We start from the raw sequence: 72,089 nt of genomic DNA, 5'->3' as shown, positions 1-72,089 counted from the left end.
CCATTCCATGCTTTAGTGAACAGGTTTTTGTTTTTGTTTTGTTTGTTTTTTTGGTGGGGGGCATCTTGGCACTCTCCAGAAGCTTAATAATAAAATGGAAGCTGAGCCACATGGACCTTTTGCAAGCCACCAAACCTAAGAATCAGTTGAGAAGGACCTCTTTGGAGGACAGAATGCAATCCACACAGGACAGGCTTTAAAAAACTGCCAAAATGACAACCTATGTGCAGGATCAAATTAAAAAAACACAAGGGGGAAATCCAAGCAAATTTACAAAGAAGGGCAGGAAATTAGTGTTAATACCTCTACAAATAAAAAAAAGTTATTCTGCCAGACAACTCCTCCCCCATCCAAACTGCAGCCCTACACATAGCGTGGTGGAGTTGAAGCTGACTTTACATAGGAGTGCACATGCACATACACACATATTGCCAATGATCACAAGATTGCGGTTCCAGTGTCAGTGGGTTCTACCATGCATTGTGCACACTCAACATGTTTCCCCATATTATGAGATTGTGTGACTCTTTCCTACTTTTTACAGTGGCCAATAACACAGCTCAACAATATGGAAAATGGGGCTTCACACAGTTAAAAAAAAATTCTGGTCAGTTTCAACATTGAGTTCTCCCCTTTGTCTGCCTTCCTTTCTGTTCCCTTTCATCCAATGAACTAAAGCTAAAATGCATGCATGATACCTCAACCACAATGATTTATGCAAGGTACTTTCTTGATGCTACTGAGCAGCTGCAATAGGGCAATTACATAAACTGGAAAAAGAAATAAAACTTTTGATGCCAACCCAACCCATGAAATTCCACCCCGATTTAGAAAAGTGTGGGGGTTTTAAATTGTGGTTTCAGAATAAATACACTGGAGGAAAAAAAACGGTATGTAAGGCAGGCAACGAGACTGAAGTCAAGATTAAAGGCTTACTGCTCTGAACATCTGCGGTAAGATGTGCGCGCGTAATGGGCCAGTGACAAATAGTGCTGTCTGTGGAGGACATTCCAAAGATGGAGAATAACAATGGAAAAGGCCTTATCTTTGGTCACCATATGTTTTACTTCAGAAGTTAAGAGTACCTGGAATATACCCTCTGCTGACTTCGGTAAAGAAGTAGGATTATATGTGAAATATTCTGTAAAGAGTTTGCATAAAAAGATACTTAGGGATGGGCACAAACCTAAAAATTCTAGTTAAGTTTGGGGTGTTCCATGAACTGAATTAAGCCACAAAATTCCCTGAATCAAACTGGCCAGTTTGAACCCCCTTTCTCAGCCAAAACTTGCCAAGGCCAGGAGAAGGGAGAATCACCCAGGAAGTGAAGGATCACTTGGAAGTAGGGGGAGGGAAGTGAAACCAATGAGTTTAATGACTCAAAGCCATTTAAATCTAACAGCTTGTGGGCAGACCTGCTTTGGAAGCAGGGGGAAGTGAACCAAGCTGGTGAAATAGATCACAGCCATTTAAACCTAGTAAATGATGCAAACAGTTCAACTTGACAATATTCCAGTAAATGTTCAAGGAAGGTTTCTTCCTTGAACATTGGTTTGGGGGCTTGAGATTGGCCTAGATTAGTGCTGAATTTTGGCTTGTGAACAAGTTCGTGCCCATCTTTTGGTGAAATAACTACCGAACAATTCGGGCTAACAGCTGACCGGTACACCTGCCCTGCTGCTAGGCTGAAATGGCTTTGAGGCATTTCACCAGTTGGTTGCTCTTTCCCTGACTTCCAAATAGGGGGAAGAAAAACTGATCAGTGAAATGGGCACACCTGTTCCTTTTAGGTTTAAATGGCTGTCAGCTATTTCACCAGTTTCGCTTTCCCTCATTTCCAAGCTGTGAACCCTGAACAACTGAAATTTTTAGGTTTGTGCCCATCCCTACTCCAGAATATACAAGACATGATGATAGCAAGATTCATGGGTCATAGATGAGGAAGGGGAACAACAGAAAATTGGTGTTGTGTTAGAGGGCATTTCATCATTTATGGAAAATAGATTTCAGAAGGTGGTTTGAGGAGACATCTATTTGGCTCCTTGGCCACTGGCCTATGGGACCCTGGAAAACTCTGCTATCTTGCCCATGCTATTTAATATCTAAATTAAACCACTGGGGGATTTAGAGTGAGTAGCCACCAATATGTGAGTGACAGTGAGCTCTCTCGGTCCTTTCCATTTAAAGTCATGAAAGTGATGGATGAGCTTCACTTGTGCCTGCAAGATGTAAGGGACTGAATTATGGTAATCAAACTGCAATTAAATACAGAACACACAGGTATTCTGTGAACTGGACATAAAGTTGATCCAGAAACAGGTGTTTTCTCTTTTGACAGGATGAGATTTCCTGCCCCTGAAGAAAAATCACCATCTGGGCATATTTCTGGATTCCTCATTGACCCTGCATATCCATGTGATGGAGGTAGCCAGGAATGAGTTTTTCCAACTTAGGTTGGTTCACCAACTGCAGACTTTTCTGGCAAAGGTAGACTTGAGTTGGCAAAAAGACATGCCTTGCTAATATGCAGGAACACACTCACGACACATTTCTGCCTTTAGAAATGGTCCTGAAGCTTCAAGTGGCTCAGATGGTGGCAACCAAGCTGCTCTCTAGGGCAGAGAGTACTTATGTGCCAAACACAGTGATTGTCATTGTGTTTCCAGGAAAAAAACAAAGTGCTAGTATTAACCTTTGAGGCCCTAATTGATTTAGGGCTAAGGTAGATGGCATTCTACCTCCATCTAAACGTACTGTCTCATGCTTTAAAGCTGAGGGAGAAATCGTAATAGCCAAACAGGGTTGCCAACCTCCCGGTGGGGTCCTGAGGTCTCTCAAAATTCCCATTTATCTCCAGACAATGGAGACCAGTTCCTTTAGAGAAAATGGCTGTTTTGGAAGGTGAACTTTGTGGCATTACGTCCTGAGGAGGTCCTTCCTGTCTCCAAACCCAACTCTTCACAGGTTCCATCCCCAAACCTCCAGGTGTTTCCCGACCCATGATGGGTAACCCTATTGCTAAAATTCTTGGATGGAGAAAGCTGGCTTTGTGTGTGTGTGTGTGTGGGGGGGGGGGGGTTAATGGTCATTTCTGCTCTCCGGAGCTCATTGCCTCTTGCATGGAGGACAGGTCTTTCTTTAGAGGTCTTCCAACTGAAAACTTCTAGTCTGAAAAGCCTTCTTCTAGTTGTATTCCCCTTATACTTGTCTAGAAATACTCATTCTCCCACTATGGTGGGAGACCTTCTGGCAGCAACCCTTGTTGCCTGCTGCTGCTCTAAGTGGCAGAAGGAGTGAGAAAAAGACTTGGGTATGCTGTGACATCACTTCTTGTAAAAACCCGGATGTGATGCTGTGTTGCTCTAGGAATCATTAAAAAGTTTTGCCATCAAGTGTTCTGTGATTACTAGAGAAATGCTTCTGATTTTCCTTGTGACATCATGAAGCATGAAGCTCTTCCCACCCCACGCCTCTGCCCTCTCCTAAGCTCCTGCTGGTCGTGAGCCACAGTAATTAAATGGCTGTTCTTGGTTTTAAACAGACTCGTTCCAAGTCACAATGAGTATTTATTTTACATAGAAAAGCAGAGTATCAGTGTTCTAAGAAATAAACCCACAAAAATCACCAGATAGGCCACTGAAGCAATTTAACAACAGGAAAGAGGGAATTCCCAAATCTTTTCCTTGCCCTTTCACTTCTCCATGAAACTTTCCACTAAAGCTGTTTTTTTCCCCCTCTTCAAAGCTGTTGATACTTTGAGATTCTTCTAATATGAATTCCTTTCTAGGTTCTGACATTTAGAATTACCTGCCTTGTTTACGAAGTGGGCTTAGGATCAGGGATACTGAAAACTTAGACCATAATTCGACTGACAGCCGGTCTACGATCCAGCTGCTTATTTACATGCAAGTCGCTTTCACCTTTCAAAAGCCGAGATAAATAGGATGATAAAAACAAAAACTGGCATTTGAGATTTTGGGATTTTACAGTCAAAATGTCAGGTAATCAACATATTGAATTAAGCAAGATGGATTCATTTTAATTTTGAACGCCACCCATATCTTGTCTTTAAAAAATAAATAAAGTCTGTTTATTAAAGGTCCTTCTCCCCTGACGAATCCTTATTGATTTATGTGGGTGGGGTGTAGCCAGTGCCTCTAAGACTGTTACTGCTTGTGATTAATGAGTTATTAGTATAGCCATTGCAATTTACATCTGAGTCAGGTAGCCCTTGCAAGGATTAGGGTGGCCGGCCTTCAGATGGGACCTGGGGAGCTGTTGGGTTTCCTGGGGAGCTGTTGGGTTTCTAGAGATCAGTCCATATGTAGACTATGGATGCATTAGAGCAGGGGTAGTCAAACTGTGGCCCTCCAGATGTCCATGGACTACAATTCCCAGGAGCCCCTGCGAGTGAATGCTGGCAGGGGCTCCTGGGAATTGTAGTCCACGGACATCTGGAAGGCCACAGTTTGACTACCCCTGCATTAGAGCTTGGACTCTATGGCACTGTATCCCACTCAGGTCCCTTCTCCAGGCTCCATCCCCAAATCTCCGGGAGTTTGCCAACTACACCCCCAACTTGAATCTGGCAACCTATTCCCCATCCCTGCTGGTAGCCAGGAGAGACCAGGCAACCATAGAGGGCAAAGAGCCAAACCCCCCCCCCCAACATCTGCCTGCCTGGTGGTGTCCCCAGAAAGTGCAGGTGGGTGGGGAGTGATGAAGACTGAACTTTGTCAGGCACTCTAAGAGCAAATTAAGCCTTACCAGTGCTGCCTCTGTCCTCTGTGGACCCAGTAGATAGCTGGATGGGTTCAAGAGGCATAAGCCAGGCCTGTGCACCTTTTCTCCACTCATGTTGTTAGCACCATAGGACTTGCTTGGCTTGTCCACAGAGCAAAATAGTCCTATGTGCCACCGTTGTTTGGCTCACATGCTGGGGTTTGCCTATCTGCTATACATTATATCAGGGGTAGTCAACCTGTGGTCCTCCAGATGTCCGTGGACTACAATTCCCATGAGCCCCTGCCAGCATTTGCTGGCAGGGGCTTATGGGAATTGTGGTCCACGGACATCTGGAGGACCACAGGTTGACTACCCCTGCATTATATAACTATCCTGAAACAATATCGCCACCCATTTTCTGAATCTGGCTATCACATTAACAGAATACAACAACACAAGGGGATAGACCAGGCATTCTTCATGAGCATTTTATTAATTTTTTATTTGCAGCGTCCTGTCATTGTGATAACGTCCTGATGCTACCTGTCAAATGTAATCTAATTTCTTTCTTTTGCCGAGGAGCTTCTTTTCTGCTCAGCACCAAGGAAGTAACAATTAATTTGTGAAAGCTGTGTGCAAAGTAGTCAGTATGCACATTGACTTAAATGCTTATGTTTCCAGTTGTCAGATCTTCAAATAAATCAAGGTAAGAATAATGAAACAGCCATGGAAGAGTTTTCCAGTCATTCTCAAGAATTCCAAGTAAGTTCTAGAGTGCTTATTAAAGAAAAAGAAACTTACAGAAAAATTTGGTCAGGCATCCGTCAGCAATGTCTAATTGTGGTATTTCTCTTCCTGGAGCAGGCAGCTGGATGACAGGCTCAAGTTCTGTAGGAGGACATAGGAAGACAACTTTCTGTTGAAAATTTTAGAAATGTCAATGAGATTTATGGCTTTATGAAATGACGAAAATCTAGGAAGTTTTATTTCTCCTCCCCTTTCATACAGCATTGTTGATTGGTTGCATTGTCCTGTAGATCTGCTTTTCCTCTCACTGTGACCTCTACTTTATTGGATCTTGTAATTCATCCCAAAAAAGCAAAAAAAAAAAAAAAAAACAAGCAAAACCACACTTCTTGCACAGATTCCTTCACTCTCTGAGACACAGATGTTCAAACACCCTCTGGTTTCATGAATGGACTAGAAACTGACATGTAGAATGGCAAGAAGCAGGACACTTGGAATGATAGAGACCAATGCAGTATGAGCTAGAAGAGCCTGTTAAAAACCTGCTGAAATCAAGATGGAAACACAAAGCTGACTTTGTCCTGGAACAAGGTGACACACAGCCCAGCCTCAGGCAGACTTCCGTGGACTAAGGACTGTAGTGTTTGGTGCTTTGAATGGCAGGTAGTTTTTCTGCCTCCACTTGTTTGGTCTTTAAAAACTGGGGAAAGGCAAGGTGCCCATTTAGGCTTTTTGTGCATGCCTATTTTGATGTGCTCTGAGTACAGAAGGGCATTGTAGATGCTTAATAGGCAAACATATAAATGCCGTCACTTCAGAAACAGTGGCAATACCATGATGCATAATGCCCACAACCTGGTTCCTTAATTCAAAGGTGGAGAGGAATGGACAGTTTCATAAGGCCACCAAAATGGTGTCGAGAATTATTATCTCATTCAGATCCCCAGGAATGTAGGAATGTAGGAACAAAACACAGCAGCAGTAAGGCAGTATTGTCCACTCAGACAGCCAGTGACTCTCCAGCATTTCGTATCTTTCATATCTTTCACATCACTTCCAATCTTGTCCTTTTAACTGGAGATGTTGGGGATGGTACCTGGGACCTTCTTCATGCAAAGCAGAGGTAAACAGCCCTTCGTTCCTCCTTGCCATTACTGTAATACATTTTGTGGGAATCTGGTTATTTTGCTGTTTGGAGGCTGCAGAACCCCAGCAATCCTGGAAACAGATTGCCTGTGAACAGCAAGCGTCTACCGTAGATTTAGATGGTTGTTCTCTTTAGTATCAGAAGTTCTATAGATATAAATGAAGCTTCCTCTCGACTCCAAAGTCTGAAAAGTTCCAGGTGAAAAGCCATAACAAATGAACAACAAATGAAACAATCGAGGCTTAATGGGATGTTATTTACCAGGTGACGCTGTTTACCTCCAGCTGCCCATTTTCAAACATTAAACTCCTATGAAAAGGATAGTTCATGTTTCTCCAGGCACATTGGCAAACAATCGCTCTCTTGATAGTTCCTCTCTGAAATTACAGTGCAATGTGTGCAAACACAACTCTTAGGTTAATTGCTGTAACACCAGTTAGGTGAAACGCATAGGCAACTGGAGAACCAAAGCAGATGACAACGTAGTTAAGACCCGGTATTGTCTAAAAGGAGAAGTGTTGACATTTGCAAGTTGTATAGTAGCTCCCTTCAATTACCCTCCAATCTTGATTTGTATTGGTATTAGATTGGGTGAAAAACACTGTCTGCACACATTAAAAAGATAATAGTCATTTGACTTCTGTTGGAATCCTTCGTGCCTACAGTGGTCGGTGCTTTTCTTAATCTCAAACCTCCTATCATCATTCAGCAAGCTAATGATCCCTTAACATCAGGTGTAACGAGTTTTCCCACTCCAGCCTAGCTTTTGTCAAGGCTTCTGTGTAAGTAGTTAATGAGTACTATTGCTCTGAGTTGCTGCGCGTGAAAGACAGGATACGTCTAGTGATATAATGACAAGCAGTGGCTAATGTTGTTCTGTTCTGCTGAAGCATAGAATACTGACAGTAAAAAAGAATTAAGAAAGATTAATCTCTCCAGTACTGTGTGTGTGTGTTCCTGTGTGCGCTAAGGATGCATGCTAAGCAGAAGCAGACTGCCAGCCTAATTTCATTACTTATTAAACAATCTCAGATCTGTTCCAGCATACATGGGGGAGGGGGAGAGAAAGAGGAAGCCAGTTTACTGCTTGGAACTCCCCAATTACAGTCACGTGCAAAACTGCTACCTTGCAAGGATGCCATCATGGGTTCCTGAGACAGATTCCATCAAAGCCTACTCATATGATTCTGATCCAAAACAAATACCAGAAGAAGAAGAAGAGTTGTTTTTTCTACCCCAGTTTTCACTACCCAAAGGAGTCTCAAAGCAGCTGACAACTGCCCTCCCTTCCTCTCCCCAAAAGCCCTGTGAGGGGCACAAAGGTCACCCAACTGGCTGCATCTAGAGAAGAGGGGAATTAAGCCAGTTTGTTAGGAGGGGCGAGGTAAAAATCCCAGGGTATTTCCGCACATCAGTAAAAATAGCATTACGCCAGCTGAATGGCATAGTGCTAAATCATATCACACCTCCCAGCCCCTCCTCAACTTTTCGCTGTCTCGCTTTTGTCTGCTGCCCTTTTACACTTCTCACCCTCCACAGCTGCTGCCAGAAGACAGACAGCAACACGCTTTTTACGCGACTCTCTTCCACCTGTAAATCGATTCAGACAGCTAATCCCCTTTCTCCATATTTTAAAGGTCCCACGATGCTCGCTAATATTTTTAATTCACACTTCCCTATTGAAATGCCTATGCGTAGAATGATGGATACACAGTGCTTTTTGAATACCACCCCTTATGGAATCACGAGTCTTTTGATACTTTTAAACATTAAACTTGTTCCAGATTTTTTGGGGGGGACTTTAGAGAGGCATGCTTTGTGCTACAACTTTGGAAAATATTTTTTTTAATTTCTTGCATCGCCTGCACGCTTGTCTGCATATTCGTTGCTCCAGGCTGTTCTTCATTTTCAAAAAGGACTTCCCGTCCCCTGGAAGAAGGGAGAGGGAGGCAGATGCAAGGGTGGGACATTGGAGGAGGAGGTAGTGCTTCTTCACCTCCATACATTTCTTTTGCTGGTGGCTTTAAAATTGTGGATATAGTGAGCAGTTTGCTGGCCAGATGTGGGAGGTTGGCAATGTTATGAGGAGCGGCTGGAATATAGTATCTTCACCAGGTAAGCATGATGCTAAATTTATGGTGTGTGGGAAAAGCCCCCAATATAAATTACAAAAATTAAATTAATAAAGCCCAGCTGTCCAGATTGCAGGCTGCCGCTCATAATCTCTACATCAGGCTTTCTTAACCAGGGTTTTGTAAAACTCTGGAGTTTCTTGAAGGCCCTAGAAGGGTTTCCTGAATGGGCAGGCATTCATTAATTTTTAATATATTTATTCGGCAATAATATTATAAAGGTCATATCGACCTACCCCCCTCTCCCAAAAGGCCCAGTGATGGGCCTGGAGAGGTTGGGAGGGGAAGTGTCCCTGGTGGGAATGCACACAGCTATGCTTCCCACCCATATTTTGGACAAGCCCAACACTTCTGGGGTTTCTCACAGCCTGAAGAATGTCTCAGGGACTTTTCAATGGTAAAAAGTTGAATAAGGCTGCACAACATCAAGTTGGCTTCTCCAACTTGTCTGACTGTTAATATGGGGGTTCTACATAAAAGGTTCTACATATGCATTTGTCTGTTCATTTGTGGCAGGCATAATTGAGAAAATAAAATTAGGAATCTCAAAATTGGCCATCAGCTTCATGATGATGATGATGATGATGATGATGATGATGATGATGATGATGATGATGATGATGATGATGATGATGATGATAAGTGGGAGGCCCAGACCCCAAAATGAAAGGAAGTGGAATAGCCTGGCCCAGGTTAACTCCAGACCCCCCCCCTCCCATACTATTTGCAATGGTAGCTAAGCCTGTGAAGTGGTTAAAAACTGTCAGACTAGGATCTGGAAAAGCTAGATTCAAATCCCCACTTTGTCACGGAAGGCTTACTGGGTGACCTTTGGCTCATCACATGCTCAGCCTAGAGTTGTTATGAGGATAAAACAGAGGAGAAAAGAATGATGTAAAATACTTTGGGTCTCCCTTGGGGAGTAAGGCAATGTAAATAAATAAATTCTAACTTCTGTTCCACATTTGTCACCACAGCGGCAGATTAATATTTATTATCATTCATCTTAAGCATGTTTTTATTACTTTGATTATGGGAAATAGTAACTCTACCCTTCTGTTCTTAATATTAACAAAGATTTCATACAATAGTAGAATAGGAGTAAATCCTATTTTAATATTAAGAACAGAAGGGTAGACTTACTATTTCCCATAATCAATATGGGAGGGACATTATAGAAATTCTGTTCTATTCCAAATACATTCTCAGTTGCCAACTAGAATGGGTCAGGAGGTGTTGAGACTGAAAATTTGGAAGAGAAGAGAAGAGAAGAGAAGAGAAGAGAAAAATTAGCAGTGGGGATAGATGAATGGCAGATCAGGAAAGGAAGAGAGCAAAAGGAAAGAGCAGAAGAATGTGAAAAAGTGCTGGAGAAATGTAGGAAAAGTCAACAAAAGACTTTTTAATTTTCCTATTGCATACTTACAAGCAGGCATGTTCATGGAGAAAAAATCTGGAGAATTTTGGATTTGGCCTGCATCAATTCAGACAAATCTAAAAGGGTCCAATACACCCTTCACTGGCTTGGATTCAGCCAAATCCAAAAAGGCTGGAAATGTTTCCCTGTGCACAGCTGGCTCTCAGCTTGAGGGGAACAGGGGAAGGCATTTAAAGCAGCGGTCCCCAACCCCTGGTCCAATGCACGATTTCGGATGCGCGTGGCGCATGTGCGGCCCAGCCACTCATGTGCGCTGCGTGGGCGCGGCCGCGCATGTGCGCGGTGTGGGTGGGGAAGTTGCCCCACCGGTCCCCAGCCAGAAAAAGGTTGGGGACCACTGGGATACTGCATTTGTTATGTAAGGCACCTATACTACCAATATGGTACATTCGTTAGGGTGTCAGAATAGGAACAAGAAGAGCCAGGTTCAAATCTCTACCAACCATGGAGGATGACCTGAAGCCACTAATTCCCTCTCACACTAAACTATTTATTTATTTATTTATTTATTTATTTATTTATTTATTTATTTATTTATTTGATTTCTATACCGCCCTTCCGTATGGCTCAGGGCGGTTTACATACAACATCATAGGGGATACATGGAACGAGTCAACATACAACATGTTGGGGACTGCAGCAAAGAAATTAAAAGATGCTTGCTCCTGGGGAGGAAAGCTATGGCAAATCTAGACAGCATCCTAAAAAGCAGAGACATCACCCTGCCAACAAAAGTGCGTCTAGACAAGGCTATGGTCTTCCCAATTGCAATGTATGGCTGCAAAAGTTGGACCATAAGGAAGGCCGAGCATCAAAGAATTGAGGCTTTTGAACTCTGGTGCTGGAGAAGACTCTTGAGAGTCCCTTGGACTGCAAGGCGAACAAACCGGTCAGTCCTAGAGGAGATCAGCCCTGACTGCTCCTTAGAAGGCCAGATCCTGAAGATGAAACTCAAATACTTTGGCCACCTCATGTGAAGGAAGGACTCCCTTGAGAAGAGCCTAATGCTGGGAGCGATTGAGGGCAAAAGAAGAAGGGGATGACAGAGAATGAGGTGGCTGGATGGAGTCACTGAAGCAGCTGGTGTGAGCTTAACTGGACTCCGGGGAATGGTAGAGGACAGGAAGGCCTGGAGGATCATTGTCCATGGGGTCGCGATGGGTTGAACACGACTTTGCACCTAACAACAACAAGATCCCACCACTCAGGGCCAATTCCAGGTCTTTCCCTACCTCATTCTCTTCCTGGTCAAGGTAAGCACTTTCACTGTCCAGTAAGAGTCATGTAGGAGCCAAGCTTCATCCAAACTATGCTGCAGCCCTGAAAGTGCTGACCTTGACCAGGGCCTGCTTTTGAAACAGAGGCCTCAATTTGTTTTATCTGGCCTTCTGGTCCACAGAGCTGATTAAGTTCAAGAGTGTCCAGAGTATATAAGATCTTTGTATGTATAGGAGCAAGCTCTGTATATAACATAATTTTAAAATTGTGTTCTACCTTGCATAAGCTTAGATTCATTCCCCTTATTTGGATCTTTTTGAGTGCCAAACAGAATTCTGGTACAAACAAAGCTTGTTTAATTACTTTCTTCAGCAGCATTAACAAAATACCAAAACATTGGTTGGCACTTGGAGGGTTTCTCAATTACTGCCTCTGTGTCAGCTTTTCCCAACTTTTTTACCATTGAGTAACCCCTGAAATATTTTCCAGGCTTCAAAAAACTCAGAAATGGGATCTCCAGGTACCTGCTGGAGGCTAGCATCCCTGCTACTGTTCAGGGATGCCAGCCTCCAGGTGGGACCTAGAGAACCCACAGAATGAAAGCTCCTCTCCGGATTGCAGAGATCAGTTCCCCTGGAGAAAAGAGCTGCTTGGGACAGAGTGTTGTATATCACTCCCCTCCACACACACACACACACACACACACACACACACACACACACACACACACAGAGAGAGAGAGAGAGAGAGAGAGAGAGAGAGAGAGAGAGAGAGAGAGAGAGAGAGGACAAAAACATTCTTCCCTCCTCAAATTGCAAAACTTATTAAGCACACAATTGCCGCTCCATCCTTAAACCGCCCGCGGCGCCATGGCCGCCGCGGACTAAATAAAACACTAAGCGCTGGTGGGGAGGAGTTAGGGTGGGCTCTGTCCGGGATAAAAACTCGGAGGAATCAGGAGCCGCAAAGCGGCTCCTGATTCGCTCCTCCAAGTGGCACTCCAGGGCCAAGTGTCCAATTGGGAGGCGCGCAAAGCATGCCTCCCTATTGGACACTTGGCCAGTTCCCCTGAACGCCACGCCATAGACTCCACTCCTCCCGAGCCGCCATCCTGCCCGGATGGCCGCCAGGGAGGAAGCTCGCCCCACTTCCCTGGGCTCGGGGAGACACTCTTCCCCACCGCCCAGCGAATGGGAGCGCCCTCACCCATGAGCCTTCGCCCGCCTTCCACCTTTCCCGCTGACATCACGACGCCCCGACGAGTGACCCCAGCAGCCCACGCCCTCCCTTCTTACCTTCTCTTGCTGCCCGCCGCCACAATTACGATGACGCCACGTCACGGCCCACCCTCCAAGATGTCCGCTCGCAACTCTAAGCTCCCTGCGCTCAGCCTACCCTTGCATCTTCATCCCTCTTCCTCTGCCATCCAGCCCACACTACGCGCCGCTGACGATGCGCCACCTCTACCACCCCTCTCCCTTTCTACACACTGGGGGGGCGCCGCTGATGCACAGTGTGGCCCTGCTTACACGGACCCCTGCCAGAGCCCCCCCACAACGTCGCCTGCCTGCTAGCGCCCATTGTACAATGGGCTTTATTCCTAGTATAGGAATACTTGAGTGTCTCCCTCCTAGACCATTTATGCACTGGGAACTTCACTGCCCCAGCTCCCATGCATGAGCATAAATCGGGGGCGGATGAGGTGCACCAGGCCAAATGGACCATGTGGGTGCAGGAAGAGGTGGGGCAACCTGCCATGACTAAAACTCCAGCCTGCAGCCTGACATGAAACCTCCAGTGCTTAAACGGTCATAGGAGTGCTCTGAGATGCCACTGGCCAGAAGGTCCACATTTAAGGGAAAAGAATCCCATAACAGTCAACCAGCTACCTGATAATGGGTTATTGCTGTTGACACTACTTTGACTATCTTTAACCAATTTTAAACTAATTTGATATTTTTATCTATTTAACTATTGCATTTTTAATACTGTTTTATATGGAATGTTGTAAACCTCCCTGAGCTGTCCTGCTGTGAGGGTGGTATAAAAACCAGGTAGGTAGGTAGGTAGACAGACATATAGATAGGTATGTAGGTAAGTAAACTAACTAACATTTGGTACATTCCAATCTAAAACACAACATTCATCTTCTGTGCTATTTGGAGGTTAATGCTGTTTACGCCATTGTGGTTGCCCAAGTTATGCAAACTATCCTGGTAGGGAGGCAAGGGGAATGCCTGTACCAGTATCATACCCTATTGGGAATGATACTGAATAATTTTGAAGATGAGCTGATGAAAGGATGCATATGTTAAAATAGACTGCCCTTGTCTTGGCAGTCTCAGGGATAAAACAGCACTTTCCCCCCCTTATATGCAAAGTGCCCTCTGAAGGGAATGGCACAGAAGCATAATTGGGGGGGGGCAGAGAGGAGGGGGGAGAATTTAATTTAGGAGGAAGAGAGGGAGACTGACAAAAGTGGTTGGTGCTTTGAAAGACAGAGGGGGGCTTAAGATTGCTGAGCTTAATGGGTTCTGCGAGGAAGAAACAGCAACAAAGATCTTCAATATGGCACGCTGGGATATTAGCTGGGCTCCTCTTCGAGCTTAAAAAAATGATACATCTTTGTCCCTGAAATAGCATCTTTTTATGTTTAATTTATTTTCTTTAGCCCTGAGAAGGCTTTCCTATTTATTTTCTTCAGCCCCCGAGGGCTAATAATTTATTTTCTTCCGTTTCAAGAAGGTCTTCTTCATTTATTTTAACATCCCTGAGAGCAAAACTTTTTTTTCTTTCAAAAAAAGTCCCTAAGGTGTACAAAAGATGCAGTGCTGTCTGTAAAAACAAAGATAAATGGATGTCTACAGCCTGACATCTGTTCCTGATCACCACCCCTACTGGTTGGCTTCTCTAAGAGGTTCCATCAGCTGGCCAAATGAAATAAAAGATTGACACAGCACGCAGCAGCCAGATTCCCAGGGAAAAATCTGCAAAAATAAGCAGTGTCAGTTATTATCACTTTTATCATTCATAACTTGGGGTGGAAAATGGCCTATTAACACGAGAGTTTTTAAAAACAGTGTGAATATATCACCAGGTAGCTTAAGGTCAAAGCTACTAGTGGTGATCCTCACAGTTCCTGGTTTTAATGCTGCCTCGCCAGTTTCTGTGGAGGGTTGGTTCCTGTCTTGTGGAAGGGAATGGCTGTTTATAGAATTCTAGAGTTGGAAGGGGCCCAGCAGGCCATCTAGTCCAACCCCCTACTCAATGCAGGATCAGCCTAAAGCATCCAGGCTAAGTATCTGTCCAGCTGCTGCTTAAAGACCACCTCCTTAGGTAGCCAATTCTACTGCTGAACTACTGTGAATTTTTTTCTTGATATCTAGCCAGTACCATTCTACAGAGTTTAAAGCCATCACTGCAGGTCCTCTCCTCCCCAGTTTGGTGCAGCGGTTAGGAGTGCGGACTTCTAATCTGGCGAGCCGGGTTCTTCTTCTTCCTCTGCTGCCAACAGGAACCTCCTCCAAGTGACAACTTTTTAAATAAAGAGAGCAAGCATGTCCCCTCTCAACCTCCTCTTCTCCAGGCTAATCATTCCAAAATCCCTCAGCCTTTCCTCATAGGGTTTGGTTCCCAGGCCTCGAATCATCCTTGTCATTCTCCTTTGGTCATGCCCCCTTTTTCGAAAGGAAGTCACCAGACCATAGGGGCGGTTTGTGCAGCAGCCCTCCCAATGACGGGCTGACTTGGACTTCTAAGGCCTGTGTGAGCTAGCCTTTTGGATGGCATGGGTTGCTTGGGGATTAGTTCATCACTGCATGCAGAAATCTTTGGTGACTTAAAAAAAAAACCCTGTTTCATACCAGAAGGGAAGGCATATTCATTTATTGAACAGGCCTGGTCAGATTCACCTGGTAAGATTCTGACTATTGGGTATATATGTATTAGTCAATATAGCAAAGTTGTGCAGCCACGAAGGCATGGAATCGTGTGCAGCTAAACACCATTCAATCCAGCATATTGCAACAAATGAACAACTTCCTTTTTCTCTAAGGTTATTCACTTTCATATACAAAATTATAGTAATAGAAACCAAAGCTGGGATGTAGCGTTGCCAGATCTGCAGCCTTTGGGGGTGGAGCCTGAGGAGGGGTTGTGAAGGGGAGGGACTTCAGTGGTTCTTCATGACAGAGAGTCCACCTTCCAGAGCAGCCATTTTCTCCAGGTGAACTGATCGACTTCACCTGGAGATCCTTGGAAATACCAGGAGATCTCCAGCCACCCCCTGGAGGTTGGTAATGAAGACAAGTCAATCCAAGTAGGTTGGACAACAAAACAAATAGACCAATGTACCAGCTGATGAATAAAGATTATTTAATTCAAGCTTTCTAGTGTAATGTTCCCAAAAAAGACAAGCCAAAATGGGGTTTGGATCCCCCCTCGCCATTTTCAATATACCCAAATTTCATCAGTGGCTTGATCCTAAATCAAGAATATAAAAACAAAATCCACAGGGGGTAATTCTTGATGCCTCCCTCTCAGTGGAGGCTCAGATCACGCTGGTAGCGCAGCTGACATTTTACCACATTCTCCAAACTACTAGCGCCCTACTTGCCCAGAACAACTAGCCACAGTGATCCATGTGATGGTCACATCTGGACTGGATTTCTGCAACTCACTCTATGCTGGCCTGCCCTTATACCTGATCCAGAAACGATAACTGGTCCAGAATGTAGCAGCCAGGTCCTCACAGCAACACCTTGGAGGTCCCACATTCAGCCCATCCTCCAGCAACTGCGCTCGCTCCTGGTCAAAATCCAGATCAGGCTTAAGGTTTTGGTTATCACCTTCAAGGCCACATTACAACAAACTGGCTCTCAGGTGCCATGAAATGCAGAGCAACCTCACCCCCCCCCCCCAGTGTCCAAGCATGCTGTGTCATCTTTACTCCAACCCTAACTACAGTTTTAGTGCAGACTGGTTGCTAAGTACATTATTAAGTGCAACATGATTGTCAAGTATCTCCTTCAGTCAGAGAGACTGCCAATTTGAGGCACAATCCTATCCTTCATGTTCTTCAATCTTTATGTAAAGCCCGTAGGCCAAATCCTTCATAGCTTTGGGGTTGGCTGTCATCAATATGCAGATGATACAGAGCTATATATATCCTTATTCAAATCTCCTGGCAACACAGTGGAGGTCCTAGAAAACTGCATGGCTGCAGTGGTAAAATCGCTCCTAATGAACAGATGGAATGAGAAAAGCTGAAGTAAAACTGGCTAGAAAGGTGGAGGTCTTTAAGGGCATTGAGCTCCACACTTCCTGTGGGTTTCAACTGACCCTTGCCTACTCTATTAGGAGCCTTGCCCTTATACTGGACCCAACATTATTGCTAGAGAAGCCAGTTTATATAGTTGCTAAAAAGTATTTCTTCCAGTGAAACGTAGATAACAAAATAGCCCCTGATCTTGATTTGACTGAACTGGCTATGTGGATCCATGACATGACGACATTGAGAACAGACCACCGTGATGCACTGCACAATGGCATCCCCTCAAAATCAGTTTGGGAATTCCAACTGGTGCAGAATGCTGCAGTTTGGCTATCATCAGGACCTAGATGGAACATGCATGTTACTTCCATTCTGCAGTCACTCATCAGTTAACTAGGATCAATTTTAAATATTGGTTATCTCATATAAGACTGTCTCTTCCCCTAAGCTCCACCATGATAGCTTCACTAACTTGATCAAGTCTGGTGCAGGTACTGTCCTGCAAACAAGCAAACTCAAGCAAACTCAACAACTCCCACTCCCCTCGTTTGGGTTGGGTATTTTTGTCTCTACAGTGCAATCCTAAAAAGAATAGCACCCTTCTAAACCCATTGACTTCAATGTAGTGTTGAGATGCTTCACTCTTACTAGTCTATTGAAGTCAATGGTTTTAGGATTCGCGACTCGCAACCAAGCTTCTTGTAGCACCAGAAAAAAATGTATTGTGGCATTAAGTGGTCATGAACCTGAGCCCATTTCATCATATGCATGTATGCATACATGCAGGCTTTCGGTTGGCAGATATATTTATATGTGTGCATAAAAATAACAGGGAAGGGGAAGCTGTTACAAAGCAATGCCTGAGGGCTTAATTTGCCAACGCTGGCTTGGGACATTCTTGGAGATCTGGGAGTGAAGCCTAAAAAGAGTGAGGTTTGAGGAAGGAAGGAACTCAACTGGGTATAATGGTACAGAGGCCACCCTCTAAGGCAGCCATTTTCTCCAGGGGAACTGATTTCCATCATCTGGAGAGCAGTTACATTTTCAAGAGATCTCCAGCCCCTCCCCTTGAGGGTGGCAACCTTATTCAGACGACTCAGTATCCCAAGGCATATTGCAGGATGTGAGTAAGGATGTAAGAACATCTCTGCAGGATCAATCTATAGTGCAATCCTGGGGAGTGGTAGCAAAACTATTCAGAGACATCCAGAGGTGGTTTGCCATTGCCTGGCTCCGCATAGCAACCCTGGACTTCCTTGGTGGCCTTCCATCTAAATAGTATTGTGGTAGGAAATGCTACCTGTCTCCCTGTATACTTTGATCCCAACCTAAATTGAGCCCAGGCATACCTGGTAATTAACATCTGAGCAATGAACATTCAGAGAACATCTGTCTACTAGATAGCAGGGGTCATAATAGGGCAATCCTAAGTACACTTTCCTAGGAATAAGGACTATTCAATAGACTTGAGTAGTGCTTAGGAAAGCACTTAGGAATCCTGCTTAGGAATGCACTGTTAAATAAACCTATTTTGTGTCTCTTTACTATCTCTTTTTGGCATTCTTTTGCATCTGTCCTTTGGGGCATTTGTGTCCTTTGGGGATTTGTGAACTGAAGTTTATAGCAGGTCAACCAGCATGAACTTTCCATGAACTTTCAAGCTGTTTCTGGTGGTTTTTATGTGGGTGTGGACAGACTGTCTTCACTCACTTAAAATGCGTAAGGTAAAGGTAAAGGTATCCCCTGTGCAAGCACAGGGTCATGTCTTACCCTTGGGGTGACGCCCTCTAGCGTTTTCATGGCAGACTCAATACGGGGTGGTTTGCCAGTGCCTTCCCCAGTCATTACCGTTTACCCCCAACAAGCTGGGTACTCATTTTTCCGACCTCGGAAGGATGGAAGGCTGAGTCAACCTTGAGCAGGCTGCTGGGATTGAACTCCCAGTCTCATGGGCAGAGCTTTCAGATTGCATGTCTGCTGCCTTACCACTCTGTGCCACAAGAGGCTCACATAAAATGCGTATCAAATTTCAAAACAATGGGGAATTGGTGGAATTATCCAGCCATGGAAACAGTTTGCAGGGTATCCATTCTATACACTTTTAAACCTGCACCTAAAAATTTCCCCAAAAACAATTTGGGGGGGGCATAATTAATACACCCTAAAATCAGCCTTCAAATAACTTGGTGGGCATGTAGAGGAGCATCAGAGGAAGGTCCCCTGTGAGTTTGATATCTGTAGGTTGCATAGTCCATTCTATACACTCCTGAAACAGTGCCTGTCATGTCTGCAGAAAGCACTTGTCTGGGGGCACCTTCTTTTTTTGGTTGGGGGGCATAACTCCGATCCTGTAAAACCAATCCTTACCAAATTTGGAGGAAAAGTAAAGGGAAGTCAGCCAAAGACTTCCTGTGAGTTTGGTGTCTCTAGCATGGGGGGAGGATCCTAATGAATCATGAACTTTGTTTGTTTGGCACCTAAAAGCTCATGATGGTTCAGGGCTCACAAGCTGGTCATGTCATGAACTAAAAGGAGTGCTTGCACTTGAAAGCTCACGCCTTGAATAAATCTTTGTTGGTCTTAAATGTGCTACTGGACTCTGGTTTTAAAAGGAACCACGTTTTTGCTGTTTGTGCCCAATCTCAACCAGGGCCAGAGCTTTTTCCATTCTGGCCCCCACCTGGTGGAACGAGCTCCCAGAGGAGATCAGGGCCCTGACAGAACCTAGACAGTTCCAGAAGGCCTGCAAAAGGCAGCTCCTCTGCCAGGCATTTGGTTGAGGTTGACCCAAACCACTGCTTCCAGTTGGCCCCCAAGCTCCCCCCCCCCCCCATGACCAACACAAATCGGTTACCCACTGGGTCCAGTAAGAATGGAGCTGAGGCTCTCACAATTTCTATTTATAATATTATTATGATCTTGTTATTATTGTTATAATGTTATTACTGTTACTGTTACCTGTTACCAAATGTTAATTGTATCCTTTCCTGTTTTCTGTAAACCACCCTGAGCCCTATTTATATCTTTTGATTTATCAAAATAGCGCAAACATCAGCCAATCATCTACATTAAAAAAATAACTAAATGGAATCCAGAGAAAACACTTGACTCTCATGTAGTTGAGTAATTTGATCAAGCTCTGTTTTGCTGGAGCTCTTGGTCAGGTCCAAAGTTCTCAGCACCCTGGACTGCTGCACAGTTGTGCCATGGTCCTGTTTGGGTGCACTGAACACCTGAGGGTTACATACTTAACAGACTGCCTCTCAAGACAGACGGAGATGAGGCAGCCATTGTTTCTCTGGCCTGTTTCTCCCCCCTGTCTCTGTCTTGTGTCTTTCCTTTGCTTGCTGTAAAGAGAAAGCCAGAAGAAGATGACAGGGTCTGCAGCTGTCTTGTCTGCTGCTTTGGCAGGGAATGTAAAGCATCAATCTGCCAACTCCTGGTGTAATGCCCTGACTTGTGATATTGTACTACTGCAAAAGTTTGCCCTCCAGTTTTCCCCCAAAAGTCATTCATACTCATTATTTGGTAATAAGCCTGTGTGTGTGTGTGTTTGTGAGAGAGAGAGACAGAGAGAGAGAGAGAGAGAGAGAGAGAGGGTCATGGTTTAGGGTGGGGTGTGCAGGTAATAAAAAGCCATTTCCACTTGATCCTCTCTGCTCTTTGCCTCCAGTGGCAGACTGTATGGTCTGGCTGTAAACCTTCTTTGTGAAATTAAGGTGAAAAGAAGCTTGTAGCAGGCATCTTGGACGTGCTAGCTGCTCTTGGGTAAGTTGTTGATAAGATATGGTAGCGTTTCATCTAATAGGAAAAGGGAAGATGTATCCCTTTCTTTAAATAAGATTTCTTGGCTTCACTCTTCCGGAAAATAGCAAGATCATTGAACCTTCAAACTCAATTGGATGAATGGATGGAACAGATGCTTTTTTTTTCGGTGACAAACCAGGGCTGCTTGAAGAATTTTCTGCTTTTAAAATTTTCTGATAAAGGGGTGGAAAAAAAATGAGAGAAGGGAATATCTGATGAAAATGCTCTTGAGGTATTTGCAACTGCTAGATGCAGCACAGGAGTCAAAATTAACTTTTATTTCCCATCAAGTGCAGACATTCTGGCTGTCTAGAATGGGGGAAAATAATTTTGCTTGAGCATTGGACAGAACCATCAAATAGAGAGAATGGAATATCCTCCCAATTATGAATGACAAACGTCTGGCATTGCAAAATACGGTGCATACAAAACTGCCAGATTCTGAGTTGGAATTGTGGCTTATCAGACTTTCTATTCTGAGTGGCTGTGTGTTTCATTGCTGTTTTCTTCCTCACAAATGAGAATGCTGAACACCACATCGTTCAAGAATTATTCTGGAAAAATACCTGTTTACTTTTCTACAGCTTGCACAATTTTCTTTCGCCAGAACTTTTTAGCTCCCCCTTAAAGAGTTCCTTCCCAGTAAATCTCAGGTTCATCATTAGGAAACTATCTAGTGCATTTTTTAAATTCTATCTTTCTTCTAAGGAGCTCTGGATGGCATACTTGATTCTCCCTCCCCTATCTTGTTCTCATGACACTCCTGCAAGGTAGGCCCGGACGAGAGAAAAAGTGACTGAGCTTTGTGGCAGAGAGGGAATTTGAACACTTGAACCACTTCTTGGATTTTCTCTTTACTCTATAAAGCATGTAATGCCTAATCTTTACATACTGTAAGATCGTAAAATGAAACTGATCCATTGCAGAGGTAACCATTGAGGACTGGAGATATTTTGAAACCAGTCACTCTCTTGCTGCATTAAATATCTAAAGAACAGATTCTTTCAATGTCTAAGGAGTCCAATATTCTGTCCAACTTTCCATCATAGTCTAACTACAGACTACAGGAGGTGGTTTGGCACACAGTGGTTGGGAAATATTTGAAGCAAGGTATCCATGCCCTAATAGTTGACCCTGTTGCACGTCCCTTTCGGGTTTTGTCTGTTGTTTCCCATACTTTTCTGTGTTTGCCTAATAGTTAACCCTGGCAATCGCTGTTCATTCTGATGGGTAAAACAATATTGCAGTGGAGGACATGACTACAGGGAGAGCACAAATGACGCTGGGCAGCCTAGCCATCCCCTGTTGACAGCCAGCCAGTGTAGTGTCGTGGGTCAGAACATCCACATGGGAGGCCTGGGAAGAGGCCGAGGTTCAGATCCTCACTTTGTCTCTGTCTTCTTCCATTTCCCCCCTCTTCGTTTCACTGAGCAGATTGTGTCTATACGTCTAGGTGTTGGTTCCCTAGGAAACCAGAGAAAATTTTATTCAGTAGCTATGTCAAGTTCTGGGCTGGGTTTCTGTACAAACATCAGAGCAGACAGGTGACAGGATAGAAAAGAATAACAAAGAATCAGCAGAGTCATGGGGCCAAATTCTGCCAAATGCTTCATCAGTATGCGTGAAACATGCAGTGCCCATCCACATACATTTGTGACCAGAAAATCATATTTGTTCAAATATTTTTCTTGAGGGAGCCTTTTGTACACAGATTTTATCCATTAAACCAAGGATTCCCAGCCAGAATTCCAAGGAAGCTGGGGGTTACTCAAGAGCAGGGGTAATCAAACTGCGGCCCTCCAGATGTCCATGCTGTCAGGGGCTCATGGGAGTTGTAGTCCATGGACATCTGGAGAGCTGCAGTTTGACTACCCCTGCTCAAGAGCTTCCCCAGAGATTCCATGGCCTTTCCCAGAAGTTCAGGGGGCTGCTGACATCAGATGTCACTGGAGCCCACTTCCCCTGTTGCTGTACAGGCCTAGTCATTTTCTCCACAATGGAAACATTGAATGATCATTGGACTGATTGGCTGGCTCGTGCCTCTTACTTCCCCGCCTGCTTCTCTGAAAGGGCATGTCACCCCTTCCAGGGTTCCTTGAAGCCTGACAGACATTTCAGAGGTTCCTCCATGGTTGAAAGGTTGAAAGAGGCTGCACGAAACATTGGCTGCTCTTGAGGATTTCAGTGGCTTCTGCAGCATGTTCATGGACACCCACCTAGTTCACAGAGGGAAATGTCCAGAGACCTTACTAAGCTTCACTGTCACATTGTATGGACCTAGCATGTGCCCTACATTAAACACTGTGGCCTGAGTACTGCCACTCAGCTATTCAAAGTTTCAGTTCTTCCTCTAGCCTGCCTCCACTGAAGTGGCTAGAAGGAAGGCTACCTAGCTATGAGGAATTTCCCACTGCCTATGTTAGGGTGCTGCTCAGTGCTGCCTTATACCTATGTAGTCCACAAAGAGGGAGCATAAAAGTATCCATGCTGGATCAGACAGTCTTGTAATGAACCCTGTTCTCACAGTGGCTGACTCCAGCAAGTGACATTTAGAAGTCTACCAGATCTGAACTTGGAGATCTCATTCAACTGTCACAGCTAATGGTTGTTGTCATGGTCTCTGTCGTCTTGAGAGGCAAGACTAGCCCCTTATTTACTCCCCTTTGCTATTGCTGCCATCACTTTGGGTAAAATCCAGCCCCCCCCCTCATGTAGGGTAAGACTCAGCAGCATGCCAAGAAGCCGGGCAGGTGGTGAAGGACTTGTGCAGACTGTAAGTTAAAACTAACTTTATTTCTACAAGGCACAAACTCAGGGCACCTCAAAAGACAGAATCCTGTTGCAATAAGAAAAAATAAACAGAAGGACAGTTTCAAACAAAAGTACTTACAATTCATAATATAACTGAACTTTGTTTGTCCCTGGTGCATCTGTGACCTTTTCAGAATCTTTCTCCTTGGTCACTGTTATGGTAAAACTAACGATCTAAAGTTTCTAAACAAAAAGTCCCTGAATAAAGGAACAGCTGCCCTTCACACACACACACACACACCAATTCACTCTAGGGGCTTTAGCAAATTTGGGTGCAAGCCTTGGGGCTCTAGCCTACCAGGCTTGGATGCTCCGATCAAGAACACATCCCAGTTGGAAAAAGATGCTCTACATCTTGCAAAGAGCACCTTCTCCCCTCCTTCCTAGCTGCAGAGACACAAGGACTATGTCCCCTCCCTATAACTACCAAGGCATCAATTGCCCCCCTGCCCCTCATCTTCACACATTTGTTGATGAACGTATCCGTGAATATTTCTCATCCTTTAAAATAATTTGCACATTGTTGCATTGCCATCTGGGAGAGGAAGTTCAGTTAAGAAAGATTTTATTTCTTTAACGTATTTATAACCCAACCGTTCCTCCTGAAAAATCTACAGGCCCAGTGCTCCTTACAAAATATTTAGAAACATTAAAAATATAGAAAATGGCAAACTAAAAAAAAAACCCAAATAAATGAAAAACCCATCACCGTTTTGCCGATAAAAACTAGATGGCGGAGCCAACCATTCCACAACTGGCAATATAGAACCAGGAAAGCAGGAAAAAAATAAACCAGAATCACCAAGGGGTTCTAGCACCTTCTAGCAGGAGAGAAGGTAAAGAGTTTGTAGCTTTGTAATTCAGAAAAATAAATATGATTTATGGTGAATATGATAGAGGCTTAAAAATTATGCTTACTGTGAAGAAAGGGGGATAGAGAAACATTCTTCCTCTTCTAAATTATTAGAACTTGCTGGAAACTCCATGACATTAAACCCCAAGACAGAAAAACACAGTCCTTATTTCTTATTTGATTTGTTTACTTCACATATTTTTTATATTATTATTATTTTTTTATTATTATTTCGATTTATTTCCCGCCACTCCCAAATAGCTCGTGGCGGGTTACAGTGTCTTAAAACCCCATTAAAACTCCCATTAAAAGACTTTAAAATGTCACAGCGTGGCGGCACAATAATAAGATCCCCTTCCTACCCCCCTTCCTTAAAAAGGGGGGGGAGGAGAAGGAGGCTAACGGTGTCCAAGAAAAAGCCCAGGGGAGAACAGTCGATGTACCACAGCATATGCGCCATCCTTCCCCCTAGTGGGGACCGAAAGAGGCTGACAACCTTCTCCTCGCTTCCATTTTCTCTTCACAACAACTTTGTGAGGTAGGTTAGGCTGAGAGTGCCTGAGTAGCCCAAGGTCCCCCAGCACCGTTCCATAGCAAAGTAGGGATCTGAAATCAAATTTTACAGATCCTAATCTTTCTCAACCAAGGTTTCATGAAACCCTGAGGCTTCTTGACAGCCCTAGAAGGGTTTTCTGATTGAGCGGGAGTTAAATAATTGTTAATATATTTTAAAAATCTGTTACCCATTTTTTGTGATATTAGCAGCAAAGCACATTGTATTTTACAATACAACGGGTGCTAGGCCCCACCCCCCACCTCAGGGCAGGCCTCAGCAGGAGCCTTGCGAGGAGAGGTGAGGAAGTCCCGGCAGAGAGCCCTTCCCTCCCGCCACCCCCTGCAAAGCGGTTGCCGAAGCCAGCAGAGGCATCAGTGGGTGCTTTGCGAGATGGGAGGAGGAAGTACCAGCAGGGAGCTCTCCCCTCCTGCCACAAAGTACTTGCTAATGCCAGCAGAGGCATCGGTGGCCTCTTTGCGGGGCTAGGGGGAGGAAGCACTGGAACGGAGCTGGCCACCAGCTTCCAAAGGCCAGCTGAAGCCCCCAGGGGGCTTAGAAGGCATTTGGCGGTAATGGGCAGGAAGGGCCAGCAGGGACCGGGCTCCTCCAGCTGCCGGCTGCATAAGGTACGCTGAGCTCCGTAGAGGTGGTGGCTGGGCTTTGGGGTGGGAAGGTGCTGGTGGGCAGTGCAGTCCTCTTCCTGCTGCCCCAGAAGCCCCACCAAGGCCTGGCAAGGCTGGGGCCAGAGATGCTCAGGGCAGCAGGAGCGCTGGATGGGGCCACCCTCCCCCCTCTCCTCACCCTGATACCATGGCTGGCTGGCTCTGCCATCTAGGGGCCAAGCACCCTGCAGGGGAACCCAAACCCCCAGGGGCTGCTGCTCTTCCAGGCAGGAATCGCACAGGCAGGCACAGCAGTGACCTGGAGGCTTGGAGGGAAATGCAAGGAGGAGGTTGTGATCAGGGTTGGGGGATGAAACATGATTGGCTGCCTGTTGGATAGACAGGCAATTCAGTTGGAGGAGGGGCTTGCAAGGGCAGGACAGCCACCCTGTGTGGCAGCTAAGCCATGAGACCAACCCCTCCCACCAGCCCTTACCAGAATTATATAGTGGTACAGATAACCATATAAGTGGTCACGTTGACCTGCCTCCCCCTCCCCAAATGGCCAGTGATGGGCCTTGGAGGGGGTGGGAGGGGCCCCAGGTGGACATGTATACAGCTATGCTTCTCAATCATATTTTACATGATCACACCACTTAGGGGGTTTCTTGAAGCTTGCAGCATTTTTCAGGGATTTCACAATGGTGAAAAAGTTGAGAATGGCTGCTCTAGCCACTACAACACACTGGTTCTCTTTTCATAACTTTCATACTTAGCTCTGTGAGATAACTGATTTCATCTCCTGTACAAAGGCAAAAATAGTTTGTTAGACAGCTAAACTGAAACACAACTTCTACTTAGCAGTCAAAAAGCCGATCGACAGCTACCCAAGGCTCACAGTAGTGAGGCAAGAGCTAGATTCTAGTCTAGTCTAAATTCTAGTCTAGTCTAAAAACCAACAAGATTTTCAAGGTATAAGGCTTCGAGAATGAAAGCTTCCTTCATCACAGTACCGTGAATTAAAAAGATCCAAGGATTGGCTGACCAGCTAATGTAATGAAATGGATGAGAAAGAACATTTGGCAGCTTGGAAGAATTCTCTCAAATTCAACATCCACACATCTTTGGAAAGGGTTGTAGGCAAGATGCAACAATTTCTGGCAAGCTTCAGCCTTGAAAATTCTCGATTCCCTGTTCAATACAATATGACATATCTACCTTATAATGATGGTCTAAACACATTTTCTGTCCCCAGATAAGCCTGGATTTTGTCATTCCACAAGGGGTTCTTGAGTCTTTAACATAATATTTCATAGGTTATCCAATGCACAGATTCTGAAATTCTTTTGATGGGCTTCCAAGCAGCTCTGGCAACTCAACTAAAGGAGCACAGACTATGTAATTAAAGTGGCAATCACCTGGAGTCCTCCTGGAATTACAAATGATCTTCAGACTACAGAGATCAGTTCTCCAAGATAAAATGGTAGATTCAAAGAATGGAATGGATAGCATTCCATTTTCATTGAGCTCCCTCCATCCCCGAACTTTCCCCAGGCAATTCTCCAATAATTCCCCAAATCAGAGTTGACAACCCTATTTGTGATAGAGGGCCAGCTGGTTAGGAGTGGCGGCTTCTAATCTGAGCACTTACTTTGCACTTACTTTGCACTTACTGCACTTACTTTGATTATTCCATTGTCAATATTGTTGAATTCAGATCGATTTGAACTCAGGTCTTCCTCTCCCCCCCATTGAAACAGGAAAGTGTTCTGCACAGGGTAGTTCAGAAGGGGGGAGGGGGAGCCAAGTCTCTTTCTTTCTTTTCTTGAAGGGGGGGGAGAGGAGCCAAGCAGGGAGCCTCTTTCTTTTTCTGGAGGGGGGGAGAGGATCGAAGAAGTCAGAGAAGGGAGAAAAAATCCAAGACCATCCGAAGTTGATAGAAATTAGGGGCTTGTCCTTTAAGGCAAGCTTGTCACATGAGCAGTTCTGGTCAATTAGAGCGTCTCTACCACGGAGGAGAGGCCAGATTCAAAACAGCCTGCTTTCTCAATCCGAATCTTGAAATATTGAGCATTAAAAGCACTCTAAGATATCACACAATAAAGTTAGGGTTACTCCGGACCAATCCTTCTTCCTGCAGAAGGAAAATTTAAATTGCCCAAAATCAAAACGGAAGTCGCATTCTGTGTAGAGGGCAGGGATTGGAATCAACCTGGGATTGGAATGAAAGCTCTGTGCAGTTTGCATGCTGAAAAACTGGGTTTCTGGCCAATCTTCGACATGCAGCCAGCTAGGTGACCTTGTGCTTGTCACAGTCCTCTAACAGAGCAGTAACTTCAGGTCTTCCTCAGCCTCACCCACCTTACAGGGTGTCTGTTGTAGGGAAAGGAAAGGGAAGGGGATTATAAGCCACTTTGAGACTCCTTCGGTTAGAGAAAAGCAGGGTATAAGAGCAAACTCTTCTTCTCATACAAATAGGCCCAATCTTTTGGGAATACTGTGATCAGTTCAACAATATCTTTGTTTTCATTTGCTTGACCAGAACATCTTTGCCAAATTTAAATAATGTAATTGTCTGAACATGACAATTAAGGACTTTGCCCCCACACTAGCCAACCTTATCATCCTTATCATCTGTTTACAAATGGGTTTGTGTATGCTAATCAGAATTCTAACTCCTTATTTCTACTTAATTCTACTTATTTAAATATAAATTATTTTTAATATCTGTTTCCAACTTAAAGCACAATTAGATACTTGTTTCCAAATAATACCCAATAAAACACGGCATTTCCCAGGTGAGTTTCATGCATGGGGAGGGGGACACACAGAGGCTTTATGAATACAAGAAACAGCTGTTTCTTTGTGAGCATTATGATCCTTATGAATCCCTCCCTGCCTATAAAATGTAATCATCCCCTGTATTTCTAGAGGTACTAGAGGCAGTTTCCAAGTAACTGACAACTGGAAACAAAAGGTGAGTAACAAACCGTTTTATAATCTCATATAACTACAACCCCCCACAGTGCAATGCTTCTTCCCAGTCCTGTGTTTATACACTGAAGAAAGAAGGATGGATGACAAAATGAAATCCAGCCTAACATCTCCATAACAAATCTTCCATTCACTAGTCATGGGTATGTTTTATGTATGCTTCTGATGAGAAAGGACAATGAAAGGAATTATGTTTTGTTACTGAGTAACTGGGGGGTAACTAGGGATGTACAAACCTGGTTATCGCTCCCCCTTTTAGCATCTGGCCACATTAAAAAATCAACATTTTTCCTGCCTGATCTTCTGGGTTTCCACTGAATTTTAGCCAATCTTTTTTACTCAAGCCATTATAAAAATTAGCACTTTAAAAATTGATTGTAATTCCTCCTGATGTGAAAACTGTCAACTCTCGCCAATTTATGGAGGATAGGTTACCTGGGGGTTACCACTGAACAATTCAGGACCATTAAAAAATGAGTGGAAACTCAGAGTCATCAATATAACAAAGGATTAGTCTGCCAAACAGATAGGAAAATGGGTTAGAAAAATCTATACAGAAGCATCAATATTTATATGTTGGATTCAGGCTAAATTGACTATTTCTACCATGTCCAGCCTCCACCCCCCCACCCCCCATGTCCCCTATTCCCCAGGAACTGCATTTTGTGGAGATCAGTGAGCTGCAACAAGATGGAGGCGGCAAAAAAGTTCCTTTCTATAGATGGAAAATTTGCAGCACAAAGCATAGCTATACTCTTCTAAATCCATACAAGTAGATTTAGAAGGGCGTAATTCTGTTTAGGATCACACTTGCCCATGTTTGTTGACTATGCAGCAGAATTCTAAAACTCCCCTTACTGAAAAGGAAGACAACTTAAAGAAAACTTCATAAGGAGTCTATTGATAGTACCTTGAAGGCTAACAGCATTTCATTCCAGCATAAGCTTTTGTGGACTAGAGCCTGCATCCTCAAATGCAATGAAAATTTTATGCCCTTCTTGAAGCTGGAGTTGTGGGGGCAGAATAACATACATGAAAGATCTGCCTAATAACAAGCCACTTATTACAACTGAAAAAGAAAACTAAACAGAGAATAAAAAATGGTAATCTTTAAGATGCCACTAGATATTAGTGAGAAATATGGGCTAAATTAAGCCATATTTAAAAACTAATCTGCAGGAACACATTTTGCCAACCTCAATTCCAGATCTTCTAATGTGGATTAAGTAGTGTATTTGGATAGGAACTTCCAGGTGTTTCTCAAATAATCTCCTCCTGTGTCCTGATTGGCTAAATTGGAGACTTTCTACTCTTTTGAGCACACTTCCTTCCTGATTGCCTCCAGAAAAACAACAGTTACTCAGTCTGTTAGGACTCTCTCTCTCTCTCTCTCTCATACATGGCTGTTTCTGTTCTTAATAAAATCATTTTCTTCTTTAAGCAGCCAGTGCGCAGATTGTTTGCATATTTAAACGCTGCCAACACCGCAAGCCAGCTGTGCCTTGACAGTACTTTTCTCCACCGCATCACAGCTACCTGCTCTATTCCTGCCAGTCTATTTTGAGCCTCATCGGCTCTATATCTAGGTCTATTTTGCTAAACTGCCAGAGATATGGAAGATAATGTGGAAGAAATGACACAAAGAGCCCCCTACTGGTCCATTGGACAGGACCTCTCTCTCCCATTTGTGCTCAGCCTCAAAGAGAACAGCTAATCCCATGATGCCAACAGGAAGGGGGAATGTTGGACAAAAGTCTGGCCATGAGAGGTGGCAAGATGTCAAACTCATTTGTTACAGGGTTCAGAACTGAGATAAGTGTTGTTTTGTTGGGTGGGGCCATGTGTGCTATAAAAGTCAATGCCAGGTACTGGGGATACAAACTTTATAAAGGACATAGGCAAACCCAATTAATGATATTTTAATCAAAACACAAACATGCTTTAAACGTTAACATTCTTACAGTATTTCCATAAACTTTGTAAAGTATCTCCCTGAAGCCAACTCTCCCTCTTCCACCAGGCCTTACACATAGCACTGGGACAGTACAAAGGGACATATGGCACAACCTGTGTCATCTGGCAATAAAGGTAATGACCAGTTGCTAACGAGCCAGATAAGAACCCTGGATGGGCTGGTTTCAGTTTGACCCCACTGGTCTAATTAAAACTTTCCCCCCCACAATATTTTTATCTATCTATCTATCTATCTATCTATCTATCTATCTATCTATCTATCTATCTATCTGTCTGTCTGTCTGTCTGTCTGTCTGTCTGTCTGTCTGTCTGTCTGTCATAGAGTTGGAAGGGGCCATACAGGCCATCTAGTCCAACCCCCTGCTCAACGCAGGATCAGCCCAAAGCATCCTAAAGCATCCAAGAAAAGTGTGTATCCAACCTTTGCTTGAAGACTGCCAGTGAGGGGGAGCTCACCACCTCCTTAGGCAGCCTATTCCACTGCTGAACCACTCTGTGAAAAATTATTTTCCTGATATCTAGCCTATATCATTGTACTTGTAGTTTAAACCCATTATTGCATGTCCTTTCATCTGCTGGTGAACAACAGTGATCCAGGGAAGCTTACAAAACTCTCTGGGAGAAGGAATTCCATAATTTTGATACCACAACTAAGAAGATACTTTCTTAAGTTGCTACCCATGTAGCATTAGATGACCTGGGCACCCGAATCAAGGCCTCTTCTGATGATCTTACTGGCTAAGTTGGCTGCATTCATGACATGCTGAAGCACCTCTAATATATGAGGTTCACCTTAGTTGTCCTGTTCCAGGTCAGTTTACCCCCCCCCCACACACACACAAACATTGAAGAGAGAGCAAGAGTGAGAAAGAGAGGTTTGATATCCCACTGAATTATCCAATGCACATAAATAAATCTAAGCTAAGAAAAGACACATGAATAAATAAATACAAAGTGGAAGGAAACTTTTCATCGCAGTTAATATTTATGACTTACAATTTTCAGGAACTTGGAGTGATTTTCTTAAAGAGGCTGCTACTTCAAATCAAAGGAGACAAACTATTGTTATTCCATCTCCAGCTCTCGCCATTGCCAAGGTTGCACAGCGCCTAAATAAATAAAAAAGACTTTTTTTTTGTTTACCTGCAAAATGTCAGGAGATAACTGGCTCTTTCTGCTGTCAGGTTGATGTGAAGCAGATATTTGTTTACTCCCTGCCCTGCCTCTTTTCCTGCTGCCTATTACAACCTATCTCGGGAAGAGTATATACTTGGCAAGCAAATGCTTCTTGCAGCTTGATGTGTGCTCTTAAAATCTTCTTCACAAGAATTGAGAAAGACTTGGGAGTTTCTAGCTCTGCATCTTAAATGATTGGTATAGGATGGAAATGGATTTGAAGCACCTGTATACTTTGTTTCTGGGAGTAATAAAAAAGCTTCCCCCCCAAAAAAACAACAACAACCTCTTGTAAGCTCCACCTCTCGCATTTCAGCAAGAAAGGAATGTGCCTCTGAGCACATATAAAACAGGAATGCTCAATCATCCTTCAATTTGTAGCTCATTCGCAAGTTTTAGTTAGTCTAATCAAATACGGAGCAGACTGTGTTTGTGGTACTCCTATATTCAGTTGTGAAAATAGTTGATTGTCCACAAACACTGTTGTACTGTGCTCCCCTTCCCCATTTGCCTCATTGGCCATAGTAATTGCACAAACAAATTTACATTTCACTGTTTGTGATTCATAGTCGGAAAGTACTTTTCTCTGTTCCTTATAGCTTCCTGATATGGAGTTTCTTAATGGCAAAAGGTGATCTATTGAGACCTGGAACTATGTTTGTGTATTCTTGCCCTGTCATATGAATTTTGGTTTCTCAGGGGCAGAAGACCTAGCATTCTCTAAGAGAATTAGTGACACACATCCTGTGTTGTAATGGAAACCTCCCCTGATTGGCTGCAATGGGCACAGAGACATGATTCCTGTAGGTATAATGCAATTTATGTTAGGAAGTCTGTACAATTGCCTACAGGGAGATATGCCAAGCTGACATTACCATCCTAAGCACAGTTCTTCCCTTCTAGATCCATCGAAGTAAATGTGTTTAAAAGGGTAGAGCTCTGCTAAGGATGGCACACGGTAGGTAGAAAACTGCATGAATTGACAATATTAATGCTTTGAACAACATTGAACAACAATGCTCTCTGGACCTGTTTGTACTGTTGCATTGTTTCATTGTTTGCACCGTTGCAATAATCAGTTAGTAGCATTGTTACAGTTATTTCTATGTTATGGATTGTTTCATGTATTGTTTATACGTTTTATGTAAACCGCCGTGAGCCTGCAGGGAGGGTGGTAAACAAATATAATAAATTTTAAAAAATCAACATAGTTAACAATAGGGGTGGGCACAAACCAAAAAATGACAGAAAATGGCCCTGGTTCATGCCACCCCCAAACCTTTCATAAACTTTTGTCCGGTTCAGTTCAGCATTCAGCTGGCAGCAATTTCAAGCGGACAGAAGATGGGTACGAATGCCCTGCTGTCATCTTAAAATGGCTGCAAGCCATTTCAGCATCATGGTCCAGGTCTCTTGTTTTCAGAGGGAGGGAAGGGAACTGGTGTGCTGAAATGTCTGCCCCAGGGCAGCCCAGCAGACCCCAAGCTGCTTGTGGGGGGAGATCTTGCTGTCCACGCCATCAGCTGTTTAGTGGGGTGTGCTGGGCTCCCAGGGACACACTCTTTGGCAGGAAGTGACCAGCTGCTCGGCAGGAAACCGTTTTAGCCCACTGATGGACTCCGCCTCTGCTTTGGGGGTTGGGTCATCAGGAGTCAGGGGCTGGGAACACCCAGAACTCCAAAACAAACTGACATTTCCTGGCCTCTGCCCATCTCTAGTTAATAATCATGCCCATTCACTTTTTCCAGTAATATAATTCTAAAGGTGATAAGGCTAATCGAGGTAGAAGAAGAAGAAGTGTTGGTTCTTATATGCCGCTTTTCTCTAACCGAAGGAGGCTCAAAGCGGCTTACAATCGCCTTCCCATTCCTCTCCCCGCACGGAAGCCGGGGGACCGCGGGGGATAGCGGCTGCCGCCAGAGGCTTCCATGCGCGCCTTGGAGCTCTGAGGCCTGCGCAGAAGCTGGCTGACCACCAGGGAGCGGGCTGACCAGGAGATGCTTCTCCCTGGCCTCGGGGCGGGCCTGCCGCATTGCAGATGCGACGACCCTGCTCTGAGGCCTGTGTGGAGTATGGGCCAACGCCCGGGAGGGTGCCGGCCAGAGCACGGGAGAGTACGGTGCCCGGCAAAAGCTTTGGAGGCCAGCCCATCACCGGGGAGGGGAGCCCCTGGTGGAGGCTTCCCGCGGCCCTTGGGGTGCGCTCCAAATCCCATGGGGCACCAGAGGACTCACTGGGGAGGGGGGCTGGTGGGGGGTGCCCTGGCCCCTTCAAAGCCTATCCTTATGGATGGGCTTTGAAGCCTAGTAAATACATAAATGAGAAGGAGCTCTGCGAGGATACAGTATAGGGATTTGTTCCTGTGTTCCTGCTCAGTCCTTATGTAAGTCTAGTCTACAATGCAACAAAGAGAGTTCCAGATACATTAATCCAGTAACCTTTATGGGACTGGACTGATCTAAAGATGGATCCACATATCATTGGCTACTGCTCTGCCATAATGCTTACAAGAGTGCAATATTCAGTGATGTGCAGTTTAAGTTCAGATTGGCCTCAGTTCATTATAAACGAGGAGGTGGAAGGATGGGGTTTGGAGATGTGAAACAGAGAGCTGGTGGAAAATCAAACCATCCCTAACTGCCCTCCTTGACAAGAGACCAATGTAACCCATCTTGAATGAAGAATGGCAGCCATTTTTTAAATATCGTGCCTCTCTTTTGGCTTATGGCCAGAGAGAACACACGAAGCAGGCAGTTGGGGTAAAAAGGCCTAAAAAGGCACAGCTTTATTTATACAGAGGTAGACAAAGAACATTCCTGAGGAGCGCGTGTGCACCCAATTGGTCAGGTCATACGAAACCCCTAGCAAGAGATCAGCGGACATTCCATGACCTTATATGGCATAAAGCCAAAGCCTAATTAACTTGGAGTGCAATCCCAGGTTCGGCCATTAAGGGGAGTGGTTTGCCAGCCTCCCGGCCTGGTCGAAACCAGGACTACAGATCCCGTAGGCACATGTTCCAGCAAAAAGGAGCGCGTGAACAATGAATATTACTAACTCATGTCAGCTCTTCTTCCTGTTTATGCACAATTCAGAACAGAGTGGGAGAAAAGGTTGAAGGAGCAGCCTGACTGGAATTCTGAGTAGATACCTGCTGCTGTATTTCCAGTCTTTAAATATAAAATTAGAGCTGCCAATTCAAAGGGAAACACAATGCAAAAACTTCCCTCAGTCTTAGGTCCCAGCACTTGTCAATCACAGAGCACTTCGGTTGCTGGTCCTTCTTAACCTGAACCCAAACATGCAACAGCAATTTGGGTTTCTTCATGATAGCCCTCTTTAAGTATTTGAAAGGTTGTCACTTGGAGGAGGGCAGGATGCTTTTTCTGCTGGCTGCAGAGGAGAGGACACGCAGTAATGGGTTTAAACTTCAAGCACAACGATATAGGCTAGATATCAGGAAAAAGTTTTTCACAGTCAGAGTAGTTCAGCAGTGGAAAAGGCTGCCTAAGGAGGTGGTGAGCTCCCCCTCACTGGCTGTCTTCAAGCAAAGGCTGGATACAAACTTTTCTTGGATGCTTTAGGATGCTTTGGGCTGATCCTGCGTTGAGCAGGGGGTTGGACTAGATGGCCTGTATGGCCCCTTCCAACTCTATGATTCTAGGATTCACCAAAACAGCAGGATGGTTTACGAGAACGTGCACATCACAAGTACTGTCCAATTTAAAATACTATTAAGTGTCTTCTTTGTTAGCTTCATACAGAACAACTGAGTTCCTGCCAGCTCAGGGATGACTTGTTTCCCTTATCTGAAGCACTGTAAGAAATGTAAGAAATTCAAGCACTGTTGATACAGCAAGGATGAAGGGGTTTGATGGATGAAGCAGACAAATTTTGAATGCACCCACTGAAGGCTCAGTCCACCTGTTCCTTGATTTTTGACCTGCTAAAGACACTAAGCTTGTTTCCACATGTGAAGAATATGCTACACAAATGTACTCCTTCTGCTCATAGGCTTTATTGACCTCTACTGCAGACAGGACTTTTGTAGTAATCAAAAGGGTGCATATTAATCAGCATATTGATGACAACCTGCTCTGGATGATATCATGTAATGGGTTGGTATAAGCTGTTGGGTCCTAGAATGGAAACCATTACAGCAGGGGTAGTCAACCTGTGGTCCTCCAGAAGTTCATGGACTACAATTCCCATAAGCCCCTGCCAGCGTTTGTTGGCAAGGGCTCATGGGAATTGTAGTCCATGAACATCTGGAGGACCACAGGCTGTCTACCCCTGCATTACAGGGTTGTCATCAGTGTTCCCTCTAAGCTGTGTGTGAGTGGCTGCTCATTGACACAGGAAGCCCTGCTCAGCAGCAGTCTGGAGCTGCACTGGGTCTTGAGCCCATTGCCCATTTTAAGATTCCAGCAGTTATATTCTGCTCAGGGTGTGAACTGGGGCACTCAGTATGGCAAAAAATAATTAGAGGAAACCATTGTTTTTATACACCTTTATAACAAATTTTAGGATTCAACTAGATATAGTGATAATAGATACTTTTTAAAATGCAGGTATTCCCCAACCAGGTGTTATGTGAAGAATGCAGCAAATCTAATTTTGAAACCAGGGCCTAGTCTGCACACAATAGATAATGCATGTTCAATGTACTTTCAAAGGAGATTTTCCTGTTCTGCACAGGAAAATCCAGCTGCCAAAGCACATTGAAAGTACATTATCCTATGTGTGCAGACTAGGCCCAAAGGTGCCAAATCCTCCCCATACATATGTCACCTCCTTGCAGTCTTACCTCGAGTATCAGTTTTCTTTCAGTTCCAGCTGAGAGAAAAGGAGAGACGAATTATATAATACACAGTCTGGGCTCAAACCAGGATCTGGGAGAGAATACAGCATTGAAACAGCTTGGGGGTGGGGAGGAGAAAGAACAGGGTGATTTGAAGCCATGGAATGTTGTGACAAGCACCAAGAAGGTTAAGACAGGCAGGCCTCCTACCCCCAGTTAAAATTCAAAGCATGCCTCTCTAAAGCCCCTCCCCCCAAAACATTGGGTATAAGATTAATTATTAAAAGCTTCAAAGCTCATGATTCCAAGAGGGGTGGATTAAAAAAAGCACTATGCATCTCTGATTAGATGCATAGGCATATCAATGAAGAAATTTTACTTTAAAAAAAATTAGCTGGCATTGCAGCCCCTTTAAAACATGGAGAAAGGTGACTGGCTGCCTGGCTTGATTGACAGGTGGAGGAGAGTTACTTGTAAAGCACATTGCTCTCTTCCCCCATTTCAAGCAGTCATGTGGAGTGCTAAGAAGCGTGACAAGGCGGCAGAGGAAAATGAGTGCGCCTGAAGGTTAGGAGTGGCCGGAAGCACGTTCTTTTTTAGCATTATGCCATTTTGCTGGCATAACACTATTTTCTTCAATGTGCAGAAGAGCCCTCAGCATCAGCTTTCAGCATTGCTTAAAGGAGACATACGTGTCCATGGATTATCTCTTCTGCTGCCATCACCAACCTGGTGACACTTTGGAAGGGACCAGGTGACTCCACTTGGGGTTGGGACCCCAAGGTTGAGAACAACTTCTATACAGTGTCCCAACATGCTTGACTCAGAACTCTATATAGAAACTGGGACAGAGTATGACATTATGGGGATACAGTAATCAGGGAAGGAGAATGGAGGGGGAAGAAGTTTTCATTGGAATACATGAAGCAAATACATACACTTCTTCCAGCATGCTATAAATTCCCAGAGGACAACTGGCTTTACCAGCCTACGCTCTTCCCCCCATTCTGGCTAGGAACTCTTGAGTTCTCTCCCTCTAACTCTGTCCCTCTAAAACCTCACATTGCTTCTTCAGCTGCCTTTTCGTACCAAGGGTAATGTCACCTTCTCCAAGCTCTCATTCAAAATGCTCGAGAGAGATCCTCAGCTATTACCCAATGATGAAAGATCAATGGGCTATACCTGGACTATTAACCAACCATCAACCTAATGAATTAGTATTTGGCCATCATGTGCTATTCTATTTCTAACACTGGAATAATGGAATTACAATAAATGACATTTAGAAAAATCGCAGGGATAAGAATTTCAAGGCTCTGCTATGAATTATAACCACCATCATAACACACTATTTATAATCATACAAACACCATCCTCAGAATCTGACTGCATGTCATCCATTATTCTTAGGTTCTGCAAAAACAAAATATTTCTAACCTGCCTTTCCCAAGAAAACGCCCAATAAGTACATTGGCAAGACACACAGCAGAACAATCCAACAATGAAAAACCTTGCTTGCCATAAACTAGTTTTTCAGTCACCATAATTTGTTTATGGCTCTGTTTCCACCAGGGATGCGATGGTGCCAGCCCTTTCAGTTTAAATGTTCTATGGGGAATCATTATGCATGTTGGACTGTGTCTAACCAATAGGGGGCTCCAGGAGAAGTTCCCAACATGGTCTTGTCGTTGCCATGGCGTCCTTCAACACCTTTCCTGGCCCCCAGCCAGAGTTCTGATAAAAGAGGCAGAGCCAAGTGATGCTTCCATCCTGCAGGCTTTCTGATTGCCTTTTGGAGCCCTGATTGACTGTGCAGAACTGCAGATATTTTCAGTTGCTTCTGCAAAAGCTGCCACCACAGCATAAGGATCTTCACTGCGTTACTGTATGTGCACGCAGGAAAATATTTTTAAGCAATATGTTCATTTTAAAGACATCCTTTTGAAAACAGGGCTTCTTCCCAAAACATTGAACAATCATAGATCCACACTATTATTGATCCATGCTGACAGCCAGTTGAGTGATTTGTTATATTACGATTATGATATCTGCTTTGGATCAGGGTCACATGAGAAGGAGGGGATAGATGGAATCTTTGTTCGGGGAGGAGGGTCTACGTTAGCTCCTGTGCTTGGGGCAGTGAGCAGAACAGAAAACAGATCTCTCCATTCTGAGCTTGCAACGGAATGTCCACAATTTTTCCTTCTGTGTTATTCTTGGTCCGGGAAATTCCTCTTCATTTTTCTCTCCTCTGGAGACACTGATTACTCAAAACCCAGAAGTATTAAAGTTAATGAGACAAACACTTGTGCTGGAAGTGCTTTGCTGATCTGCACAGCAGGGCATTAGCAACTGAGGATGAAGGCAGAACCAAGCCAGAAGAGGACATTGTAAAAGGGGAAGGGTGCTGCAGCACATGGGGCTGAAATTCATTGTTTGCGGCTTGAGTTTTCCTTTTCTGATGCTGCAGAATTCCATATTTGTGCTACGTTTTGGGAATTGCTTCCATATGAACTTATCCTAGACCAGATTCCAGATGCCTGGAGTCTGTGTCCATATGAGACTGATTATGCATGGGCAGGGAAGGGTGGGCCAGTGCCTGCATGATCGCGAGGCTAGTACCTGCTTATGAATGCTGTATGGGCCCCTCCCTACCCTGGCCTCCTTCAGGGCCTCTGATGGCCCACAGCAAGGGAATACTGATTTTTCCACGTTCCCTTTCTTGCTGCGATGGCCATCAGAGCCCTGGCCGGGACAGGCCCATGCATATAGGAAGAGCAGGGCTTCTGAAGCCTGGCTCGTGCCCCCCCCCCACTTACGGTGTCCCTGCAGAGACACAAAATGCCCCATTTGGCTTCAGGGTGTTGTGGAGCCGAATGGGGCGTTTATATACCCCCCTCCCCGTGATGGTGGGATAGCGGCATGCTGCTATCCCACCATCCTGTGGTGGGACCCCCCATGCTCCTCGTCTCCCGTGCTGCTGCTGCCACCATGAGGCATGGTAGAACCTTCCAGCTCTGGAGTTGTGCATACGCACACACAACTCTGGGGCAGACTGTGTGCTTGGGGATTTCATCCCCTGTGTGTACACAGGAAGCAGTGGGGTATGCTACTCTCCCATGATAAACGGATGGTGGCCCAGCATGGCCATCGCCATGCATAATCGGTCTGAGACAAGCTGGGATCAGAGTAGCAGATTTTAGAAGGCATGAAGTGGCAGCAGCTAGGGATCAAACTCTGCAATGGCCTTTGTGTCCTGAAATAACACAAGATTGTTCCTCCACTGCCACATAAATTTGGAATGGTAGGGAGAAGCCACTTCGCCTTGTAAAGGCTGTAATAATCATAGGATGCCATAATTTCTACTTAGAATCACTGACTGACAGATTTCCTCTCTATTTATTTATATGGTTGATTGCTGAAGGGGTGACAGAGGGGGCGACGTAGAATTCTCTTCAGGATGTGTGAGAATGTGTGGTTATGAAACACTATTGAGTGCATGCTAGTGTTTGAGTATGCGAAAAGTAACCAACAAACAAGGGCGAACAGGTCATGAGCAGCTGAACAGATCATCAAAACAGCAGCTTCCTGCTTGAGATTGGTGAACAGAACCAGTGGCTGTTTGAACATTCCTGTTTACCAGTGCACAATGCTCTGGGCTGGAATATTTCCTGTGACTCACCCCACAAGCCGCTACTGACCACTGTGGCAACCAGGGTGTATATCGAATGTATTTCTCCAAGATTAAAGATGCCCTGGAATGTTCACACCAGGCGGTCCCTGACTTCAAGATTGCAGTAATAGGCTTGGGTGTGTATAGAATCATAGAATCATAGAGTTGGAAGGGGCCATACAGGCCATCTAGTCCAACCCCCTGCTCAATGCAGGATCAGCCCTAAGCATCCTAAAGCATCCAAGAAAAGTGTGTATCCAACCTTTGCTTGAAGACTGCCAGTGAGGGGGAGCTCACCACCTCCTTAGGCAGCCTATTCCTATTTGTCGCAGGTGGAATAAATTTAAAAAACTGTCATGAGTTTTTCTGCAGGAATCTGACCAGGAAATGCAGACTTAATGCAGTCAAGTATTCCCAATCATTATATGCTGTCCTCACTGCCGTGTATTTCTTTACGCCTGATGCTTTCCTCGAATTCAGATGTCCGCTGCTGTTAAGCACAACCCTTCCAGCTGTAACAATGACAGTCGCATCACCAGCAAGGATACGGTGCTTCACCCGAGTTGACCAGCATCCAGTTCACATCCACTCATTTTGACAGAGAAATTAAATATGTTGGCAGCAAACGAGTCGAGAATGTGTGAGGAACAGATGCTTATCAGTTCTCTGCCTGCCAAGGCAGGTTCATGGTATTTTGTTGTTCCAAAAATCTCTCAAGTATAATGAGCTGATAAGTCTTGGCACCGCAGTTTTTCTTCTCCAATTTAGCCTGTGATAAGTTTTCCTTCTGAAGCAAGGTCACGGGAGAACAGTTGCTATAGACTTCACCAGCCCCAACATCTGTTTTTGGTGCCTCGCTTTCCATTGGACTGCACTCAAAAATATCACCGTGACAGCTGTCTAATTGGAATCATCTTGGGGAGGGCTTTTCATGGGTTCCTGTTCTGGCTTTTCCAAGGGGGCTGGTCAGAGAACAGAGTCTACAAACATTGCACTTTTTGCACTTGAAACAAGACCAAATCTCTCTCTGCACAACGACTCACTCCCATTTGACAATGGGAAATGCAGGGCATAAATATTTCAGAAGATGAATATTCCCAGGAGCTCCCGGCTGCCAGGACGACTGGAGGCCACATAGCTGCTTGGCTGGCCCAGGGTCTGGTGGTGACTATGGCATTCATGGATCCTCGGCCTGTGCTGAGTGTACTTCCTGATGGCAAGGGCCAGAGTGGGGCTCTGCTTTGAAGGTGGGCTGCAGGGGCTGGCCCACCTGGGAACTCCCTTCCAGAGCAACCAGAATTTGGAGTCTGGCTGCTATCGCACATGGCCTAAACCTCAAGGAATTTCTGCTTTCACCGGACATCCAGCCTGTGGCTGGATTCATTCGAGCTGGAAGTTACAAGTGGGGCCAGGCAGAGGCTCTCTACATAGAAACCCAGAGCAGCTTCAGGAGTCAGACATGCCTCCTCCAGGACCTCAGCTATACAATCGCCACCCAGAGACCTTTTCCTTCCTAAGCAAAAGAAGGTCTCTTTATTTCCTAAATAAAGCAGTTTGCCTTGTGTGATGTAAACTGCTCCTCTTCCCTCAACTTTACTGTACCACCAACAAGAAACAACATAATTCTTGGAATGGAGAAACCCCCTTTCTTACTGCCATTCTCTGACCTCCCCCCTCCCCCCAGAGGCCTGAGATCTTCCATCCCTGCTGCTGGCACTGGTGGGTGTATGGAGCCAGGCCCTCCTACCCACCAAGTGAGAACTCCAAAACTGAAACCTCCCTTCCCCCTCCACCCTTTCAAAGCTTCCTGAGACTTCTTGGAGAACTGGAGCAATGGGCAGTGCTCCATCTCAACATTTTCTCTTTCAATTATATTTTGACCAGTGCTGAAAGTGTAGCAAGAAAACATCCTCATGTTGCTAGATTTGTTTAAAAAACACCCTCAAAAATCATATGATGTAAAAAGTAAGCAATAGTAGAACTTGTACTCCAATGGGGTGGGGTGGGGTGGGGTGGGGAGAGAACCAAGATGTCTAACCAAGAGTAAATACAGCTTGAAGAATTTATCCTATTTTTAAAAACATGCCCGGCGCAAAACTGACCGAAAAGGAGAGACCGAGCATGAAATTTTGGCACTGCAGCACTAATGTCCATAATGCAGAATATATACTCTGCAATTCCTAAGAGAAAAATAGGAGAAAATAAAGGTGCACAGCATTCAAAGTAAAGCCTTACCAACTTTAGTGTAAATCGACTTTAGTGTAAATCAAAAGTAAGTTGTGCACGCATAAATGGCCAGAGAGAAGAAAGGATAGTTCTTTCAAAGGACATTAATATCTTCCTTTGGCAAGCAGGCACTCTGGAGTCATGTGGTTTTTTATTCTGCATTGTTCCACTGCTGGGATTGTGCCCGATTTTTAAACCATGCCCAGATTGTGGGCTTGGGGGCAAAGGGGGGAGCAAGGGCACAGAAGAAAATGCAACAACACAACTGGCTCGGAAAAGAAACTCAGTCACAGCTTTATTGAATGTAGCCAAAGGAGCATGGAAGCAGCATGGAGGTCGAGCCCACATTGGGTGACCTGCCTACCACCAATATACCCCAGCAGGCAGGCTGAGGGGGGGAGGAAGGGAGACCATGGAGTTGCAGCTCCCAGGATCCAGACGGGCCAATGAAGCACTGAGTGGTTCCCTTGCCACCAGTGGTGACAACTAGCCAACAGCCCCCAAGCTGGGTATACTGCTGAATGGCTCCTTCCCCAATACTCATGAAGGGAATCCCTCGAATGGAAGAGGTAGTTATACTGTCACAGCTCCCTCCCACACACGAGGATCCATCCTAATGCCCAAACTATCCAGCCAAGCTGTGACAAATGCAGTAAAAGAAAAGAAACTAACCCAACTGCAAGCTGTAACAACCAAGAACAAAGAAAGAGTGGGAGGAAATGCCAGAAACCAACTGGGGTGGGGGAGTCCTATAAGTCACCCAACTAAATAGGGAAAGGGGTGAACTCAGGGGATGATCCTGAACTCTAGGCCCACCCAGTGCTCCACCCTCAGTCAGACAGCAGAAGGAGATTGGACAATTGATGCCACTGCAGGTCCAAGCTCCTCCCCTGAACCCCACGCAGCTAGCATAATTGTTGTGATATTCTATTGAAATGTATATAATATTATAAATTATTATAATGTTCTTTGTAAAGTTATAATGTTCCATGTAAACTGCCCAGAGCTGTAAAGAATGGGCGGTATAAAAATAAATAAATAAAAATGAAGCCAGCCAAAGGCCTTCCATGCTCTTTCTCAGTCTCAGACCACAACATGGTTGTCATGTTCCATGTCAATTTCCTCCACTTGGGTGGGCACTGGGTGGCTCCTGGGCTGGAGGTGTGTTCCTCCTGACCGCCCCTCCCTTTGGAGGCCCTTTGTTCTTTCACATGACCTTCTAGAGGCTGCCTGGCTTCTGCTATGCAAACTCTGATCTCGGGATTTCTGCACCCTTTAAAGATAGTGGGATACTTTTTTTTTTTTTAAGTGAACTGCCTGGAGCAACGAACAGGCATTCAATTGTGCAAGAAAAGGCAAAAAAATCCCCCCCCCCAAGTTGTAGCACAAAACATGCTTTCTAAGCTTCTTCCCCCCCGAATCAGAAACAAAATTTATATTTAAAAGAAGCAAGACTCAGGCTACAGTTCCTGCATCTTTTTTCGGCATCATAGAACAACTGTCAGCATAGCAGTGAATCATATCCTGCTTTTACAAGGAAGGTATCTGCTGGAGAATTACTTTGTTCTACCCCCCAGAGAGACACCTTGGAACTAACCCCATAACAGCAGGCAGCTGCAGCAATTAATTTTAGAGATGATTTGCTGCAAACCACATTAAGTGGCAAATGGATATAAATATAAGACCAGGACTGTTCTTATTCCAATGTAGATGGGTGATGTGCTGTGTAATTGCTTTTCGGTGCAATGTACCTTCCTAAAACAGTTATTCGTCCTGTGGAAAATGCTAGAATTGCCTTTTTACTTTTCCAGTAGATGTTTCATCATGGTTGGAAGGACTATTTAGACAAAGAGGAAGGTAAACCTCATGAGTTCCTTAAGCTTTCAGCAGAACAACTGCTAGTATCTTGGGGGGAATTATCATTATCTGTGAAGGTTCAAGGGGATGCCAGGTGCATGAGTGATAGGGTTCTGAGTGTCCTGCATGGTGCAGGGGGTTCAGGACTAGATGACCCAGGAGGTCCCTTCCAACTCTATGATTCTATGATTCTATTACCTCCACCCTCTATTTTTATATAATACTAGTGATCAAGCCCGCTGCAATCAAAATACAGTGGGCGCTAGGCTAGGGAGCCCCCGGCAGTCGCGCGGAGCACGGCTGGTGGGAGCTCCCTTGGCCCGGCGGCCTGACGCGTCCTGTGGGGAGGTAATAAAGCAGTGGCCTTGTTTATATCCAACATTGGTGTGTCACATCTTATTCCAGCTATAATACCCTCCTGCAAGTCAACAGAAAGGCAAACAAGTATAAAGGTAAAGGTAAAGGTATCCCATGTGCAAGCATCGAGTCATGTCTGACCCTTGGGGTGATGCCCTCTAGCATTTTCATGGCAGAATCAATACAGGGTGGTTTGCCATTCCCTTCCCCAGTCATTACTGTTTTACCCCCCAGCAAGCTGGGTATTCATTTTACTGACCTCGGAAGGATGGAAGGTTGAGTCAACCTTGAGCCGGCTGCTGGGATTGAACTCCCAGCCTCATGGGCAGACGGCTTTAAACAGCATTTCTGCTGCCTTACCACCCTGCGCCACAAGAGGCTCCAAACAAGTATAGAGGGAGCCTAATTTTGAGAAGATAGCCTGGGTTACAAAAATAAGCAAAGTGAGGGGGGAAATCCATTTGTATTGAGAGGGCATTTACACAATTGATAGCTCAGCCCTGACCAGGCATTTGTCACAGGTCAACTAATTTCAGTCAGACTTGTAATATGTGGTCTTGGGAACAGTATAGTCATGTCTCTGATTCATGACTTCATAAAGAATGTCTGGGACACTGTGGAGAAACCACATGCGATCTGACAAGGCAAACAAGAGATGAGCATGTGTGAAGCAGCTTGGGGTGTATTCATAAGTTTTTGGAATTCTTTTCTGGAGGATAACATTAGTCATGCATTCAGCTGACTGTAATTTCTATCAATAGAATCCTTGGGTACTTAGTGAACCTCACTTTCTATTTTGGATCTTAGTTTTTTTTAAATTTCTTTTGAGAAAAACTGAACAGAAAGTTCAGGCAGTGTGGGAGTATGAGGGAAGCTTTCAGAAACTAGACCAATACCTAGGATGTGGTTGGCCTAGAGTGTGAATATACCTTATCCTTTTATCTGCTAGCACCTCAAATTTGGACTACTTAACTGCCAAATCATGTTCTCCAAGCACAGACAATTGCGTAAGCTGTTAATTCTCTCTCTCTCTCTCTCTCTCTCTCTCTCTCTCTCTCTCTCTCTCTCTCCTTAAACCGGATTTGTGATTGTGCACAAAACAGTCCTATTCAATTCCTGAAGCACACTGTGCACAGCTAACCAGGGGGCAAAAACCACCATGCGACTGGGCATCATGTGCCAGCCACTGCAGTTTATCTACATTTCCCATAAACTGTACAGCATGGGAAACCACTGGTTTTTTGGTTCTAGAAAGCAGCCCGCCCTCCTTATCTTCAAAAGCAACAATCAGGGAGTATTCAGGTTTTAAGAATTGAGGGATTATAGACAGGAACACATAATAACTAGACAGAATAATTGTAAACATTGGTCAAGATACACTCAGCATAAATTTACAGTTTTTGTGCATATAGGAAAGCACTCTCATGTTTACCCAAACAAGACTGGATCAATTTTTATGTATCATTTTGTCACGTCCCTTAACACTCTCTGTGATTCATCCTTGCCATGCTCGGTTCATGGGATCTTTCACCTGCCCTGCTAAGCTAATGAACTTTCATGCTGTTTGCCCATTCTCATGACCTGGCTGCTAGGAACAATGTTTAAGATACAATAAGGGTATATTCAGTACAAATTTAACCAAAAGGTTTTTTTTTCCCATGAAGGTTTGAAAGTGGCTCTTTTTTTACTTTGTTGTTTTCTGAGATAAAACAACCCTACTGGACATAGTTTAGAGTCACATTTATATATAGTATGAATTACCAACACAGTAACTGCAAAGTCCAGGTATTTCATGACAACCTTGGCTTCTAACTTCATAGGTGAAAGAACTCTGTCTGTCTGTCTGTCATGGCCAAACAAAATGGCCCTCTCTCTGATAGCCCAACTTCACGAAACCCTGGTTGACAAAGCCTGATCTATCTGATATCCTACCCTATAAAATTATTTCTCACTCTCTCTCTTTCTCTCTCTTTCTCTGTTCCTAGTTTGCATTCAGCCTCAGTGAGAAAGGGCTAAAAATACACCAATTAACTAAGTAAATAACTATTAGTATGCACGTTTCTTGACTCCAAGAATACACTCACTAAAGACTGGAAGTTGCACTGGGGGAGGGGCAGGCAGGGAAAATCCCATGATACTTGTGCCTACGGATAACAGGATCCCACCCTGTGTTTTTGAAGGACCAATGAGCTAAAGGGTTGCAAATGTCTTCAAAAATTTGCTTGTAAATTTAAGCAGATACTGCAGCTCTCTGAATGATCTTGTGCCCCTGAGGCTAAATATCTGTCAAGCAGATTGATAATTCTCTACAGTTTTGAATATCTGTGTTGCAGTGCCTTGTGCTGTCTTTTGGAATGTCCATGAATTTTATGAGCATTTATAATTGAGGAAGGAGGCTAGTTACAGGCCTATTTTTTTCCTCCTAGAGTACACCCTATTGTGCACAATACTTTACAAGAGCAAGTAATTTAATGGTAATACTCAGCCTGCCTCAAATGGTAGATTAGGCATTGTATCTACACTCAGGGGAACCATTTCATATAATCATAGACTTGGAAGGTACCTCATGGGTCATCTAGTCCAACCCCCTGGACTATTTTGGTGTCATCATTCTCCTGAGACACATGTGAGCCAGGAGGTCAAAACTTCTAAGGCTCAAAACATACAGAGGTCACCTCAGCAAAGGTCTGATTACCTCCCAACACATGTGTCAGATTGTTTCCGAGAATATAGGTAATAAAGACAACTCCAATGAATGTTCAACACTGCTCAGTCAGTGTACTTTCAGATAGTTCTTTACTACTGTTAACAGAGTTTAGATATGCAAAAGAGAACATTGAACCAGCCTGCTTAAAAGAATAACATCATTTTATTTAGAAGAGAAATAACTTTGTATAGAAAAGGGGAGGAGAAAGTCCTGACAGTCTAACTAGCTAACTATTCTATTATTTCATTCTGTTGTTCTGCAGCCAAGCAGAGTGGAAATGTGTTCAAAGGAGCAGGAAGTCTCTAAAGAGCCACAGTAGGAGACTACTTGAAAAACATCAGGAAGTTCCTAAACTAAATATGCTAGCTATATTTCTCCTCCCATGCCCCCTGTAGGATATTTTTCATATTCTGTTCAATTATGCACATCACAGATCTTGAATATTCCCACAATAACATGCTCTGCATGGCTACTTGTCTAGCTTCTTGGTGTGAATTAAATCTATGCCAGGTTACCATGTGGAAAAGGAGAGATTGCTTTTTTTTTTTAAAAAAATATTGGCTACAAATAACTGCCATGGCTGGACATAGTAGTCAAAATGTTTATGGACTAGTAATTTGGAGGTCATATTTGCTTGAGTAGCAACCTGGCAAGCAGTACAATTCTCAACAGATTGCAATATCTTAACTTAGCCTTTCCTGACCTTTCTACAATTCAGAAACCCCTGAAATATTCTTCAGGCTTCAAGAAAACTTGGAAGTTCTGTCAGCAGGCCACACCTCCCTGCCACGCCCCCAGAAGTGACATCACCCCAATGGATATGACATCATGCTGTTTTGTCCCCACCCCTCCAACAGTGGAAATGGGCCAGTAGCCTACTCCACTGGGCCACGAGCAGGGATGGGGCAAGCATCCATCACCCTCTGCCACCCTCACAATGTAGTTAAAATCTGGACTCCAGTGTCTACCATATGAGACAAGCCTCTGCCAGCAAGGATTGGTATGATTGGGGCCCCTCTGCTTTCCACCCTCACCAAGCCCATCATTGGTCATTTTTCAGGGGGGGGGGATCAACATAACTATATACGGTCATATTACCTGATAAATGTTTAACACATTTAAAAATATATTTTAAAATTAGTTAACTCCTACTCAATCAGAGAAACCCTTCCAGTGCTGTTGAGAAACCACAGGGTTTCATGAAACTCTGTTGAAAGAGCCTGACCTTTTCTGCACCAGGAATATGGCCCTCCACAGAGCTTGTCTGGTCATACGTCTGTACGATGTCAGCACCAGTCCGGGGCAGTCCCAGGTCTGGCATGATGCAGACCCTCATTTGCCCCGTGGCAAGGGAATGTCAGCATTCTCTTGCCATGGGGTGACTGAGGGCCTGAATAACCCAGGCCTGGGACTGCCCTAGACTGGAACTGATGTTGTCTGGAAGTAGAAATTAGTTCAGCGACCAGACAAACACTGTGCCAGGCTGGATCCTGTTGTGGAAAAGGTCCCTGTCTTAACCCATTGTCTTCAACTGTCTTAAAAGAGTTTTAAACTCTGCTTTATATGTCACTCAAGGTAACCCTCTTAGAAGTAACACTGTTCAGAGAAATTCACTTTTCCTCTTTACCCAATTAGTCTCTGAATTCCAATAAATGGGGATGGGGGTTATTCTAAGAAATTTAGAGTCTGTTTCTAATCAATTCTATTTAGTTTAAAATGAAATGCAAAGAGAACAATGGCAGGGGTGGAAGTTGAGCTTAATTTCACTCTGTAGAACTTCAGAGGCTGGAAATCCATTCCCAAACCATCATATCCTCTGGCTACAGCACCACCATGTGGTGTGTAACATAAAACAGCTGCTAAGGCTGAAGTTACAAAAGGACACATTGATTCCTCTACAAAGAGAAATGAAAGAGAAATGAAAGAGAAATCCCTTTTAAAACAGGAAAATAGAGAATAAAAAAATTAATAGCTATATCAGAAAAAGAGTTGTTTTTTTATACCCTGCTTTTCACTACCCAATGGAGTCTCAAAGCAGCTTACAATTGCCTTCCCTTTCCTCTCCCCAGAAAAGACATCCTGTGAGGTAGGTGAGGCTTAGAGATCTCTGGCTGGACTGCTCTGTGAGAACAGCACTATCAGGACTGTGATTAGCCCAAGGTCACCCAGCTAGTTGCACGTGGAGGAGTGGAGAATCAAACCTGGCTCACCAAATTAGAAGCTGTCACCAAATTAGAAGCTGTCACACCAAGCTGGCTTAGAAGTATAATTCCAGAAAAAAGAAATTCATTTTCCCATAACAATACTACCCAGAAACAACCTGTGGTAGCCAGAGCCCCAAGAGCCATGTGCTAAGATATTGCTATTTAAGCTTTTTTACCCATGCGTGGCTTGTCTCAGCTAGACTTGGCTTTCCATAATCGATGTGGGACACATCTTCTGGTGCACCGTGTCAAATGGAAATATAGACGGACGTGACGTCTGTCGTCCCACCCACGAAGCATGCGAGAAGATGGAGGGCCCAGCCAGCAGCCACGCTTGCCCCTGGGAACTGGGCAGCCTCTGCATGACTTGTAGGGGCTGAGGCAGCAGCAGCCCCATCACCAAGCTGTTCACAGTGGCTGCACTGGCCCCCGAGGCCTGGGTAGCTGTTGTGCGACCCATGGGGGCCAAGGCAGCAGCTGCTCCTGAGGCCTTCACACCAGCCATGATGGCCTCTGGGGCCTACTCAGCCGTTGCATGACTTGTGGAGGCCAAGGCAGCAGCAGAAGACCAGGTAAGGAGGAAGGGAAGGGAAGGGAGTGAGTGTGTGCGCACGCATGTTTGCTTGCTTGGAGAGAGGGAGGTTGGGAAACCACTAGGTAAAGGGAGAAACAAGAGGGGGGGAGGGGAGTGAATCTCAGTGTGTTTGCGAGGGAGGAAGGGGAGAGGAAGCAGGGAGGAGGTTGGGAAACCAACAGGTAAGGGGGAAACTGACGGGGAGGTGAGGGAAGGGTGTCTCTTTATATCTCTCTGTGTATATTTGTATGTGTGTGTTTGGGTGAGAGGGAGGGGGCCCTGACAAAGTCTCTCCAGAGCAGGTGTGTGTCCTACATACCCTTTGAGAGTCAGTCTTTCAGGACAGGTTTTTTTCTTCTACGATTCCCTCCAGTGTCTTCCTATATTAATGTCTAGTGGATATTATCAAAGCAGGGCATAAGGAGTATATAGACAGGGTTACATGATATCTATGCATGCACGGGCTTGACATGAAACCGTGTCATGCCATGGTCTTGTGGGGCTTTTGATACCCCAGGATCATTTTTCATTTACAATCGAGGGCTTTTTAGCCGTGCAGAAAAGCCTGAATTCATGGGAGCAACATTTGCTGGTATCTTCAAAGCAGAGCATGAGCCCCACTCCTTTCCGTTGTTGGGATTGTTCCCATGCTACCTATGGATCTGTTTCTAATAGATAATGATCTCCCTGCTATACGTCAGCAAAGATTCATTATGGTGAGGCCCCTTTGCAAAATGCTTTATCTGTACCTTCGGTAATTACAAGAAAACATTGGCTGGCTCCCTGTTATCTTGTTGGCTAACAGATGCATTGATGCTGAAACAAACAACAGTCAACCTTCCTAATGGATGCAATCAATCACAATATCCATAGGAGCATCCCTCCAGTTTGGTGCAGAAGAAACTTCTACTGGGACAGCATGCAAAGCAATGTGGGCGGGATTCCTCAAGAATGCTGGGTTGGTTTGAAGAAGAAGAAGAAAAAAAGAGGGAGCACTGCATAGCATGGAGCTCACATATGGCATTATCATTCTCATGCAGCAGTCAGGGGTGAACAGGACATAATGGTTTTATTATTGTTGTTATTACTTAGATTTATTGTCCACCGCTATCAGACAAGCTGTCTTGCAGTGGGGTACACAGAATACCCTACATAAAACCCTTAATCCCCCATTTAAACAAGTATCCTGGTAGAAAAACTCTCCCCTCCCACTCACAACAATTCCCCCTCCCTGTGCCTCAGGGACAATTTTTAGATGCAGACTCCACTACAGGTGGTCTAATCTGGAGGGGCCTGCCTGATCTCCCACACCTTAACCTCAACCAAAGACTTGGTGGAAGAGCTCTGTCCTTTGGAACAGGGGTAGTCAACCTGTGGTCCTCCAGATATTCATGGACTACAATTCCCATGGGTTCATGGACTACAATTCCCACAATTCTCATGGGAATTGTTGTCCATGGACATCTGGGGGAAAACAGGTTGACTGCCCCTGCTTTGGAACACAGAAAGTTCTTGCAGGGTCCTCAGTTCTTCTAGGAGCTCATTCCACCAGGTTGGGGCCAGGACAGAAAAAGTTCTGGCCCTGGTCAAGGCCAGGAGAAACTCCTGGGGACCAGGAACAACCAGAACGTTGGAACCTGCAGATCTTAACATTTATGTGTGTGTGTGGGGGGGGTGTGTGCATAAGGCAGCATACAGTCCATCAAATATGTGGGTCTCAGATCGCATAAGGCCCTAAAAGTCAAAAACAAAACTGTGAACCTGATCCGGGCCACAACTGGCAACCAGTGCTGCTGCCTCAGCACCGGCTGGATACGACCCCTCTAAGATGTTCCAGTGAGGACTCTACGAGTTGCATTTTGTACCAGCTGCAATGTCGGGTCAAGGACAAGGGTAGGCCAGCATAGAGTGAGTTACAGAAGTCAATTCTGGAGGTGACCGTTGCATGGATCATCATAGGCAACTGCAATAATTAAGGCCCATTCCACATTGGTGGCACCACTGTGGTCTGCTGCCAGTTCTTTGCTTTGAGGCAGTTGTCCCCATGTCTTCCCAGGTCCCAACAGAGCTGGATCCTCTCACACAGGCCTGAATTGAGATAGGCCCCATTGGCACCCGGGGCAAAAAAGGAAACGCAGAAATATCCACATTCCCTTGCTGCGAAGCGACAGATGGCCTGATTTGGGCCAGGGTCAGCCTGGCACCAATTTCATGGAACTGGGATTTTTTGCATGCTCTGTGACTGAGCCACAATTCGTTGCATACTTCTTATGTATGGGAAATCCAAGCATTGCAGCTTTTCATTTCATCCTGCTCAGTGAAGGAAACAGGGGATCCTGTGTCAGGTCCGCAGGTGCCTTCTCATATTCATGAGCCTGTTCTCTGATGTCCTTGCATTCCCACAGACGTGTACAGAGACAGGCACACTTGATTTGCAAATCCCACCATGCAGAATATTACACCTGGCTGTGCTGCTTCTCTTGCATGGCAGGCTAATGAGCATATTGAATTTTCCAAAAGCTGTTCAAAGAACGACTGAGGCTTCGCCACACTGTGAACTAACGAATTTTTCACACCATTCAAACCAAGACCTGAAGAGCAAGGGAGCTGTAGGCTTCATACCTCGGCATTCATATATCATTGAACAACTGCCCCCCATTGAACTCTACACACTATCAAAAGTACAATCCTAAACAGAGTTGCACCCTTTTAAATGAAGGCCTTAATGAAACAATCCTTTTTTCTTTTTTAACAAGTTGGGTCTGAGTTTCCTGGACCCAAACCACTTTCATCTCCTGCCTTCCCCCATGCCTTTTCTTTGAGTTGAAAGAGCCCCATCAGGAGTAATTTGCATAACTTTGAAATGGCACAGGCTTCGAATACTCCATGGGCATTTATGCAGATAACTCCCTACAGATGCCATTTCAGCTCAGGGAACAGGTACATTTGTGTGCATGGAGGAGAAGTCGGAGGGAGCCCCTCCTCCTGCCACACTGGTGTCCCAAGTCAAATCAGCTCCTTTAGCTTTTAAAAAACGATGTTGCCAGCAGCTGTTGTGTGACTGCTCACCGGCCAACAGAGGAATTTTAGCAGCTGATAAGCACTGCTTTCCTTAGGCCTGGGCTGTGCATTGTGATAGGTGAGAGGAAAAGGAGGCAGCTGTGGGTGGGGTTGGGGGTTGGGGGTTGGGGGTTGGGGAAGAGGCTGGAAGGAGAATATTCCATACTGACTGTCTATGTGTCTGCCCCCCCCCCGCTTTTTTAAGAGAACAAGTAAAGAGCTGTTTTTTCCATACTCTGCTTTTTACTACCTGAAGGAGTCTCAAAGTAGCTTACAGTCACCAACCTTCTTCTCCCCACAATAGACATCCACAATATCATTTGGATTTGCAGTTTTAAAGGGCTGGCTTCTGGCTGTTTCTGCAATAAAATTACCCTGTCCAAGCACAGTCCCGAATTATCTGACTTACTGCACATTTGTGAATCCCTGGTTACCGCAATTTCATCAGTCAAGTCAGAGTCTAATTTGAGGCTGCTCAATGCAGAAATGCATGCAGTTGGGCTTTTCCTCACACCCACCATTTTGAGTCATTTGGACACACCCCTTTCCTCATCACCATCCTCCCTCCTCCCCCTTCCCTCTGAAAAATCATGTTACAATGCTGTTTCTAAAAAGCAGACTTGCACAGCAGTGTTATAACATTATAACCCAGGAGTGTTTTTTTTAAATTACATTCATGACACATTGGGGAGAAGGCAATCAAGGGCACAGAATGGTGGCATTAAGGGGTGCAACAACAACAACAAAAGGTGTAAGCAGGCACCATTTTACAATAACCACATTTTTTGAAAAGGGGAAGGGAGCAAAGCATGATGGGAGATTGCCTCCATCAGACTCACTGTGGAAAGCATATGGTGAATTGCAGCCTGGGAAATGAGGAAAGGAAAGCCCAAATGCGCAAGGGCTAGAGTTGCAGCATCCAAAGTGAGGTGAAAACAAGGTCTGTCTCCTAATTTGGAAATGCTCCCCCTGAGGTAGGTGAGGTTGCGAGAGAGTACGGAATCAAATCTGGTTCTCCAGATAAGAGGCTGCCGATCGTAACTACTACACCAAGCCCTTCTCCCCTAAATTCAGGCTCATCTGCTTTTTTGTATTAGCATTCAAAGTTGTCTTCCTTTCAGTGCAGTATATCACAGTGTTACAGTGACAGCAGAAGCTGCCATGGAAAAACAGCTAACCTGCTTTATTCTGTTGCTTTCTCAAACTCTGGCTCAAGCCTGTAGCTTCATGCAGGCCTCAGACTGATCTTTTTGTAAATGTATTTGCCTTCAATTAAGCCTTAGAGATTATTGTCCTTGGAAGTCTTACACCTGTGGCCTTGAAGCTTAGTAGCTAGTTCTGTGTTGAACTGAACTGAAAATCAGGCTTTCTCCAGAGAACACCATGAGAATCCAACCTAGCACTGGCAAAAATCACAATGATGTCAGCTATTTTAGCTAAAAGCTCTGATTGGTTGTTTCCCCTAACACCAATGGTGTCATTGGCCTAAGTCTTAATTGGCATATGAATTTGATTGACCTTGTGTATGAAGGCCTATGTGGAATTATTCCATAAAGTATCCTTCTTTACTTACATCAGTTGTCTTATCCCCTTGTTATCCCTCCCTCATTTTGTGGGACTTTGGTTCTTGTGAATTCCCTTAGATTTGACCAACTTTGAAACTTTGCTTATGCTCTTTGGATGTTGAAACAACTCTGTAACCTCATTCTTGTGAGTGTAAGTGCTTAGATAGGAATAGGAACAGGAATGGCGATCGCCATTTTTTTTTTCTCGGAGCGAGCAGAAATCAATGAACCGGCAAGCCTTCATTCACCCAGTGATGCTTCTCCAGCTACAGTCCCTCCACAGAAGTGCTTTAAAGCTCCCCTAAGTCACCAAGCACAACACAGCCCCGTTTGCAAGTTCCCTTTATTTTCCGCCAAAAATCGCACCCGTGCGGGGGGGGGGATTTTTCTTTTCACTTGGGGGAGCGTGGCAACGATGACTCACCAGTTCACATGACAGCTAGATGGGTCTCTACGTTAGGAAGAATCAAGGCATATTCGTTGCAACGTGTGTTTTTCTTTTTTTCTTTTTTTTGAAAAAAACTGTTCTTAAAGGGAAAGGGGCCTTTCAGGAGCATGAAAACAGCCGCCCATTGGCTGTTCGTTTGATTGACGGCCAGGGGCGAGACAAAACTTCATTTCTAGTGATTTTTGCGAGACCGGAAACCTGTGGGAAACGATTGAAACGCTACTGGATTCCACTACAAATGCCAAGATTGCACTTTTAAAAATAGTGTTTCCGCTTTCAGGAACCAATTGGCAACATTGATCCTTGTGCAGAATGGGCCTCAGTGTCTTCTTAGGCACATTGTCATGTTTGGCAAGGTCTCTCAGCCATGCACAGGATTTGAGACATCTTTGGTAATTCCCTGACAGGTTCAAAAACTGGCTCAGGGATTTTGGAGACCAGGGATAAATTCAGCCCTACCTTACAGGGAGAGTGGTGCAGCCTATCTCCCTACTTGCTAATTGTGCCTCTACAAAGAGCAGTTTCCCAGAGAGGTATTCAGCTTCCCTTGGAGGTAACTGTGACAGAAGTCATAACGATCATGGTCCGGATTTAACCATGCTGAAGTTCCTTTGCTGGCCATCTATTTGCCTGCTCACTTCCTTCCTGCTCATAATACACAAACCTGTATCTCCTTTTGAGTTTTGCTGCCATTTTCTTGACTCCTCCAGATCTCCACATATATTAGATCACTGCTTTTCATTGCTAGTTACTATTTCTAGTTACTACTGTCTCTTCTTTAACGCTTTAACCAGCCCCATAGTACCCAAGGAACTGGCCCTTCTCTCACAGAATGTGGACCATAAACAGCTTTGTCTCTTGAAAAATGGAACATTCCAAGCCATGTCACCAACTCAGTCAGTGTCAGAAAACTTACTGCCATGTGAACTATAACATTAAATGGACCACAGTCAGACATAGTCACTGGAACTGCTTGGGGTGTCAGCTGATAGAAGAAATAGATACAGTTTATCTTTAATGGCATTAAATAATCCCAAATGCATACAGATGAGCACAGCTCAAATAGATACTCCAGGAAAATATACACAACAATACCAATGCACAATTTATGGACTGATAGAATAAGATTGTTCTGCTGACTATTTTGGAGTTCCAGACAGAAAACTCTATACATTTTTTTTAAAGGTAAGAAGTTGTGGGGAATAACCTGTTTCCTAAGGCCCAAAACAGCCTTTCTCATCTTTTTTACCTTTGAGAAAACCCCAAAATATTCTTCAGGCTTCTAGAAACCCTAGAAGTGATGTCAGCAGGTCACAGCTTCCTGTCACTCCCCCAAAACTCACATCACCAGAAGTCTCATCACAGAAATATCATCTGACAATTGTTTTTAACACTTAGCTTTATAAATATTTGTGCAGAGCCCTCCAGAGCAGAGCTGGTTCGGCTTCTGCGTCCAGTCTGTGGAACATCATGAGCCAATCAGAATGTGCACAGCAGATTGGCCCACCCCTGCTCCCCCCCCAACCAGCCAGGTGAGGAGCACTCTAGCGCACTTGTCCCCATTCAGAGGCTAAATGCCACTGGGAAAGGAGGTTGAATTGGCTCCGCCCAGGAGTGCTCTATGCTAAGTGTTAAAGATTTTGTGAATTATTGTAATTACTGTATAGAAAATTGATTGTATTTTCCCTGCACAGGGTCCCTCCAGGGCATTTCCCCTCCCTCCCTTGGCAGAGTTTCCCCCTCCCTTCTCTACCGTGGCCTTCCTGCCTGCCTTCCCTCTCTCCCTGTCCCAGCCCACCTGCTAAGTAAGCAAGTTGTTCTGCAGGCACTTGAAGACTACGGGCAATCTGGTCTCTTCCTCCTCCCCCTCCCTCCCTCCCTCCTGTAGGCAAGGAGCCCGCCCTTCCTTTCACTCACCTCTCCGCTTGTGGAAGCCAGTACTGCCTAGCTATAGCCCTGCTCTCCGAGTGTGCCACACTCCCAGTGGGGTGGCCTGGCTGCAGGGATGGTCCTGCCTCCAGCCCACCTGCAGGTATCCAGCCCGCCCACAGGCAGCCTGCAGCCCAGCCCCATCCTGAGCCACCGAGGGGGGGAGCGTGCTGCATGTGGTGGGGGCCGAGCGTGCTGCTCGCAAGTCTTGCAAAGGGAAGGGAAGTGTGTTACAGTTACTCAACGGAGGCAGCAATGTGCTGGGATCCAGTCCCAGTGTTCTTCTTCAAGCAACAGAGCTGGCCTGGAAAACAAGCCCCCTCCCCTATACACACCCTATAGCGGATGCCTACTCTCCACTCCCTCACTGCTCAGGAGTATGAAGCTTGGCTACCACCATCACTCCAGGCCAGACCGGGGACCCTTATAAAAGGAACACTTTCCATTTTTAGAAGGCTGCCCATTAAAACATATGCTATATAACAGGAATTAAGTGGGTCAAGGCCAACATTCTTCTTAAGAGTTTCAGCCCCCATTTGCAGTCCTTAATAGCAATAATTCTCTAGAGCCTATTGTATTTTTTCCACAATGGGCTTTATTGCTAGCATGTATATAAGTGTGTATATATGTGTGTGTATATATATTTGAGCCTCTTGTGGTGCAGAGTGGTAAGGCAGCCGTCTGAAAGCTTTGCCCATGAGGCTGGGAGTTCAATCCCAGCAGCCGGCTCAAGGTTGACTCAGCCTTCCATCCTTCCAAGGTCGGTAAAATGAGTACCCAGCTTGCTGGGGGGTAAACGGTAATGACTGGGGAAGGCACTGGCAAACCACCCTGTATTGAGTCTGCCATGAAAACGCTGGAGGGCGTCACCCCAAGGGTCAGACATGACTCGGTGCTTGCACAGGGGATACCTTTACCTTATATATATATTTGTATATATAATTAACTCCCACCCACCCCCAATCCACAAAATCTTTCCAGGATTGTTGTGAAATCCCAGGCTTTCATGAAACCCTGGTTGAGAAAGCCAGGCCTAAAAGGTGCAATGACTATTCTGGAGCAATTAACCACTTTCATTCCAGTTCTTGGTGTAGCTGTCAGGCTCTCCTCCACGCACCCCATCCATACATATGGCATCTGAGAACATTAATGCTTTCAGAAAGCTAACAAGTTTTTCGTCTTTAAAGGTCTCACCTGAAAGATAGTTGTGAAGTCAGATTCATTTATTGGGCTAATGTGCTTTGAAGATAAAAAGAGCTCTCTAACCGTTGAGTTATTACATTCACCCTGCACATAATGTGAAATTTTTGGCATTGACAGTATGTGTTGCTTGCCTCTGTAAAATATTAATATTTTGCAGAGGGCAGAAAGAAAAGATGTCTTTTATGAATGTGGATTTCATATTAAAGGCTAAAATACTGGCGCATCAGCTGGGCTTGAGGCATTACAATGTCCCTTCACATACTCTAACACATTTTCTGCAGCCCAGATAACATCACTGAACCATCAAGGCATGCCATGCCCATTTAATTTAGGCACTAATGAAACATTAAATATCATTCAACAATGAAAAATACATTAAAGGGTTGAGTCCTGTCTGGAAATTTCAAAGCAGAGGCTGACATTTCCAACTGCTCCTTCATGCTTTGGCTCAGGCTGTTCTGTTCTGGAAAGAAAAACCTGATATTATAAATTAAGGCAGGAAAGTGAATCTATATGTCCTTGTTCTTCAGATCCAAACTGCTTTTGTGGCCTTTCACGGAGGGGTGAAGCCTAATCCAAATGAAGCTTTAAGGGACATGCTAACCAAGGTAAGCTGTTTTAGAAGCTGGTAGATACACGGAACAGTTCAAACATTAGTTGTTTATTACTGATCCACAAAACATTTGTTTTTGTATCCTTGGAATACTCTCACCTTGGATAATTATGCATGAGTTTGCATGTACTAACATGAAACCGGCACTCCTGAATAGTAATGAATTAGTTTACCTTTGTGGCTTCACAGTTGAACGTAAAATTGCCCTTGTATACTAGAAAACTGCTCAGGTGTTCTCAGCTGGATTGCACATACTTGGTGTATGAGCACACTTGCACTGCTGTTTGTAATTGTGGCTTGTGTGCAAGGAAGGCATACTTCTTTCCTTCAGTCCACACTCAAGTGCCAGCTGGATGCTTTGTGCCCTCCCAGACACACACCAGTAGTGAAGGGTATGAACTGGGAAAATGCAGTTCATGACAGTCTGTGGTCTGTGGTTCACCTACAAATCGGATCACAAACCATCATCATCTAAAAAGGCTTCATATGAACTGTGGGGTTCATGACATGGTGGAACCCTGTCTAGAGACACAGTGTACTAGAGACACAGAACATGCATAGGATCTCCAGCTCAATCTCCTCTACCTATCCCCCAGGTTTGCTGAGGCTTGGACTTAGGAGGTCCAAGTTATGACCCACCAAATAATGTGCCCCCCCCCAGGAACTGCTTTGTGGGGAAAAGAGTTGCAGGTTCAGTGTGTTTAGGAATGCACAGAATACCCCCTTAAACACACACACACCTCTCCTCTACCTGTTCTCCAAGTATGGGGAGGCTTGGATTTGCAGGGCTTGAGTTAGAGCCCTCCAAATCAGGTTCTCCCATCCTCAGATCCTGCCAGATACCCAACTTGAATGCAGGCTCATTCACTTTGCTCTGCTCTTTCTTCCTGCACTCCCCATGTCCAGGTTGGTAATTATACACCCTTGCTGCCCCTTTCCCCCCAAAGCTCAGTCATTCCATTCCTTCCTGCTCCTTGCATATGTGTGTCAGCAGAATTGCATAACTGCAGACAGTCTATTATTTGTCTTGTGTGCTTTTCTTTAATAAAACGACATTCTTTATTATTTTTAATATTTGTTGTCTGCCTCGGATTCCTAAAAGGGGACAATAACCCCGTAAACAGTGGCAAAAGATTTGCTAGTTGCCCCATTTTGCATAGCCAATCCCCCACCTTTAAAAGCATTTCAGGGAACAGGATCTCGAATTATTCACACATGTGATTCTTGCAGTCAGTGTTATGTGGGAAATATGATTTTATTCCAAAGGCACTGCATGGCCTAGATACCGAAGCCATGTGTTGTGAATGTCCTGCATCACAATACCTTTCAGCACAATTCTGAGCATGTACCTACCTACCTACGGTGGCTAGTGACCATCTGGCTACCGTGATGGTGAATGATGAACACTGTCAGCTGCACAGATGTAAAAGCAGCGCATGCACTTGAAATACAACTTGTTTTGATTTGTGAACAGATCGTTAATACGGGAGCATGAGGTGCTTGACTTGGGAAACAAAACCCAGCATGGCTACCACTACTGAGTTTGATTTTTCAAACAAGAGTTTTGTGAGGACTTCAGGGTCACCACCCCTGCAAGAAGCAGCACCTTCCTTTTGATACACTGGAGAGGATGGCTCTGAGTAGGCATCTCTGCTAGCCTAAAGGAGATGCTCCATTTATTGACGGGGAAGCCCTTGTGAGAAGGAAAGCACATTAGGCCTCTCTTTTCTCTAAAGGACCACCAGATCAGAGCAATAATGCCTAACATCTCACCTTGCATTTATTCCTGACCTATATAAATCCCACTGTGAGAATGGAAATTTGTTAGGGCACATTCATACATGCTTGGCTATTACTTTATGGCTGCAGCATCATGTGCTGGCTTGTGTGCAAGGAAGGCAACAATTAAATTTGGGTCCAGCATCACCACAAAGGCCAACAAGATTTGGCTGATCTGAGAGGTTTGGTAGCTACCTCTCGCTGGCTTGCATGTAAGAATGGATGAGATTGAAACACAGATACAACTCTCAGATCCTTTCACATCCCTATGCTGTTCCTTAGCTCATAAATTCAGAGGCAAATCCTTATGGAAATAAGTGATGTGAAACTAAATGCAGGAGTGGATGAACCAGCTATTATTTGGGAAGGGCATGGGCACAGATTATTCAATGGGCTCTTTGGAACCTGTGTAATAGGCATCTCACCCCAGAAGAAGAAGAGTAGTTTTTTTATACCCTGCTTTTCTCTATCCTGGGGAGTCTCCAAGTGTCTTACAGTCTCCTTCCCCTCCTCTCTCCACAACAGGCATCTTGTGAGGTAGGTGGAACTGAGAGAATTCTGAGCAAACTGACTGGCTGAAGGCAATCTCTCAGGCTTCATATGAAGGAGTGGGGAATTGAACCCTGCTCTCTAGATTAGAGTTTGCCACTCTTAACCACCAAGTCACACAGGATCTCAGCCCCACAACTATCCCTGTCTGCAGGGGCATCAACTACAGGTGTCCAGCAAGGCTCAAGTTCCCCTGGGATTTCCTGGAAGGGTCAGTTCCTCTCTGGCTGCCAGGTAGCATCATGCAGCTGCTCAAGCTGTCAGGATTCTCAAGCTCAGTCTGTTTTGTTTGCAACAAGTTCCTCAGAGGAACTGGTCTAGTTTTTATAAAGTTTTTATAAAGATCAGAGGGGGAGGGAACCTTCAGCAGATAATATAATCTGTGAAGCAACAATAAACAGAGAGAAAGAAGACAGAAGGGGGAAGGGACACATCGATCCATCTAGCAATGAGGAGGTCTCACATTTGGACTGAAGAATCTATTTGCTGTGGCCTGCAACACAAGCTCTAGGACACGTACGGCTAGATTTGAGTGCAGTAACACCTCAGAGACAAAAAAAAAGATTTGGGGAGTATACGCTTTCGAAACTCAGACACCTTTGTTGATGTTTGATGAAGGGAGCACCAACTCTCAAAATTTTAGATCAGCCAAATCTTGTTGGCCTTTGTGGTGATGCTGGGCCCAAATCTAATTGTTCTACTGAAGGCCATCACATCTGATGGAAGCAATGGATCAAGAGAACAATTGATACTAAGGGCCTGATGGCCCTGCCTTAGAGAAAGAAATGATTTCATCTCCATTTTATCTTTAACCACGGGACAGGGAAGTATTACCAAGGACCTCCTTCCTACCTAGATGTGCACTTTCTGACTGATTCCATCCAGGCTAAATTTGCCTGCCAACCTCTGGCCTGTAACCCAGCAGGCCTGTCTATATTGGAGGCTTTGGTGAGGCCTAAGTCACTAATACTGAGAGCAATCTTAAGCAATCTACTCCGAAGCCCCATTTTATTCAATAGAGCTTTCTCCTAGGAAAGTATTTTTTAAGGATTGCAACCAATCTATTTCTTTCTTTCTTACAATGTGTATATCGTGCTTCCCCCCCGGCTCAAGATGGCTTACAAATAAAAACTGAAAATCTATAGTAAACCACCCAAATAAATAGCCCCATATAGGTTAGCTCATGTTTAATTGGACTGGGTTTAGAGAGAAGCCACCCACTTGAGATTGTCCATGATGGAGCATGCTATTCCCCCCCCCCACACCCCATACTGGACCCATGTAGAAGACTTGCTGTATTCTTGCAGTGGCCTGCTTCCCAGGGCCCATTTCCAGCCACAGGTGTTTTCCAAAGAGATACATGCAGCAAGTTCTTGAAAGCAGTTGAGAAAGTTTCTGCAACAAGGGAAGCCTGGCTGATTTTTCTGTGTTTTTGTTGTTCTCGCTTTGTATGGCTTGATGGAACTGTTTTTGCCTTGAGTATTATACTGATGGACTTGCAATAAATAGCTTTTCCACTTATCTAGCACCCCAGCTCTGCTCTGGTGCCTAATTGACCACAGAAGCTGTTTATTGCTTCGTAGCACTCTTCCATAATAAATATCACTCCTTATTTGGCGACACTCTGATTAAAAACAAGAAGCAGCCGCCTGCCGGTGACTGAGCGTTTGTCCTCCTCCTCGCAGCTTGTAAAGAGATGCCTCTTCTGCCATCGCCGTATTTCAAAATGCTTCCCAAGTCACCCGTTCCTTGACTAACAAACTTCCAGCACCATCTGCTGCAACTTTCTTTGGAAATGAGTCCCACAGAGTTTGTGGCACAAGGCGAGTCTGCCCAAGATCGTTGCACCTGAAGCAGGGATTTCTGATCTGAAGAGCAAAAATGCAGTTAAATAATTCCCACCCCCCGCCCCCAATGCTGGTGCATGGTCATTACTGACGATAGTTAATGACACCATACCTGGCAGCAATTTAACCCGTCAGTTTTGCTCCCTGCTGCTTTGTGGGGGGAAGCAAAACCAGAGGGGGTAAATTGCCTCCCTCTTTCCTGCTGGACTCTTTGGTGCAGCCCATTTAAAGGGAGCCCAAGACTGCTGAGCTTGTGGAGGCAAACTGAACCACCCCAAAGAGCCAAACCGAACAGGCTGAAGTTGGGTAAATGTTCAGGGAGTGTGTCTTCCCAAGTTCCAAACCAGCCCCAGTTCAGTCTGAATTTTGGCTCAGGAGTCAATTCATGCATATCCCTGCTGATGGCCCTCTGGAACTTGTGCTGTTTGGGAGCACCTCTTCCTTGGGGGTGGCTCTCTGTGGAATGCTGTCTTTTGAAACACTGGACTTTTAAATTTCCTCCATGGAACTTGGCAGGATTTTTCAGGGTGGGGGGAAGTGCTGGGGGGAACTCCGCTCCTTCGTGTGCCACCCCGGGCAGCCCAGCCAAAGCCTGGCAAAGCCACAGCTGAAGTAGTTCAGGCCAGCAGGAGCACTGGCGGGAGCGCTGGTGGAAGCGCTGGATGGGGCTCCCTCCATCCGCCCTACCTCCCCCAACTGCAATTCTTGGCCTTTTGCCCCCCTCCCAGCTCCAGCCTCCTTCCTACCTTACCAGTGGCTGGCACTTCTTCCACATGGAAGAAGATGCAGGGGGATGTGGCCAGAGGTGAGCCATCACTCCTGATTGGCTGTTAGTTGGATGGGGACAGCTGGGACAGCCTCCCTGATTGGTGGGTACGTGATGAGTCCCAGCTGCTCCCAATACCCTTTATTAAGTATCCAATACTCTTTTATTAAGAGGAACATATTTATTTATTTATTTATTTATTTATTGACTGACTGACTGACTGACTGACTGACTTAAACATTTGTATACCGCCCTCCCCTGAGGCTCAGGGCAGTTCACATGAAATGTAAAGGAACTATACGTTTAAACTATTCAATATATTTTATTCATTTACTTCCTTTATACCCCACTCCCATTTTGATTCTCTCACTCCCTCCTTCTCTCTCTCTCTCTGTCTGTCTGTCTGTCTGTCTCTGTCTTCTTTAGAATCATAGAGTTGGAAAGGCTTCCGGGGTAATCCAACCTGCAGAATTCAGGAAATTTACAGCTACCTGCCCACCCACAGTGACCCCAATTCCATGCCCAGATGATGCCATCCCAAAGAACCCAGAATCCCTGGCCAGTCTGTCCTGGAAGAAAAATTGCCTTCTGGTCCCAAAGTGGTGACTGGCATTTCCCTGGGCATGCAAGAAAAGTCCACAAGAGCCAAGCACCAACACAATCCCATCTGCCCCCCCCCACTCACAATCTCCCCCAGTTCACAGAATCAGCATTTCTGTCAGATGACTATCTAGCCTCTTTTTAAAAACTTCCAAAGAAGGAGAACCCACCACCTCCCCAAGTGGTGAATCAGAGCTTTGAATCAAAACTGAGTTTGTTTAAGCAGAACTTCAGGTTCTGAAAGGGAAACGCATGCACCTGTGACCACAAATCCGGTCCTTTTCAGGCTGTAGGGGTTACAGTGATAAAAATGTGAGTTTACCCCTGCATTAAAAAAAAGCAGCTCCAGGACTTGAGACATCCAGGTGTCTCTACATTGAGCATATTTGCCCCAAAGCTCCCTTCAGGCCATCTTGCCCAGACACCCTCTCTCCATGAGAGCAGCTGTGGTATCCCTGGGATGGACACATGGCAACAGGTGGATTCCCATAAAAACCAAAGAGGAGACTTCTTCATTAGAACTGCCTCGTCACTCAGTGGACATACCCTGATCATATCCATGCAAGGACTACTAATAGCCTGAATGTTCTTGCCGAAGACAGTTAATTTGTCAATTCCACAACTGCTCACAGCTTTATTTTGGGGTGGAAAGATGGGACCAGCACTAGATGTGCCCGGTTCTTCCCTGCATTCTCATAAAATTCCGGTGTGTTCTAACCCTTTACGAGTTCAAGTCTAACACCCCACCTTGGTGACAACAAAGCACAGTCTGTTTCCTTTCTCATTTCATACATCATTTAGAGTTTGCCGCAACGATCCTGCACAGCCAGTGGAGGCTTTTAAAAGTTAATGAGGAAGATATAAGAGAGACGTAGGGTTTGTTGTTTTCCAGAGCGCTGTAGCATCTGGGGTTATATACAATGGGCCGCTGTGTCATTCCATACTGTTTTGTTTTCAGTGCACTTCAAAGGCAGGTAACTGTTTTTCTTTTTCTCTTCACACCTAAATCATGTTTTGAGCTTGGGTATAAGAAAAACTCCTAGGGCCAAAACTATGTTATATGGTGGATGTGGGTAAAGGCCCCCAATGTTTTAAAAGTGAAAAGTAACTTTGGAGCTCTTTAATTCTGAACAGAGGGAAGGGATTGGGGGTATAGGTGCTTAATACCTTTTCTCTCTGGCCTTTTCCCCTTGTAAGTCCCACCCTCCCCAAAGTTGTTTTTCCATTCACCGGTGGGAGGGACCATGGGTACATTTATTTTATTTTATTTACATTTATACTTTCAGTTTTTAGCCCACCACTTCTGGCCTTGCTGGCCCACGACAGCTCAAAACTATCCACACAATATACAAATATTTAAACTGTATGATACATCTTAAATCAGCCCAATAACAACATCATCTACAGAATTAAAACCAAACAGATATACTTTGCAACTGACTCCATGATTTTAACATGTAACTATCGGAGGAGTGTCTTGGCTTAGAGCAGGGATTCACAACCAGGGGGTCCGTGGACCCCTGGGGGTCTGTGGGAGTTCTGGAAGGGGTCAGCGGGTGCTCTGAAGTTTTGTGGCATTGGGGGGAAGTGTCTGGGCTGTTGTGTCTGCTCCGACTCTTCTTTCTGGCCTACACGAGGCAGCGCCACCATAGGTGTAGTAAAGGTGGGAGGAAGGGGGAAAAGGAGGGCTAAGGGTACAGGTAGTGATGGAACTCCTGGGGTGTGGCAAGCTGACATCACTTCTGGGGCTTCTCAAATGCTGAAAAATTATTTCAGGGGCTCAAAAAGTTCATGGTCGAAAGGCTGAAAAAGGCTGGTTTAGACGAAAAAACATGGAGAAAAAGGGGAGACGGAAAACCAGTTTAGAATGTAAAAGGTTAAGCCGTTCTGCTCCCCACCATGGCTCCACTAAAGACGGAGTAGAAAAATAGCCCAGAGGGGAAACGCTTAAGCCCCTCCCTGTAATGTCTCTGTAGACGTCTGCTTTTCATTACTTGAGCCAGAAGACTGCTCTGTGCATCTGCTGCGCAGCATCTAGTTTGGCCCCTGGGGACCGCAAGCAAAGTGTGATCGGTCTGCCTACTTAGGCTTGCCACCTGCTCGTAATTGGTATGGATTGTTCATCTTCCCGAGCTTTGCCTGTAATAAACAGAAAACCCTGTTATAGCTGGACACCGTTGGTCCATTCCCTTTATGAGAACTGTGAGTATCTAACAAACTTCAATCAGTGCTTCTTTCAAATTCACAAAGGTATGTTTTGAAAAGGAGGCATTCCTAAGGATGCTTCAGATGGCGTGTGTGTAGGGGGGGCTTAAACTGGTATAGTCAGGAATAGCCATTTTTGTTGCTGATGTGTATGAGAATTCGGTTTGAATGCCTGGACTACATATTGCCCCAGTTTAGGGTGGTGGGGGGATTTGGACTGTGTCCCTGAGGCAACAAAGTCCTCTTTTGATGAGGTGGCAGTCTAGTGTCACAGTAGAAGAAGAAGAAGAAGAAGAAGAAGAAGAAGAAGAAGAAGAAGAGTTGGCTCTTATATGCCACTTTTCCCTACCCAAAGGCAGCTCAAAGCAGCTTACATTCGCCTTCCCTTTCCTCTCTCCACAACAGACACCCTGTGAGGGGGGTGAGGCTGAGAGAGCCCTGATATCACTGCTCAGTCAGAACAAGCCCAAGGTCACCCAGCTGGTTGTATGTGGGGGAGTACAGAATCGAACCCAGCATGCCAAATTAGAAGTCTGCACTCCTAACCTCTAAACCAAACTGGCTCAGCACCAAGTAGCTGAGGTTACTGCTGGAAAATGACAAAGAAATGTATTCAAACATTTTGTCATCCCATTTCCCACTGTATCCCCCTTCCCTGCTGCTTCCTCTTTCTGGTTCCTTGACTGTCCCTGTTTAATATCTTTATTTGACTTTTGTGAGCCACCTTTCTGCCTTGTGGAACTCAAGGTGGCTTATAGTCTAAGCAGAACATCATACAAACACATTATGTGCATGTGCAACTCCAAAATGGGGCAAACAAAACCTCTCAGGACCATTTGGATTGGGCGAATAGTTTAGGGGCAAGGCAGGAGTCCCTCCTCCAGCTGCACTGCCACATTATGAAGTGCATTATGTAGTCTGGCCCTCAGGGATTAAGACAAATTCATGGAGGATAGATCCATTATTGGCTACTAGTTATGCTAACTACAGGGAACCTCCATATACAGAGCCAAAATATATGACTGCCAGTTGGTTGGGGGAGAGAAACAGTGGGAGGCCAGATTCAAATGGGCAGCCGTGTTGGTCTGAAGTAGCACAATAAAATCAGAGTCCAGGAGCACCTTTAAGACCAACAAAGATTGATTCAAGGCGTGAGCTTTCGAGTGCAAGCACTCTTCGTCAGACTAAGAACTGACCATCATAACAGTAGGAATATATAAACAAATTTTAGTGGGAGGCCAGAAAAGGAATCTAATAACCCAAGGTTTCCATACAGGTCTGGGAACTTCTGTTGCCAGGATATAATGTAGAATTGGCTCTAGCAGTTTCTTATGTTCGGGTTATGAAGTACCTGCTGTGATTACCACTTAGTTAAGCATAATGATTCCTTTCTGCTGAATGGAAAGTCTTCTGCTGATGGAATGACTAAAGGCAAAAACATTTGTGAGAGGTGCTGTCCTCACCAGCACCACTGCTTAGCCCTCAGCCACTATGCTTCTTTTACTCTATGGTTTCCTCAGGCCTCAGAACATGAAGAGGGAAGAGTTGCATCACCCTCTTTCCTGGAAGGCTGCCCTTGTCTGGACAGTACAATGCTCCCTCTCTTCTTCCTGGCATGGTTGTAGAGCTGCCATTTGTGCTTTCTTCCTGCCCCACCTATCAGGTCCATCTCATCCCCTGGCCCCCACCTCTACGGCCCAATCATTATCTGGGCTAAAGCCTGGAGTACCACTTCCTAATCTCCTGCCTCATTCTTGCTGGTCCCTTACTTTTCTCTTGTTGGGCAGTTCCTAGGAGGCCTTCAGCCTAGCTCCACCCAAGATCTTGCATTGTTAGGCCTACCTCTGCTCCACACAGGCCATCACAGTTGACAGCCAGCTTGGTGTAGTGGTTAAGAGCGGCAGCTTCTAATCTAGCGAGCCGGGTTTGATTCCCCTCTCCTCCCCTTGCAGCCAACTGGGTGACCTTTGGCTTGTCACAGCACTGATAGAGCTGTTCTGACCAAGTAGTTCTCTCAGAGCTCTCTCAGCCTCACCTACCACACAGGGCATCATTTGTGGGAAGAGGAAATGGAAGGCGATTGTAAGTCGATTTGAGAGTCCCAGTAGAGAAAGGAACATATAAAAACCAACTCTTCTTCTGCTTCTGCTACTACTACTGGCTGCCTCTGTGCTTGCTGGCTGGTTTTATGTCCTCTGAGCCTTGCTCTTCCCAAGCATTGTCTTTGTAGTGCTTGGAGATTGTGTCATCAGCCAGCATCTGAGGGTCTGGGGACCAGGAGAGAGGTTGCAAGGACTATATCCAGTTGCTGTAGTGCCTTGCTGTCCAAGGTCCTGTTCCAGAAGTTGTGCCTGAGTTGATGGTGGTATGAAAGAGGTGACTGAGTCCTGCTTAGTTCCAGCAGTGGAATTCCCTGACTTTACCACAGACACCTTAGCTGAAGATTGGGTGGCACTAACCCTGGACAAGACGAAACAACAATCATGCACCTCCTCAATTTTCCTTGAAACTATGGCGAGAAGGGAAGGGAGAGTTTAACCATTCAGCATCCAATCAGAACCACGTTCCCTTCTTTGCTATTAGCATCTTAAGAACATAAGAGAAGCCAAGCTGGATCAGGCTAATGATCCATCCCATCCAACATTCTGCCTGTATCACACAGTGGCCAAAACCGAGGTGCCATTAGGAGTCCAGTAAGATAATGGCGTTAAATAACACTTATTTTAGTATTAAAATGTGGAAGAGCTACTTTCAGCTGAGCTTTCTTATATTAGTACCTGAGTACCATTTCCGCCACAATGACAGCCCAGTTATTTCCAGCGTTTGAACATTTCTTGCATCAGTATTTCTTAAGGAATGTTGCTTTTCAGTATTTGGCATAATTATAATCTCTTTCAAATGACAGCATCTTTCAAATTATATACACCATGCTTGTCCGTTAACAGACACATGCCAAGTGGGGATACACAGGGGAGGAATCAATCCAGTAAAAGAATATTTGACTGATTGTTTATCCTACAACAATAAAACACAAACCACTTCCTGCCATACAGCCATGATGATGCTGTGCAGGTAGATTCATTTTTAATAATAGGATTGTTCTATTCTGTGTACATAGCAATTGAGCTCCTACATTCCAGATGAGGTTGCTTTATTTATTTATTTCCAGTATAAACTGGAAAGCACAGGAAGGATTACATATTGATCATTGGTGCAATTGATCATTGATCATTGGTGCAATGAAGAGGACGGGACATATAATAAGCAATGCAAAAAAAAAAAAGACTGGGATTACAAAAATTAGAGGCAATAAAAAATGAACGACCATTTAAAAATCAAATGTGATGTGTCAAGCAGTGTAGGAAATGGAATGGCAAGAGTAGAAAACAATGCAGTAAGATAATGGTCTGCTTGATTAATATTTTTATATCATTGCTGAGCCTATGACCAAAAGTGGTTGAACTTTGGAGGTGGGGGGAGAAGACATTTAATATAAACCAATGAGTTGTCAAATACAGATTCAAGGGGAACAAGCTTGCAGCTAAAACAATACTAAAATTCTGACTGTAATTGCTCCATTGCATGAACCACCCAATGAGCCAGGCATGCCAACTATAAAGACCTACTGTGTGGCCTATCTCAAAATGGGGGGCTTGCAAGTGGGTGATAACCCCAGATGTGGGATAGGTTTTGGGCCGGTTTAGTTGTTAGAGGTGCAACCCTGGAACTCAACCAAATGCCTTGTAGAAGAGTTCTGTCTTTCAGGCCCTCTAGAACAGGGGTAGTCAACCTGTGGTCCTCCAGATGTTCATGGACTACAATTCCCATGAGCCCCTGCCAGCAAATGCTGGCAGGGGCTCATGGGAATTGTAGTCCATGAACATCTGGAGGACCACAGGTTGACTACCCCTGCTCTAGAACTTTGAAAAGCCCTGACTCTGGTCAAAACTGGGTGCACCTCTTTAGGGCCCAGGATCGTCAGCAGATTGGAAGTTGCTGAATGAAGAGCTCTTTGGGGGATGCTTATGGAGAGGCAGTCCCTCAGGTATGCCAGTCCCAGGCAGCATAGGGCTTTGAAGGTTATAACTGACACCTTAAACTTGATCCAAAACTCCAATTGGCAACTAGTGCAGCTACTGGAGAACAGATAGAATATGAATTCTCCAAGGGGCCTTTGTCAGGACCTGGGCGGCTGGGTTTTTGTACCAATGATAATTTCTTGGTCAAGGACATATGGATAAACTGCTTTATTCTTAACTGAACCACATCATCAATTCTTAAATAAACTATCATCTACTTTTGCATGTGTGTTGCTCCTAACAGGCAGTTTCTAAAGAGTAACAGCAGTAGAATATTTATTGGTGTGTAAGCTTCATGGGTCAGTGCTCATTTCATCAAATGCATGCATTTTATGTCCATATTATAGACCCTGGCCAGGGGCTCCACACATTCACAGAAGCTCCGAAAGATTAAATAAATTCATTAAAAACTCACTTAATATGATGTTGTGGTTCTGAGGAAAAGGTACAAGCACTGTTAACTCCGATGTCAAAGTAAACACCGATTCTTTCCATCAAAAGGGATCTGTTAACTTTGTTTTGCAGAAATTGTGGGCAGGAGTTTGGCTTTACAACCACTGTTACAGATGCAGAAAAACCTTTGGGTTTACTGTAATAGTGGCAATTGTATTCATTTTGACCCACACATTTTCAGGTTTATTCATTTAACTGTACTATTTCTTATATCTCTGGAAATGTGTTAAAAGCACTCCAGATCAGCAGCTGCATGCCTAGCTGCCCCTTTCTCTTCAAAAAAGAAAACTGTTTTCTTCCCCTCTTCCATTCCACTGGTATTTATATCTCTGTATTTATATCTCTGTATTTAGCAGAACTTGCCTCTGTTTGCTGCCATTCCCATGGTTTCTTGCCATCTGCAAGCAGGCCCTGAAATAAAACAAGGGTAAAAATATGGGACACAGGTAAAGTATGGAGGAGGGAGTTGGGTGTTAACCCCTGCAGTTTAGTAAACCTCATTGGCACTTGAAAATGTTTACTGGCTGAGCTTAGCAAGAGATGCACGAGTAACTCCTGACTGTATTGCATATTTCCAGGGCTGCGTTGAGGTCATGATTGCCATTTTGAAAATAAAATTTTGTTAACAGAGCCAGCGGGCCTTTCATAGAACTCCTAACTTTCCCCATTAGTTTATACTCTCTATAATTGGTAAACTCTATAGCAATCATCTGTCCACAAAATTATCTTACCGGGTACTTAGTAAGAACATTATAGGGCCTGAGCAAATTGGCTTTTAAAAAGGTTGTTCAACACTAGACCATTGCCCTGTTCTATCCTTCCTATCATAGAATCATAGAGTTGGAAGGGGCCATACAGGCCATCTAGTCCAACCCCCTGCTCAATGCAGGATCAGCCCTAAGCATCCTAAAGCATCCAAGAAAAGTGTGTATCCAACCTTTGCTTGAAGACTGCCAGTGTTGGGGAGCTCACCACCTCCTTAGGCAGCCTATTCCACTGCTGAACTACTCTGACTGTGAAATTTTTTTTCCTGATATCTAGCCTATATCGTTGTACTTGAAGTTTAAACCCATTACTGCGTGTCCTCTCCTCTGCAGCCAACAGAAACAGCATCCTGCCCTCCTCCAAGTGACAACCTTTCA

At 44.8% G+C, this 72,089-nt stretch overlaps 1 long non-coding RNA gene across 1 annotated transcript; it reads right to left on the bottom strand.

Annotated features, from left to right (window-relative positions):
• Window positions 1-20,746: 20,746 nt before the first annotated feature.
• Window positions 20,747-53,419, bottom strand: LOC143831352 (uncharacterized). Its single transcript, XR_013228843.1, has 3 exons — window positions 53,321-53,419; window positions 31,273-31,385; window positions 20,747-21,950 (listed from the first exon to the last, which is right to left on the bottom strand). It is a non-coding gene; the product is annotated as an uncharacterized LOC143831352 (long non-coding RNA).
• Window positions 53,420-72,089: the final 18,670 nt, after the last annotated feature.

Source organism: Paroedura picta, chromosome 3 (assembly GCF_049243985.1).
Source record: "Paroedura picta isolate Pp20150507F chromosome 3, Ppicta_v3.0, whole genome shotgun sequence".
Taxonomy (NCBI): Eukaryota; Metazoa; Chordata; class Lepidosauria; order Squamata; family Gekkonidae; genus Paroedura; species Paroedura picta.
This window is presented reverse-complemented; position numbering and strand designations above follow the sequence as displayed.